Below are 60,948 nucleotides of genomic sequence, written 5' to 3' on the forward strand. Positions count from 1 at the left end.
CTTTATTCTTTTTAAATTAATTTTCAAAGTCTTGTGGATATTCTGGCCCACGTAGAAAGAAATGAGAATTCAAGAAGCATTACTAAACGTCAAAGATTAATGCAAACTACGTAGTTCGTAGTTCTAAGCAGCTATTTCCACGATGTCGAATTCGATATTTATCAATTCTTGATAAAACTAAATAATAATTGTGGCCTGACAAGAATAACAATTATTGCTAGAAAATTCAATATGACATTACAAATTATTATCAAAAGAAGTTGATACTTTTTTGCCTTGCTTGGCTAGCGCTTATTGTTTTGCATTTGTAGCTGAGTTATTTCTCTCGAATTCCCGAGTCGGTTAATTAAAATTTTTTCTGTTTCGATTTTTCTAATTTCTGAGCTACGATTTAATTGAGTCATGTTATGCGGAATCATCAACAAAATTCTCACGGATATATGGTGGTAGTTTTCTTTTCAGTTGATTGACCATTATTTCTTCTTACTTATCGAATTCTGTAATCTTACTACCATTTTATTCCACTCATGATAAAAATTAAAAATGGTTTAACTAAAAACGCGAAATCTCGCCAAGGATACTTAGCTCGCACAATACTAAAACTATAACCCTAAACAAATTTGGCGAAACCTTTCAGCTGAGAATAAAAGCAACAAAATAAATTCTTTCTTGGTTAAACATTTTTCATTTCGTTCTACGATAATATATTCACGCAAAATTTTTGCATACTGTCTATTCCAACTAAATGCTGCTGTAAAATATGGTTTGTTAAATTAATTTAAGATTAAAAAAAACCCATATTCTTACAAATTCACACAAAACAATAAAATTTTTACCTGGTATAACGTTATCCAAGTTTGTTAATCCAGAGTTTTCTGGTGTTAACCCGCTTTCACCATTTCTCAATGAAATCACTTTTTAGAGGGAAATAATGAAAACTAACATTATTTTGAGGAGCTCGAACACTTTCTGTTGCTGAAAGCAATCCAAGACACATCGACTGCGTTAATAAATACTCAGAACAAACTGCCCATGTTTAAGTCAACAGACTTACGTGGAACGCAATGTGGCAATGTTTTAGTTTTTCCGGCAGTTTTGTAAATCCCCGCAAGGTAGCGTATTCGAGCGCTGGAGTTGCGAATAAAAAATCATTCTTCCGTGTTCCATCAATTCTATTTATTTTATTTCTCGCGGGCGTTGATCGTCTGCTACGATCAACGCCCGCTGTTGCTAGGATATCCACCAGTCACATGGTTTGGTTTATGAGCAGCAAAAGGGTTGCCATAGCTCGATCTACTCTTATTATTAGTCTATGGTAGAACGCAGTTTTAATTCGCTTCTTGATTATCATAACGTGGAACACGGTAGAAAGATGCGGCAAAGTGCATCATTTGTGACGTCATATAAGAACACGCCTTGTTTAAAAAATTGGACGTATTAAAAAATTAATTAAAAAAATACTTTTGGGAAAATGAAAGTATTTTCTGGATCCATGTTATTTATTTATTTTTTTTTGCAAATTCTATCAATTTTAGTGACAAAAAGTACTACTTTTGACTGAAGGAAAGAACCCCATTATAAATGGTTTGGAAACCACTGCATTAATAATAACTAACATTACTAAAAAACAAATTACGACTACAACAATAATAACAGTTATAATATTACTATTTAAAATCATAAAATAACAAATAATATGATGAAAAGTTAATATTAAAGTCATGCTTAACTATTACCGCAGTTGTCTCACGCCTGACGCCTCGTAAAGAAATCAAAATATTTAATTTTTCTAACGAAATGATTCTGTTTGGGGGGGGGGGGGGGGTAAGTATCGCAGGGGGCTCCTCGCACTTGCGATATTGTAAATTTGTCCTTGAAATGATTAAACAAGCATGTCCGTTGAGTGCAACAATTTAATTATGCTTGGAACACAGATGAACTTGGTAAATATTGAGCACTCAGAAAAAGTTACATTTTTTTTTTTTTTCACGTATTTACCATTACGCTTAAAATGCATGACGCATTAACTATATGGAAGTAAATGAAAGGGCGTTTGTTATGTTGCGTGCAGTCGCTCCGAAGCCACCCCCTCCCCTCTTCTCTGTCCTCTCAAGCCCAGGAAAGAGCAATCTTTTGAGGTCGTTTTCAGAGGTTGAGTCCCCCCCCCCCTTTTTTTTGTTCATTCAATCATCGCGTCATTTTCTACTGTTGATATCGTGCTATTAAAGATAGTTTTACTTCATCACTGAGGAATATTTCTGATTGAATGGGGTTGTTTCCTTCACTCAAAAGTAGTACTTTTTGTCACTGAAATTGATAGAATAAGCAAAAAGAAAAGAAAAATAACATGGACCCAGAAAATACTTTAATTTTCCCAACAGTTATTTTTTAATTAATTTTTTTAAATGTCCGATTTTTCAAACAAGGCGTGACTTGATGACGTCACAAATGATGCTCTTTGGCGCATCTTTCTATCGCGTTTCCACGTTATGATAATCAAGAAGCGAATTAAAATTGCGCTCTACGCTTGCTATCATATCGTTGCCAATACACGTGAATAAAGATGCGAATTTAATATTTTGTTCTGTGAATGGCAACACTGAATGGCATTTCATCATTTGTGATGTCATCGGCAGAAGTATAAACAATGAAAGCATACCGATTTAAGTAATTTTTTAAAAATATTAAACTTATACAAATTATTTAAAAAAATGTCAGATCTATGTTTTTAAGCATGCTCTTTCAGAAAAAGAAATACTTTTAAAATTTTTGAAAATGACCCCATTACAAGTTAGTGTAAAAAGAATTCGGTATATAGAGCGTTTTACATGCCCGCCAGTAGGAATTTCTTACAGCAGTCTGCGACGCAAATTGAAAGTTCGTAATAAACTAGTTTGCAAGATAAACCTACCTGTATTAACTGTAAAATCTAAATGAGCACCGAGAAGTGTCCAAAAATAAGATCCTAAACTGAAAGAATACAAGTACATGCTACCTGTGGATTATATCCCAGAACATGCGGTACAAATCTTAGCTCAATGAAACTCAAGATCTTTTTTTCTATGAAAATTTTAGGTTTTTTCCGCCTCAACTAAGAAATAATCTGCAGACTTTCCCTAGAACAAACTACTAGTGGATGATATAACAGAAAACGACGTATATTTTCACTCGCTGAAATGTAAGATTCATTTTACTTGAAAAATTCTAAGTTTTTTTCCCCCCTACTAAGTAATAGTCTGTAGACTATTTCAAGAATCTGTAACGTATGCCGCTGCGTCACGCTATTCTTCTACTATCAGAGTCATATGTCCAGGAGATGCAAATTTCATGTGAAAAGTGAAAAATGGTACATGTGAGGCGTTTATTATAAAAATCAGGTTAATCCATGAGTCTTTTTTGTTTTTTCTATTTTAATTTGATTTTTCTTTGCTTATAGCCATAAGCTCCAAAGTGATTTGGGACGAATCTCTATAACTTAGGTATCACATATCGCACTCCAAGCTCCCTGTACACCTCCCACTATTTGGTTTAACCGAATAGATGGGGCTCTGAAAACGGCTCTTTTTTTTTTTTTAAATCGAGACCAGAAGCCGAGCAATCCCTGGTTCAGCACCCCTACAGGTATCGATTCACTAGGATGACTTTGTCATAAAACATATCTAACGTGCCCCAGTCACCGTTAACGAACATGTATGATCTTTGATCCGGCTGGCATCGAACCCCCTTCGGTTACGAGACCGATACCTTACTGATCAGGCCATTAATACCCTTTTCAATCGCTGCCCTTTCAATTGGTCCTTTGAATCTGCCCTTAGAATCAACCCTTTTCAATTAGAAAACCGCTGCTGAAAACCCTTTTATTTCATAACCAACTCAATCTTTGATTTTTACCACATTGCCACTGTAAAAACGTAAGGGCAACATTAACAGCATTGTTAAAATAAATTGCTTAATCAACTCACATTTTTTATTATATGGCATTTGAGGAAGAAGCCGAAGGGGCCAGGGTCCCTTCCAAAGTAATTTCAAACCACTCGCTGTGAATAAAGACTAAAAATTTTTAAACATACATTTTCATAATATTTAGCTTGGGCCCCTCCCGAAATTAATTTTTATGTACACTTCTAGCATTTAGCATAGATGTGAGACCACTTAAATTGAATTGGAATTTAAATGTTAAAAAAAAGAAAAAGAAAAAAAAAACACGTACTTCCAAAAAAGCTTAATTCACACTATTTTTATCAATAAAGAATGAGACAATATTGCTTATTTAAAAAAGCAATTAAAAATGAAGTCGTACGCCCTGGCCCGGATTAGCGTACTTGCAGACCCCGCAGTGCGGAAGGCCCCATGTTCTTAAGAGGCCTTACAGCCGAAGAAAAAAAAAAAAAAAAAAAACTTGGAAGAACTACCCACTAAAACTTATTAACGTTACAAATTTTCCCTGCCACTAGGGAAGGGCCCTACAGATTTTGTTGCAGGTGAGCCCAAAATTTATTGATTCTCCTGTAAAAAATTATTCAATTAGAAATTCATTGTTGATCACGGTCATTGTTGAAAAATGCTTTCATTAAAATGTAGTTCCAGTTTTTAATGCAATATAAATATGGCTTGTTTAAATTAATTTATTGTTTTAAATTAAAAGAACAAACGTACTCCAGTAATTGTACTGGTTGCGGATTTGGGGCTGCTTTAGATAGTAATCATATAGCTCTGACTGTTTGGGTTTGTGCGATAATGAAGCTATGGGGTCGTTTCCGAAATTTTACAAGTATTTTTTCTGAAAGAGCGTGCTTAAAAACATAGGATCTGACCATTTTAAAATAATTTGACAAAGTTTAATATTTAAAAAAAATAATCGGTGCGCAGATTCAGTTTCATTTTTCACGCTTCTGCACATGACATCACAAGTAATGAAATGCCATTCACTGATGCCATTAGCGCAGAGCGCAATATTAAATTCGCTTTTTTACTCATGTGTTGTGGCAACGATATGGTTGATAGCAAGCGTAGAGCGCAATATTTAATTCGCTTCTGAATTATCATAACCTGGAAACGCGGTAGACAGCAAGCGTAAACATATTGTGCGCAAGTGGATTGGCTACCAAAGTACATTACTTGTGACGTCATAAAGACCACGCCTTGTTTGAAAAATCGGACATAGAAAAAAAAATCAAAAATTAAATGTTGGGAATATGAAAGTATTTTCTGGGTCCATGTTATTGTTTGTGCTCATTCTATCAACTTCAGTGACTAAAAATAGTACTTTTGACTGAAGGAAACAACCCCATCCCATTGTATATTTTATTCTTTCTTTATAAATCAGTGAAACAGGAAAGAAACTACTATGTGCTGCAAATCGCACAGTTGTATCACCCTTTTCTGCTTTAGCAACTTATTACTCATTGGCATCGCATGTTCGATCGTCAAAGCGGCCCGCGAGCGACAGGTGTTAGTAGTCCCAGGAAGGTGTCTCCCGCCTCCAACTTCAGATGAACTGACTCAGTGCTTGATTGCGTTTACGGAGGGATGGCCAGTCACCTGTTTCGGATCGATTAAAAAGTGACTCACTTGCAACTAAATCAGCATTCGAACGTTATCTGCCCTTGAGCACTTAAGAGATACTATAAACAAAATATGGATGTTTTTATTGTTTAACATTAATCTTCTAAGCGGCATCGTTATATTTATATGTCTATTGAAGATGGATTTCCTGACAGATGGATTTTTTTTCGCGTATAATTTGAAACGGAAAAATGTGCCATTTCGCGACCATTCGTTCTTTTTTCAAAACAAGACCACTAATTTTCTGGTAATATATGAGGCAGTGAGAAGCAAAGGGATGTAAGTGGCCATTTTCAAATTTTGAGTAAAACGCGTTTAAAGATAACATCCTAGGCTTTGGCTTTCATTGAATTTTTTTTTTCTAAATCATGCTGTATAGCAGCAACTACAGTAAAACCTGTCTACAACGATACTGTTGAGACCTAAAAATGATATTGTTATAGACAGGTTATCGTTATAGTTTATTGTTATAGACAGGCTTCACCGTACCAGGGCTACTCGTACTATCTCTGTCCCCAAGACAAAGGAGAGGTTCACAACCCATGTGTACTGGTTATCTCCATTTTTTTAATTTTGCCGCTTACATCCCTTTGCTTCTCACTGCCTCATATGTAATCTATGAACTAAACTAGTATGTTGTGGCCATCACGAAACTTTCTTCTATATGTATATATATATATATATATATTTTTTTTTTTTCTGATCCCTCCCCATGCTTGATGAGGAAGCAATATTCCCAACAAAAACAAAATTACACATGCAAAAACTTGACGACCATCCCAATGTCTGAATTATTGCAAAAGCAAAGCAAAGAGCGAAAATTGAAAGTTATTTTAAAAGCCTTGCTTGAATTAATTACAAATATTTTATTTGTTAACAAACATAAGATGGCAACAGTTAAAAATTTTAAATCATCGAGATAATATTTCCATAGACTAATAATAAGAGTAGACCGAGCTTTCTCATTCTTGCTGATGAAGAAAATTGGTTCAGAGATGTATCATGTGACTAGTGGAAGGGCTTGGCGAAGACTTTGGCAGCATGGTTGCTAGATGGCAGCATTATCTATAGTTTGGCACTCGACATGTATTTTAAGACAATGTGTTTGCATTAAAAAAAACTTCCAGGTGCAGAGATTGAACTGTTTTTCTTTTAGTTATGCATTATTTTGACATTAGTAATAGTTTTTGATCAGTTTTCGGTAACTTTTATTTCATTTGGAGCTGTCAGCGTTGGAGTGAAGGAAATGGCGTAAACGTTTTGCGTTAACGCAAAAATGTACTAATCGGTATCTTAAATTGAAACTGTAGGTAAAAATCTTACCGTTTGCTGATTCTTCTTGGTCGCTTGCATCTTTTATTGCTTAGAGAGTTATTGAAATTGACTAAAAAAAATGCACAGTACTATCTAAACGAAAAACTCACTATATTAACAAAATATTTACAACTTAGAATAACAAATTTACAAATCGGACTCCGTAAAAGATCATTCTCCCGTGTTCCATCAATTTTATTTATTTTATTTCGCGCTGGCGTTGATCGTCTGCTACGATCAACGCCCGCTGTTGCTAGGATATCCACCAGTCACATGGTTTGGTTTATGAGCAGCAAAAGGGTTGCCATAGCTCGGTCTACTCTTATTATTAGTCTATGAATATTTCCGATCATTTCCATACAATTAAAATCACGAGAAATACGCAGACGACAATCTATTCGCAACTCCAACGAACTATAGGGGGCACTGAAGTCACTGTCTAATGGCGGACTTGAAAACTAAAACAAACCCATATGGTAACGAAAATGCTAAAAATGTTGTGATTTTTGTTCGTACGTATGATTTTTTCGCTTTATTCTTTTTAAATTAATTTTCAAAGTCTTGTGGATATTCTGGCCCACGTAGAAAGAAATGAGAATTCAAGAAGCATTACTAAACATCAAAGATTAATGCAAACTACGTAGTTCGTAGGTCTTAGTAGCTATTTCCACGATGTTGAATTCGATATTTATCAATTCTTGATAAAACTAAATAATAATTGTGGCCTGACAAGAATAACAATTAATGCTAGAAAATTCAATATGACATTACAAATTGTTATCGAAAGAAGATGATACTTTTTTGCCTTGCTTGGCTAGCGCTTACTGTTTTCTATTTGTAGCTGAGTTATTTCTCTCGAATTCCCGAATCGGTTCATTTAAAAATTTTCTGTTTCGATTTTTCTAATTTCTGAGTTACGATTTAATTGTGTCATGTTATGCAAATCATCAACAAAATTCTCACGGATATATGGTGATAGTTTTCTTTTCAGTTGATTGACCATTTCCTTTCACTTATCGAATTCTGTAATCTTACTACCATTTTATTCCACTCATGATAAAAATTAAAAATGGTTTAACTAAAAACGCGAAATCTCGCCAAGGCTACTTATGCTCGCACTATACTAAAACTATAACCCTAAACAAATTTGGCGAAACCTTTCAGCTGAGAATAAAAGGAATAAAGTAAATTCTTTCTCGGTTATTTATTTTGTTCTACGATAATATATTAAAGAAAATAGTTTGCATACTGTCCATTCCAACTAAATGCTGCTGTAAAATATGGTAAGTTTAATTAATTTAAGATTAAAAAAAAACCCATATTCTTACAAATTCATACAAAACAATAAAAAATTTTACCTTGTATAACGTTATCCAAGTTTGTTAATCCAGTATTTTCGCTTTCACCAATTATTAAGGAAATAATGAAAACTAACATTATTTTGAGAAGCTCGAGAATACTACTAAAGGACGAATTAATTTCTGTAGCTGAAAGCAAACTAAGACACATCGATTGCGTTAATAAATACTCAGAACAAACTGCCTGTGTTTACGTCAACAGACACACGTGGAACGCAACGTGGCATTGTTTTAGTTTCATTTGCAGTTTTGTAAATCAACGCAAGGTAGCGTATTCGAGCGCTGGAGTTCCGAATTACGATTTATCTTTCTTATTGTCGCATTAATAAAGCTATTTTTATTCGAAAAAAAAAAAAAAATCAACACCTTTTGGAGCGATTAGCGTCAAAATTGAACCGAAGCCTGTTTACATATGGATTCACATATATTCCAAATTTCAACCAGAACGTAGCATTACTTCTTGAGATAGGGCACTCACAATGGAAAAAAAGAACGGGTGATTGCGCCACCCCCTTTTTAGCTGTTGACACCAAAATAAAATCAGCTCTTATACCCACTAAGGGCTACTTGCCGATAAATTTTTCTTTCATTCTGTTCATTATTTCTTGAGATACAGCAGTCACAATTGACGACAAAAAACGTTCTATAGCTCAACCCCCGTTTTAGTTATTGACACCAAAATTGAATCAGCACCTGTTCCTGTTAATGTCAGCATATGGACCAAATTTTGTTTGATTCCGCCAGTTACTTCCTGAGGAATAGCAAGCACGCGCAACTCAAAAAACGTCCCATTGCTCCACCCCCCCTTGGAGGAATTTGCGCCAAAAACCAATGGGCACAAGTTCACATAGCGGCACATATGTGTACCAAATTTCGTTCGATTTCATGCGGTAGTTTTTGCTGTAGAGCGGCCACAAAAAACTGGTCACACACAGACGTGACACACATACACACACATACACACACACATACACACAGACAGACAGACATTTTCCAAAAATAGTCGAAATGGACCCAGTACACCTCAAAACGTTCGAATCCGTCAAAATTCGAAATTCGAAAATTTGCACGAATCCAATACTTTCTTCTATATATTAGATATAGAAGAAAGTAAAAAGAAAGAAAATCGCATATTTTAAATAATTTGTATCAATTAATGAAAAAATTAAATAAAAGGATAAAATATATACAGAAATTTTTTACAGCAAAATGCTTGTGATTTCCCATTATCTCACTTAAATGTTCTTTATCAATGTTTTAGATACTGTGCATTTGTGCATTACACTTGATTTTAGACACTTGTAATACAACAGTATTAGAGGTTTTTTTTTTTTTTTCAATTTTTCAGATGGACATAGATTTTAGAAAATCCAACTGTATAAGAAAAATTATGTGTCCCAAAAAAAATTCCCCCTTCTTTAAGTTTTTTCTCTTTTACTAATATATAGTTTGTTAATTGGAAATTTCCCTCAAAAGTTGAAACGAAAAATATTTCATAAGGAGTAGTGCTGTGGGCGGGGGGGGGGGGGGAGGGCTGATAAACCGCGTAAACGGTAGGTGCGGGAGACTTTGGAATGCAGGAGGGGATGGACGCTGTCCCCCGAAATATCTCGCTTGCTTTTGTAAAAATAATGCACTTTTAATGTAAATTGGTTTTAAACCAACTTTTTCTTTTGGTTTGTCCCCCCAAACCCCTAACTAGGATTAGGACTATCCAGGCCCGAATCTATAAATTCCCCCCCCCCCCCCCCTGCAACAAAATCTTTAGAGATTTTGTTGCAGGGAACAAAAGTTTTGTTGCAGGGACACTGCTGGTCTCCAGAGACCAGCAGTGTATACTTGCAATTGCAACGTTAATAAGTTTTAGTGCTAGTTTTTTTTTTCATAGGCTGTTGGGCCCCTAAAGAACGTGGGCTCTCACGCACTGCAGATACTTAGATATAGGCCTGGGACTATGTACTTCTCTCAAAATTTGAAACTTGGAAGATGTAAGCAGGGCCGGCTCTAGTAGTTCTGCCGCCCTAGGCGATAGTGACAGATGCTGCCCCCTCCCCATTGAATAATATTGCTATTAATAATAATATAAATATAAAACAATAACATATTAATTAAATAGAAATAAGTAAAGTGCTTAAAATTAAGTGAGTTTCTACTTAAATTCCAAACTGGTTTTTTTTGGGTGGGGTTCCAAACTTGGGTTTGGGTTCCAAGCACTGGTATACACTTTAAATTATCCTTTTTTTTACATTAAAGTAGTGCATCTTATGGCACTGAAATAGATAATAGTATTTTTGAAAGACTTTTAAATTACGCAATTTGCTGCCTCTAATACTGAATTGAATTCCTAGTTAAATTCCGAACTATGCTTTATGTAGGTACATACTCTATATTATTATTATTATTATTATTATTTTAGCTTTGAAACAGTGAATCTTATTTTGCTGAAACAAATATTCATACTTAAAAAATGTTTCAACTTCGACATTTGCCACCCCTAAAATCTGCCGCCGTAGGCGTCCGCCTACCTCAGGAACCGGGTCTGATAGTTAGACTGTACGAGCGCGCCGTTGTGAGCCAATGGGAATTTGGGGATGTATCCCCCTCCGAAATTTCCTCCCCTTTTTTTGACCTCAAAAAAGACCTAAAGCTAACCAAATCTCCCCCGAAATTTCCTCCTCTGATTTTTTTTTCCTTCGTTTACGTCTTTGCGTTTCTATCGAAATTGTGAAATTTTAATTTTACAAAATGTGAATGTATTCTGCACAATTACTAATGATAGACCAAAAGTTCATCTTTGTTAGGGACGCCTGAACTTTTGGGAGGGGTAAATCCTCAATTAGCCGAAGGATAAAATAACAGTACATGCACACATTTGTAAATCTAATGAAAAGAGACATTCGGAGATTTCAAAACTGGAATATTGCTATTATGGCTCCAAATTTGCTGCACGTGGACATTTTTGAGATGTCACCGTGACTACTGACCAGGTCCGTTATTTCAGAAATTTCCAGGGGGGGGGGAAGCAAAGAGTTTGTCTTCAATAGATTTTACAGGGAAAAAACAGCAAAATACATACAAAATGCATAATGACATTTATTATTTTCTGAAATCGGGGAGGGGGAGGGGTCAATTGACACCTCTCCCCTCGATAACTCAAATGACGAGCCCGGCCGTGACCTCTCATTCTCCCTGCGCTCTGTTCATTAAACTTCCAAGATTTTGCCCTACCGGCCCTACGTATTTCAAAACTCCAGTTTTTCTTTTTTTTTTGCAAGAGTTTAATTTGATTTCGAAGTTAGATTATACTCCGCAAACAAATTCAAAACTATGTTTGGAAGTTCCCTTTTGTGCTCGATGAGGTCAAGCTCAGTGTTAATTACAGAAGAGAAGGGACTCCCGAAAAGAGTCACCCCCCACGCCCTCCTAGCTCCAATGCCTATTGTTCTCACGTTCCAATCAGCCGGTGGCAGTTCTCACGCTGCTCAGTCCTTGCCTCAGGCCTTTCCGAACCATTGACAGTTAGCCTACGGTCGCAGCCCCCACGAGCAACATTGATGGACAGTGTTTGGATGCACTTTTCAGAGTCATAACAATTATTAAAAGTGATACTTCAAATAGTTTTTGAAATGTGAGGATCTGGATCGAATGTTTGTGATGTCTGAATCCGCCGTAATGTAAAAAAATGTAAATGTCTAAAACTGATGATTTTCGTTAAGTATTTTCCGGATAACAAACATCAAAATTACTTCCTAAATGGAAGTTTTTTCTCGATTCTCTCAAAATTAAAATAATCGTGGAGAATTACTGTTTTTTGAAGTGTTGTTTTTTCTGGAGGAAGATGCAAGTAGTTTGTTACTTACAATTGTCTATCGATGAATAATCGGAATCGTTTCGTTAAAAAGTTTTGTTGTTACCAAAGTTTTTGCTTGTGGCGGGTGATCTGATAGTCATGAAGTGTCAGAAAAGTGTGCGGCGTTCCTTTTAAAATATGAATGATATTTACATGCAAGAGGTTAGTGCTATTAATTTGTTTTTCATAAGAATCTTTGTCTGTGGGGTGTCAAATGTGTCAATGTATCCAGGTGCTCCTTTTTGATGCTGAAACGGAGTAAGGTGTGTTCTGTGTTAACTTGAGCTTAATGTTTCCTAGCTGCTTACTATCCATAATTTATTAATTCTCTGGTAAAATATTACACTTTCATTCACTCTTTGAACTTATAATCTTTTGCCATCTGTTGTTTCAATCATAATTGCCGAAATTTTATTTGCGTAACTATGGGTCATTGTATTGTTACTTTTGGAAAAATTTCCGGTTCTGTAAACTAAAGTTTTCTTGTATATAAAAATAAGCACCTAAAATCCTAAAATTCAAATAGTTGACTTTTCAAAATCAGAAGCTATATTCATTGATATTATAATCATGGTATATGTATCCCATGTTTGTGTTTAAAAGAAATGTCAATTATATTTTAAGACAAAGTGTAAATGTTTTCAGTTGCAAAACATTTATCTGTAAGCATGCAGTTCAAAATGTCCCATAGATGTTATTAAAAAATGCGTCGAAAGGGGAGGAATTACTTTGTTGACAAGCACACTTTGCCATACATTTGTTGGACCACAGATAATAGAGAAACAAGAATGCTTTTAATTTTTATATTCTGTGGTTAAAATTTTTTTGCCCGATGGCAATGAATTTTATAGCCCGAAAGGGCCTTCACAAGCTTTAAGTTTCATGTTAATTTTTTAATGTTAAAGCCATAGTGTCATGTCTTGATAGGTAAACATTAACTGAAATTTGAAGCATGATGTTGATTAGACTCTTATTTACTACTTGTCTTTCAACAGCTGGAATGGGAATTTTTTTTTCTAATTTTGATTAAATGCAGTCAAAACTGCAAAATTGACAAGGGACAGAAAAGCACATTTTTGCACTTATGTTATACTAACAGTACCCACACAGCAATGCCTAGACCTCAAGATTCAGAAAATTTTCAAGTGGCCAATGGCCACTAGACTCAAAAAACTTGGTGGCCACCAGTTTTACCGGGTTTCGAAAACAGCGCTCTAGTATGAGAATGGGGGGGGGGGGGATTTCAATTTGTATTTTTTGAAACAAATATTATGAAAGTGATGCTTATAAGATATAGTTTATAGAAATATGTTTTTTTTCTTTCTATTTTTAATGATGTATAGGATTTTTAATGAAATACAGGATTTATGAGACAACATGGAACAATGATTATGACAAAGGAATGGTAAAATGGGGGGAGGGGCTTTGTGCGGTTAAAAACAAGTTGCCTTTTCAAGTTTTAAATTAATTTGTTTTCCTATTTTGACAATTTTCAGAATAACGGTTGTTTGAGTTAATTGGGAATCAAATAGGATCGGAACGACCTTCGAGGGTTTATGTAAAAAAACATACATTATGGTGTATTTTTTTTTAAAGAGCCAAAAGTTGCATAATATTGTCACACTTTCAGAACAAGATTTAAAGCAAAACATAAAACTGTTTTAGAAAAAAAATTTGAAAAAAGTACAGGGTTCATACATTTTGGTTAAAAAAAATTCCCTGACTTTTTTCGGGTTTTCCAGATTATTTTTTAGATAATTCCAGGTTACTCGCTTCATTCAAAATTAAGTTTATGTAACAATATTTTCAAAATAGTCAAAATTGTTCAAAGTAGCAATGTGTAAGAACTAAAACTTTTCCACTTGTAAAATAATAATAAAAAAAAAAAACCCTGGATTTTTAAAAATAAATTTCTATCACAAGTTTTTTTTTAACATTTTGTTTAAAATTATTTTTATTTGTTTACTATTTGTTAAAAACAAAGTACTTTCAACTTATTTTAACGCTTCTTTGATGCCACATGTCATGCATATTAGCGTTTTGCTGTAATCGGCAGCAATCTTTCTCCACTTTTGGTTTAAGATTCTTTTTTTTAATTTTCTTATTAGTATGTAACACAAAACACATTGAGCAAAGTACAAAGCTATTTTTCAGTATAAATATGATTAACTTGTTGCACCGATGGGCGTACCATATAATGCATTTTAACAAAAGTCAACATCCGTCGATCATTAGACCAATGCCAATAATCAGTTTGTTTCCCTTTTGCATATAAAGGATGCTTGCATTAAAATTAAAAATTTTCCTTTTTGTACATTTACTTTCAATAGACATTGCTTTCAATAGACTTTCAATAGGCATTGAGATAAACAACTAATTATATTCTTGTAAATTTTTGTCTTCTTCCATCTCACAAACGACCAAATATGGCGACTAAGTAAAAAATTTAAGATAATGAGTAGATTTTTAAATTTGTAGCATAAAAGTAGTCATAAATAATAATTTATCCTTAAAAACTACAATTAAGACAAAATAGTCATTTTTTAGCTCATAAGTCTAAATCAATTAGAATAAAAAAAAATGTTCTGGAGATAAAATTTCGCATTTTTCCAGAAAATAATTACGAATTACACGGGAAAAAAAGGGCACATTTTGTGTTGTTATGAATACTTTGCATTGCAATAAATATCCGATGCTATTTTCGGAAACTTAGGCACTTAAAAAGTCTTGTACTGCCATCCTGGGAATGACCAAATATGGCGGCTACGACGAAAATTAAGGAATAATTTTTTGAATTTGTAGCATGAAAACAATTTAAAAATAATAAATCTTCATGAAACAACAATTCAGTTGAAAAGTTTTAGCACATTTGCGTACATATTTTAAAAAAAAAACAAGTTGTAGCACATTTTGCATTGTTTTCAATAGTTTGCAGTTAAAGAAAACATCCAATTCTGTTTGTTTTTGGAAACTTAGGCATTGAAGCATCGTGTCTACTTTCATCTTATGAATGACCAAAAATGGCGACTACGATTCATTCGAAGCTGAAAAGACTTCGATTAAAAAACGATTTTCCCAATTGAAACTACCATCCGCAGGCTTGTGCTTTAGAAGCAGGAAAATGTTCTTCTCCTGTTAAGTTTGTGCATAATTCCTGTTCACCCTAGGATTTTTTTTTCTTTGGAACTGTTAAGGGGCAAAAATGGCGTCCGCGGAAGTTTTTTTTTTTTTGGGTCGCATTTTTTATTTTATTGCCAGCGTCATTTTGCCTCAAAACTTTTACACTTTTTTTTTCAGGAAACATCGATAAAAACGAAGATTAGAACTCAAAGTACAAAATTCCCTGGGAAAAAATTGGAAAAAAAAAAAAAAAAAATTTGGGGGGGGGGCAAAATTTGAATTTTCCCTGACATTTTTAACTATGTCATTTTCCCTGACAATTCCAGGCTTCCCCGGAGCGTACGAACCCTGTATATTTAATAACCATATTTTCCTGCGTATTATCCGCGGGCGGCCTATAATCTGCAGGTTCTAAAATGGGCTTGAAGAAGGAAAAACCTTTGTAAAATACAATGCAAAAAAAAATAAAAAAACAAAGTTTGAATTTAATATACATTTGAGCAACTAAACTAAAAACGTGAAAGGTAATTACTTTGAAGGCATAATCAAAATTAATCTGAAATATAATCTAAAATATAATGATTTCTTCTTGAAATCATGATTATAGTACGCTAATTACTTGAAAAACAAAGAGTCAAGACAAAGGAGCAAACGCTCTGATCTTGTGCAAATGGCTTCCTAATTCACTGTATTCTTGCTTACTTTACATATCCTGAATCGCGTAAGAGGAACATTCAAGCAACGTAAAATAACCAACATACAGGCAGGCAGTGAGAAAGAACATGCAAGCTTTGTATAATAGACAACATTCAGTTGGAGTAAGGTCTCTATCGATGAATCCTTATTGTACTGATGCATCTGTGGAGTGGTGTGGAATTCTTTTCTTGGGATCTAAAATAAAAATAACTCCCCAAAACAGTTGGCGACTGTAGAAATTTTTTGGAGTCGCCAATTTTGAAAACTAAGTCGCCACGTGGCGAGTGGCGACCGTAAATCTTGACCTTTAGCAATGCCCGCTGCTAAAAATGTAATGGAAGTCCCTTTAATAAAAAAAATTGACGCGCCCTCCCCCTCTGATGTGAAATGATCATTTTTCTTTGTATAAAATGTGTACACACCTTTTCAAAAAAAAAAAAAAAAAAAACCTGTTAAAGTTTCTTTGGAATTTAAAACTTTTTGTCAAATTATTAAATTAGATTTACAGTTGCTTTAAAACTCTATTAAGTGAGTGAAGTGGTTTTTACTGCAATTTAAAATATTTTGCCAAATAAACAAAAAAGACATCAAATAATATCTTTCAAATGTAAAAATAGTTCTGCAACTCTATTGTTTCTCGCCAAACTCGCCCCTCAATCTTGCTATCATAATCCATCCGTCTCACAAAAAAAGAAACATCTAGTGGAACATTCAAAAATCATCGTCAGAAAAAAAGAAGATAATGTCATGCAATTCACTTGGATAAAAACAATTCGAAAGTTTCTTTTCTTTCAAAACAAAACACCAAAACAATGAATTACATTTACGGTTGCTTTAAAGCAATAATCCTAGACTGAACTGCTCAGCGCCAACGGCCACGCTATTGGAACCCAGCCCTTGTGCGAGTGAAGTGGATGTTTTTTCTTTGGCAATAATAAATGTTTCGCCAAACAAACAAAAAAGTATAAAATCACACTAACAGAAGCTTTCAAATCTTTATATATTAAGAGCTCCGTTTCCTGGCGTCAAAAAGAAAACTGTGGGACAATTCCTTCACTTTTTTTGGTAGATTTAATGAAGATAGTGCCTAAATTTCAGCTAAGCCGAAAAAAGTTGGAGCTAAAAAGGCAAATTACTCCCGGCGTAATTAAGTTAGAGCATTGAAACAAATTGTTTAGAACCCGAAAATTCTACCCTTTTCAACGATATATAATATAAATATGTGCAAGTAATTTTTCACTCCAATATTCGGGTATTTATTTGAAATTTGGGCCTAAATTGGAATAAAAAAGAACTATTTATCACATTTTTTATAGAATTATAGCCTGTGTCACTCAGTAGAAAGCCCCTTTCATATAGTGAAGGAATTTTTATAATAGTTGCAGTGGTTTCGGAGATTACCTCGAACATATAAAGACACAAAAATCCGCCATCTCTCTTTATAATATTAGTATAGATTATATTAGTTAAAAGGAAACATTGCTGCTGAGTTTTAGATTATTTTTCATTTGTTTATTGTCGCCATGTGTGGTCAGAGTTTCATATAAACTACTTTTCTGGTAATATCACTCATTATTTTATTTTGATGAAGGACTTTTAAGCAAAATAAGCCTTGAAACAGGACTAAGAGTTTTTATTTCCAATAGCAGGTACAAAAGGCAATGCTGACATCCAAAATAAATTAAATGAACAAAGAAATAACAAACAAATGACAGACAAAAGTCTATCAACCCATTCTGTGTCTTGCCTCACACTAGCATTCCCACAGGATCTTGGAGCAGAGCGTGGGGCAACGCTTCAGATGACTACAGAGTTCCATTGAAATAAAGAATAATACGCTAACTACAGGGGTTGGCAAGCAGAGGACGGAGTTTAGAATAATTATTGAATAATGTTGTCGTTGACCCAGGGTTTCCTCTATGGTCCTATTTTTTGCTGAATGCGAAAATCCTTTCTAATATTATAAATATGAAAGTGATTTTGTTTGTTCACATTTGAAGCTTCTCACGCCTAAATTACTCAAGCGATCATCATGAAATTTTGTACACAAGTTGTCATGAATGCCGGGGTGAACATAGGGTACCTTTTGTTTAGAATAAGAGCATTCCATGATTTTTTATTTAAATTTTAAAGAAAAAAAAATAAATTTACAATTATCTCATCAAAAAAAAAAAAAAATTTGATTTTGTTTGATTTTTACAGCATGTTAAAACTTTTAAATAGCTGCACAATGTGAACTTCACATTAAGTTTTGAAAGATTTTTTATGAAATTTTCAGAATTTAATTCATTAATCTTAATACATGCTGCTGTCAACGTGAAAAGACCGCTACTAATGTTGGTTGATATGTAAAGATGACTGAAGTTTTGGGATTTTAAAGAAATCCAAACAAGTCTAAATTTAAATTTTGAGTTATAAGATTGCTCTTTTCTCAAAAATGATGGGAAATGTTTAGAAAGCTAGTACTATCTAAAATACAAAAATAAAGCAAAGCATTTTCTCTTTTTTGCTGGAAAAAAAAATTTCAAAAAAGAGAGCAAATCTGGCAATATTCAAATGAACCTTATTTTAAATTTTAGCTAAAATGCTTTACTTTATTAAGCTCAACAATACTTGTCTTTAAAAGGCACTATATCCCACCAATAAACACATTATTGGGGGAAGGGGTCTTGTTCCATTTTAAAGATCAAACTTGTGTTTCCTCAGTGGTAAGACAATATTTTTTATTTCAAATTCTATAAATGTACATATATTAGTTACTGTATATTTATTTCTTTAAAGATGTCATGTCTGAATTTTTAACTGGAGATAAAACACATGGAGTCATTTTTAAAGTTCCAAGAACATATTCATCAACCTTTGACATTTTTAACACTTTGCTAAGACTTTTTTTTTTGTCAATTTTAGCTTTTTTGCTAGAAAACTTTTGAGCTAGCTAGAGAACTTGAGCTTAAACCCTAGTCTGACCTCATATTGTCTCGTACAAATTTAAGGAACCTAATGATACTATGTTCTTGAGATTACCTCTCTTTTAGTGTGGTCTCATTCAGTTTCTTTCAGACCTTTTCTTCATGGTGGAGGCACTTCGAAATTTGTGTGTGTGTGGGGGGGGGGTAAGAGCATATTTAAGGGGTTCGGGCATTTTAATTCAAAGAGGTCAAGGATGTATTAAAGGAGTAGGATTCATGCCCCCCCCCCCCCCCCCCCCCGCTGCCCTTACTCTTTAAGAAATAAATACAAAATTATCCTCTCTGAATAATTTTATAATTTAAAACATAAGAAACAAACATAGGTGTTTCCATAACAGGCAGCCAAAGACAACTCATCACAGCTCACTATTCACCCCCCCCCCCCCTCCAATGATTTTTATTCAGGATCAGGGCCGGACTTAGGGAAGGGCAGGCGGGGCTATTGCCCTGGAGCCTCCACAACAAAGAGGCTCCCACAATTAAATTTTTACAAAATATCCTAACTTTCACAGGTCAGCAAATTTTACGTTTTTTCTCCCAGACATTTTTTTTCTGTATTTCTACAAAGAATGCTTGCACAAAAATAATATTATTATCGATATATCAGAAAGCCCTGATTGCAAGTATCCATTTACTATCAATTTTTTATTTGATCGAGCATTTCAGTGGCAATATATTTTTTTATTATTCATTTAATTTGTAATTTGTACCTATGAGTTAAAGAGAAATAAAGTAAGTAAAAAAAAAATGGTTAACTTTGCAGGTCATCCTTACAACTTCTCGCTTCTTGAGTTAAAAAACTTAAAAATTATTTTACGAAATGACTTGAATGGAATTTTTTTAAATCGAAAATATCGGATATATACATATATATCAAAATATTCGGATATATATCAAAGTATTGGATATTTTCGAAAATATGATGATCTTTTCGAACCCTGATTAAGGGCCTCCACTCCTTCGTTGCCCCGGGGCCACCACACTTATAAATCCGGCCCTGTTCAGGATACTTTTGATTTCCAACCAGATTGTTCCATGAGTGCACATAGAGTATACACATGTCCTAAGACCCTGAATCGGACCTCACCAATGGTTTGTCTGTGTTTACAACTAGATAGAATACCATGTTTCCAACCACCCTATCTCTACCACAGCAGCAATAAACAGACAACAGTCAATGAAGGAAGCACCCCTTGTTTGTTAAGCGTCTAACATTATTTCCGAATTTCTTTCATTCAAGGAAAAAAATGTCTCATGGTAGTGCAAAACAAATTTCTGTACAAGTGGGGGGGGGGGGGGCATTTTCCGGGAGGGCAGTCCCCCTCTCCCTGAGAGATAACTGAAAGAAATATTTGCCTCATTTCGTGCTCCTATTCTTCATTTTCTGATGTGTTCTAACAATATTTGATACAATTTGAGGATTAAGTTTTATTTCCTAAGTCTTTTCATTTATTTACTTGTAATCTTGAAATCGAAACCATCCTCAAAAACAGAATACTTGAGGATGTTCTGCAATGTAAAATCATTTGACCAAAATTGTTCTGCAAGTACTTCAAGCATTGTATACACAACCTGCCAACGTGACCTTTAACGCAAATCGGGAGCCCTAAATCAAAATCCTTTCATGCAGGAGGTTTTTTTTTTTTTCAGTTTTTAAATTTTTACTGTTTCTGTGTAACTTAAACCGATTGAGATTCTCCAAAAATATTTTATATGCTTTCTACAATGCATAGAAAGAGTAAAAATACAAAATTTTATAAAAATCCAAACCTGTTGTCAAGCCACAATTTTTTGATTAATTTAAATGGCATGAAGGAGAAATTAAAATTATGTTAATAAATAAACTACTAAAATAATTAATAAAATGAGTCGAGTTAGGATAGCCAATAATAAAACACTCCAAAATTTTCTAAATAATTGAAATATTTCAGGATGCAAAAGGATTGAAATCTCAAGAAGACACGCAATTTTCGGTGATGGAAGTGTTTCAATGTTGGCATATTTCCAAAGCATATGTTTGCGAAGGAAATCACAGTGGATCAAAGTCAATTGGGAAAAATAAGGAAAAGGAGGACCAAAAATGCAAGAAAAATCAGAATCTTAAGATTTAGAATATGAAATTTTTGTAGAAAATCTACAGAAACTGCCGATTTTCTACGAATATCTTCCAACTCAAGATAGAACTTCGCAGATTTCTTAAAGTTCAAAGTAAATCTCAAGTTCCTGCAGATGACATTGAATTCAACATTTTTTGCGAGCTTTCCACCGAATTATTTTTTCAAATTTAAAGAAATCTGCAGTGCAGTTTCTGCAGATTTTTATCTGCAGAAATTTCACAGAAATCTGAAGAATTTCTGCAGAAAGTTTATTTGAGTTTACCTCTCACATTTGAACAGAATTGTTCTGTAGCTGAGGCATCTGTTCTGCGACGTACGTTGCAAATTTAATAGTATTCCTCTTTGGTGCAAACCATAACTTCCAATAATCTTTATACTTCTAATGTAATGTTACAAATAGCAAAATTATCATCAGGAAATTAGATTGTTGTGAAGTTTTGAATCTCGCGGAAAATCATATTGCTTTGTCTAAAAGGCATGTTTTAATCAATTTTATTTTTCTTGAAAACTAGGGATAGGAATCCTCTGCTTTTCTGCGAATTTCCACCTTTTTAAAAAATCTAGTTAGCCATCTGTACATTTTTAATTAGTTAGAAGGTTAAAAATTAATGAGTTGTGATTAGTGTCCTCTTAAACAGTACTTTTCCAAATAGAAAAAAAATTGGGAGAAACAAATTCTATTTGTTTTCCTATAAACATTATTTTGTTTATGTAACTTTTTGAATTGATTTTATTAATTTTATAACTTATTAATTATATTTTGTCTAGGGAAAGTATTTCACTCATCATAAGCAAAGTTTTGTTCACAATGATCTCATCTTAATCAGGTCTGACATGTTTCTGTTTGCATTTATAGAATTTTTTTAACTAATTCTTCCGTTCTAAGATTTGTTGTATTCTGTGTAAATTAAATTCATTTTTATATACTTATACATTGGTTTTCAATTATTCCTAAAACAAGTTTTTAATGGATTTGTTACTGAATGGGCTCTAACAGGCACTACAGACTGCTTTTCTTTTCAGAGTCCTACTGTCTTCAATTCTAAAAGCTCTTTGTTTTTTATAGGTTCAGTATGGGTATCCTACTGATTCCCACTGTGAGTCTGGATATGTGATGTCCCTGACCAACTCTTACAATTCTAACACTGCTGCTCAAAATAATACTCCATATGGACATTCTATTCAGGTGAGTGAGTTTCTCATTATATAACTATAATAAACTCAGTTTTGACTTGTTTTAATGTTTCCTCAACATTTTTTTCTAAAGCGATCTTTCTATTAATGGCAGCTGACATTTAATCCTTGATTGAAGTTGCTTGTCTACAGTAATACACATTTTGAATCCATTTTATCAAGACGTTTTACATAACTTTTTACCAGGAGTACAGGGCTGGACTGGACTGTTAAAACTGCCCGGGGGATTACCAGGGTTGTTTGGTTTAAACCACGTTGGTTTAAACTATGGTTTAAACCGATTGGTTTTTTTAAAAAAACCATACGGTTTTTTTAAAAAAATGTTTTTTTTTTTTTTTAAAGCCAAGGAAAAAAAATCTATTTTACAGGTTTACATCAGGGTTGGCAAGGTTTTGGACACAACGGTAAAAACCACGGTAAAAACCCTGGTTTTTACCGTCCTGTCCAAAACCCTTGTGTCCAAAACTGTCCGAAAGTGTCCAAAACTATATTTTTAGAAAAATTGTATTCTGTGAGAAAACATCAAAAACAGAATAAAATTTATCAAAGTAATGTTTTATATTGAACATTTATTCAATGGAGAACATTGAATTTTTTTATGCAGCTGATTTTAATCTAGTCACATAAGAAGTTGAATTCTTGATTAAAATTTCAATTTGTATGCATTAGTTTATTATTATTATTATTATTATTATTATTATGATAATAGTAAACAAATGTCCCTATAGTAAAGTCAGACCAAGCAACGTAAGTAGAAGCACTAATACGTTGCTTGGTCTGACTTTACTATTCAGCACAAAGGTATTTATTTATCTTAAATGTCCCTATGTTTATGCATGTGTGCAAATGAAAGCAGGGTTAGCAAGGTTTTACCATTCTGTTCAAAACCCTTGAGTCCGAAAGCATCCAAAACTATTTTTTGAGAAACTATATTTTGTAGAAAACAATAAAAAGCAGAAAAAAATGTGTAAAAATCATTATTTTTGACTATTTAATATTTATTCAATGTGAACATTCAAGTATAAATATATATGTAAGTTATTTATGCAGCGAATTTTAATCTAGTTACGTAGAAATTAAATTCTTCATTAAAAATTTCATTTTGTATGCAGAAGTGTTCAAAATATAGTGCAATAATTGACTTAAATGCAATAAATTACAATTGTTTGTAGTTACAGAATGTAACTATATTAAAAATATGAACAAAGAAAAGAATAGCACAAGTTATAGAAGTGTTTAGTCGTTGATTTCTTGTTCTGTAATCTATGATTTGAAAAACAATTTTCGTTAAAACATCATGTAAAATTTATTTTCAAAAAACCATTTAAAAAATAAACCTTTTTTTTTTGGCACCAAAATATTGCATATTTAAGAACATTCCTTTGAGTTATAAATGGAACTGAAATTAGTTGTCTTGGTAGTGTTTTGAATTTCCTCTCATAACTCTACCAACTGTTACATATAAGGAAGTTTTTAGTAATATTATTGCCAATTTTTTAAATAAAATATTTTTTTAATGACAAATAATGGAGAGAATATTATAAAATACTCATTAATTAAGCCTCAATAATGTCAGTATTTATGCATTACAAACATTGCAGTAAATACGAATTGATTAGATTACACCCCTTTAGCTTTAGCATAGTTTTGGACAGTTTAAGACAGTTTTGGACACTTTTGGACAGTTTTAGACAGTTTTAGACGGTAAAAACCACCTGTCCTGTCCTAAACCAGTTTTGGACAGTCCAAAACCCAACCCTGGTTTACATTGATTTCTCCACACATATTGAAAAATGTAAAATTCCATTTATGCTAAGTTCCTAGCTAAGTTGCAGAGATAAATACTAAAATTGCAAAGTTGCTTCTTCAAAATGTATTACAAGCTTTAATCGAAAAAAATATTAATATATTTTTTATCTCATATATGTGCCATAAAGCAGATTTCAGTCAACTTCCATCATTATGCTTAATTTGCGTGATTGGTTAAGATTTACTAAGGATTGAATCTTTTATTGTGCAATCCATTATATTGCTCACTCCTGTTGCAGGGGTGTGACATTTTTGCCCATTTATTTGCACTTTCCTGGAATTTTAACTTTGACTTGTAAGGTAATCAACAGTTTAACTTAATTGTTTGCACCTAAAAATTAAGATTTGTTCTGCAGGTGAACGCAAATAATATTTTTGTGAATCAAATTTAAAAAAAATGTTTATACTTCACGTATATAACGTTTTTGGCAAAATTTTTTTCTTGAAATAGAATTTGCTACACATTTATTTGTTCTAAAGAGTTTGCATTTAATATTTTTTAAACTTCAATGCTGGATGCAACATGTATGCCAGTAAATAAGCTGTAATTTAAGCCATATTAGACCAATTTTTCTATTTTTGATTTGGTTCTTTGTTTTAGCGATAGTCGATATCTTTTCCAAGTCTCTCCAAAATAAGAACGGAGTCGAATATAGAGCAGCCCTTCTTTTTTAAACTTTGTCAGTACAACAGCAATCGATTTTTTGACTGTTCAATCATGTACTGTTGTACATTTTGCTTTACTTCAATATTTGCGACATTGTGTATATAAAAATCAGCATTATGTAAGATCAGAAAGAAAAAATATGAAAATTGTTCTTTTGAAAAGATTATGCTTAAAATATAACTTTTACCTTTATTCGATAATTATTCATTATTATGTTGGTTTTATAAAGTTTTTTTCTTGGATCTTCATTATATTTTATCTTAACCCGCATCACAACCACTTCTTGAAGTATTTCGTATCATAAAGGGTCTATATATAAATCATACTAATATGTTAATCAAGTCAAACATTTCAATCAATATTTCCCCGCAGAAAGCTATTTTAATTATTTAATTTATTTACAAGATTTTGTTCTTATCTCTTTAATTAATCAAGAAATTAGGTAAAATGTGACAATTGAATAACTGTTAATTACATGGAACCTTAATTACCTTCCGAAAATTAATTGTTTTTCTCGCAAATAGTATTTAAACCAAAAAAAAACCCGGTTTAAACCCAAAAAACCTGGTTTAAAAAAAAAAACGTTTTTTTTTTTTTTTGAAAAAAAACCGTTTTTTTACCGACCCTGGGGATTACACAAAGCTGCCCTTAGCTCAGGGGTAAACCCACCTCCCCCCCATGTACACAATCTTGCTACTTTAAGGGTTTTTTAAAAATGGAAGGAGAAAAGAGCAATAAAACAAATGCAGGGCTTTTGCAAGGTCAAAAACTTAGGGAGTGTATGAGTTTGGGGACCTCTTAATTTTTATTAACGCTTTTTAAAAGAGAGAGAGAAAGAGTGAGAAAAATTTTAGCTTCTGGTTTAGAAGGATATCATTACCTGTTAGCAATATAAATCTAATCGTATTCGTAAGTGTAATATCCTCTCAGATCTAGGGAGTTCGAGGATTCCCCCCCCCCCCCCGAAAGGTTCTGAAACCGTAGTTTTATAAACGCCGCTTTAGAGAATCTTTAGTAGTGTAGGGGGAGGGGGGAGTTCTCGAGATCCCTCGGCTGGTAATTTTTTGAAGTTGAAACTTGAAAACCGAACCACGCGTGCAGATTATCTTCGATTATGATAGGGTTCTCCATCGGGAAAATTTTGAAATTGTAGTTCTAAAAACGCAGTTTCAGGCGATCTTTAGTGGAGCAAAGGAGAGCAAAGATTTGGAGGCCCTCCTCCGGAAAAGTTTCGAAATTGAATTCTTAAAGGATCTCAAAATTGAATGGGGGAGTTTTCTGAGAGTCACTATGAGAAGAGGGATTTAAGGCTCTCCTCCAGAAATTGTTTAGAAGTAATGTCCGTTAACGAAAGTTCAGATGATTTTTAATGATAGACAGGGAACGTTTCTAAGGGTTACTGGGGTGTGCTTCCCTGGGAGTTTTTCGAGATTGAAGTCCTAAATGCGCAATTGTAGGTTTCAACTGTGGAATTTGAAAATTTTCCCTCAGAATGTTTCCAAAATCAAAGTTTCAAAAAACACACTGCTACGTTACTTTTGGAAACATAAAATGAAAGAATAAAGTTCGAGGATCATCAAACCTTATTCGGATGGAATTCTCTTTCTTGGAACGGATAGCCATCGGCTATCCTCTCGCATTTATTCTAATTATGGTTAATGTGAAAAACTCACTCTTAGTTTTCTACTCCAAAACCACTGTACTGCTTTGGTTGGTTTGCACAGCCTAGTATTTTTATCTATTTGGAATACAAAATTGTCTGCGGCCCCAGTAAAAAGAACTTTTAACATTTTGGGCTAGGACTGATGTGGTGTACTTTGCAGTGACATCTTAGTTCTTTTTTTCCACTTTTTCTTAATTCTAAATATCATACCTCCTGAATCTCTTGATTAAGTTTTTTTTACATTCAAACACTTTAAACAACTGGAGCACATATTCTTTGCAGTATTTCAAAATTTTCCTTCTGTATTTTAATGTTTTCTTTTCTATTTAAAAGATATTTTGGTAGCTCCTGTATTTTTCGCCATTTAGCTGTGATTTTGTTGATGATATTTCTGTACCTCAGAGCCAGAACGACGTAAGTCATATTAAGATAATTTTACAGTAAGAGGAAAAACTTTGTTCTGGCCCATGCAAAGGATGGCTCTTTTAACCCTGGTAAAAGACTGAAAATGATTTTTTAAAAAGAATTACATTCACATGGCTCGATGATGAAAACGGTTCTACATATAATGCACTAATAAACAGAAAATAGGAATTTTTGGACTTACGTCACTCTGGCTCTGAGGTACAGATTTAATGTAAGCAATTAAAGATATAAATATGTCGGTGGCCCCTATGAAGCTATTGATTTTATTTATCTATTAACTTTTTTTTGAACTGAAGCTTGCCACAAGTTTACACTATATACTAACTCTTTTTCCATTGAAACAGTTTGAAACCTACATTCAGTGATCTTTGATTAGATAATCTTAATAATACAGAATTTAGGATGACTATTTTAAGATTACACTATATTTTAAAATTTTGCAGAATAAATACTTTTTGGTACATTTATTGAATTTGTTAATTTATTATTTCTATTTTCATTTTTTTGGTCTGTGAAGGCTTTCTTTTCTTGTGTATCGCTAAAATATAATTCAAATGGAATTCTTAAAAAGGGCAGGGCGTAGCACCCTCTGTACCCCTTTGAAGACGGCAGTGAAGTTCCCTCAGGGCTGACAAGAGGACACGTAACCTAGTCGGAAACTAGGGGCCCACCTAGGAATCGCAGTCGTATAAGTTTTAATGAGTAAGGGGCCGGAAAACCCACAGATTGTGGGCTCTCGACGGACCTGAGTACACTTGAAAAATGCCTCGTAAGCACTCCTGTTGTTATTATTACCACTACTATTATTCAAACATTTTGGTCTGTTCATTAATTTGACCCATTGCTTGTTTTGGACATCTTATTGCGCCCCAGTGAGCATGTTTCAAAAGCATTTTACACTTACTTTCTGATGCTAAATGTTCGTTGTCAAACGGTCAGAGGCGCAGGGTGATAGCTAAGCATTGATTGAAGGTAGGGCACTTGATTGACATGGCAAGTTACTCCAAATATATATATATATATATATATATATATATATATATGGGGAAGAATTTCACATATCTTACTCACATGACCCAGGACTGTCAGAGGGTTAAACAAATTAATACACACCATAAAAATTGTATTTTGAATTCAGGAGGATGACATATAAAACTGCCTAAGAGAAAAGTAAGTATGCTATGTACATACATTATTTTTGCTCAGTTAGATTAAATATCAGATTAAAAACTACTTTGAACATGATAACACAGGCTCATCTTCACTAACCAGATGACACGCCCTCTGGTTGGAGGAAACTACTTATCTTTTGTAGCCTCACTTTAATGGTCATTTCTTGAACAATTATTTGAATATTATTGTGGTAACTCACCTTCTATTTATACAGTTTGTACTTATTTATGCAGTATGCACATCTAAATGGCCGTCCAGATTAAGCAAAGTCTGGTTTACTAATGTCCGGATTAAAGAGAGTTTACAGTAAATCATGGGATTTTGCGAAAAGAATTTCAAATTATTTGATAGTAAATTAGCCAAACTTTAAAAGTCTGAGCCAAACATTAATTAATTAAAAAAAACAGCAACTTTTTCTATAAAACTTCAGTCGGAGAATAAAGTACAATTTTATAAAAGTTAATGTAGGTAATTTATTATTTACTTTAAAGATACAACATTCACTTGAGTAAGATGCTTTAGATATGAATTTATTTATGTGCATTTCATTTTTAAGAATTTGTATTTTAAATAAATATTTAAAAAAAAAAGTTGAAGATTTACATGACTATTTATGCAAGGTCGTGTTAGTTTTTATTATCAACTATTCAATTTTATTAGGTAAACTAAATTTTAACACTCTGTTACAATAAACTGCTACATTATTAAATGCTGCATTGCTCGAGTATAAAAGTTGTATCTACATAATTACTAAGAAAAAAAGTAACTCTCGCAGGATACCACTTTAAAGACATAGTATTTGTCACTTATGTTCAAATATCCTTAGCAAACTACATAAAATATGCTGATATAGTGGCTGCGGATTATAAAAATCACATTTGTTCTAAACAGTTTTGTTTCCATAAAGCGGCTGATTCAATAAAATGGCTAATTTAATAAAGCTGGATTTTATTCTGTTTTTGACAATTTCATTCATTAATGAGACTGATTCAATTAACCACTGATTCAGTTTATCAGCATTCACTGTACTACTTTTTTCTTCAAGTTTTTTAAAATATTTCGCTTTTATAAACCGCTGAAAAATTTGAGAATTAGGTAAAGAAAATTGCAAATGACCACCGGTGACAATAACTCAATTGCCATTAAATGTGCAGATACCACATCTGTTCTTATCACGACTGTATTACGGTGTTTCCTGTATTGTATTTCATTCCTCCTGAAATAGTCAAGGAGTATTTTCTTGCTTTGATAAAAACCCTGGCAGTTATTTTTGTGTCTAACTGAATGTCTTAGCAGCTGTTATTATTTCTGAATTGTGTAGCTCATTTATTGGGTTACATGTTGTAAATGGTGGCTGTGTTTCTTTTTAGCACAACAATTTCTGCGTAGATCGATCTGAAAGTGAAGACGGCCGTCCGGTCGACCTTTCCAGTCCCAAACCCCAGGGAAGGTGTGGAACCATGGGGGTCTACGGATACTGTAACGGAAACGATGACCCCAGGAATGGCTTCAGACCCAGTAAGTGATCTTTTCTTTAATATTTTGAGATAAATTAATTAAAGAATTTGGAGTATACTTTGGAATTGGCATACAGAATTTAGTTAAATTTTGTTGTGGGATATGGTATTGATCATTGTTTCACATCTTCAGCTTTCTTCTTTATTTTGAAAGATCTTTTAGAAACATATTTAAAAATCTAAAAAAATTCTTTCTACTTTCACCTTATTTTTTTTAATTTCTTCAAAAGTTTCAGGATAAATTCTGCTTTAAGACAGCAGTGTCCAAACCTTATACATTTGGGAGTTTTCTTCATCTTACAAATGCTTCTTATCTGAATCTGATCAGATTCATAAGTTCATTCGTCTTCATGACCTCCAAAACAGCTCCCATTCAAAATGAGGTCACATCATATTTTCTCTACTTAAGCCAACACATGTATTGTGACCTCCGCTATTGTCATACTTAGTACAAGCTGGGAAAGTTTTAAAGCTACATGAGAGTCCTCAACAAATACAGGTTTACAGCTCCAGAGCAGTTGGTTCCTTTTGCCACATTTGAAACCAATTACAGTTCAGAGACCTCTGTGAGTTTTTTGGGGGGTTGGGGGAGAAACTTCAATAAATTGCAGTGTCAAAATTTTTTTTTTCTTCATTTTTTTAATGCTAAAATTCCGACAAGTTTGTAGTTTTTGTTTTTACATGTCACTCTTATGTTAATGTTTGAAATAGTGGCTTTGAATTTGTCTTATTTAAAGCAACTCATCCCAAATAATTTACAAATGGCGAGGTCATATTTTAAAAGGTCTGCATGCAGTCAGTATGTTTGAAGTGGTTCGTTGTTATGTTTAATATTCAATAATCATTGTATCAAATAAAAAGATCTCTCTTTGATCCATAATATGAGGAAAAGAAAAAATTTTTTAAAGTCTATTTCGGACTTTTTCCAAACTTTTTTCTTGAATCAAATTATTAACCATTCATTCAACGGTTGGTCTACTTTATTTCCTTCTTGAGTAATTTCACTCCAGCGAGCGAGAAAAGTGTGTTTTGCAATTCCATCCGAGAGCTTGGGGAAAAAGTGCCTTATTGATTTTCGCGGTCGGAGAAGACATGTGCAGACATTCCCACGTGTTTCCTCCCTCCCCACTTCACTTGTTGGGGAGAGAGAGAGAGAGAGAGAGCTCGCATGCGAGGAGATTCGTGCGCATGTGAACGATCATACGGAGCCCAGCGGAGATGGATCCATGGGAAGTGGCGCAGGTGGGCCGTCATTAACCGAGAGACTCTCTCTTGGAAGGGAGATTACCTGGAGGACCGACTCCCTCCCCACCTTGAGCCGTGGTCTCTCAGGATTGGCAGAGAGCCAGTCGATAACCGAAGTGGCTCTGAGAGAGCCTGGCCACGGCAGGCAGACTCCTTCTGCCGCCGAAGATGGCACAGCACCTGGACTTTGCCTTCGACGACTGCGGCATACCCTTCCTAGAACCTGGCTACCACATACCTTATGGATATGGAGGTCTGGCGTGCTTTGTTTTCCTTCTTTGCTATTTATGTTCAGTACCATGATATTGTACTCTATGTAGGATTGATTCAAAAACAAATCAGTTGAACAGTGAGAGTCTGTTACTCTTTGGTTACTCATTGAATGTTTGTGTTAATGTTTGATATGTTCCAGTGCAATGAAAGTGTATATAGAGTTGCACCTCGTTGAAACAAACTCAAAGGGACCATTAAATTAGTTCTTCTGAATTAGTGTTTCTCAAATTGTGTTCTACAAAACCTCAGGATTCCGTGAAGATCCTTCAAGGTTTCCATGAAATTTACATTCTTTTGTGAAATGTTACTTAAAAAATCAATGAAAATGAGGTTTGATTGAATCTTTAAATCAGTATTTTTCAAATGAACAATAGAGATATATTCAAAAGTAATTGTGGATCAAATACCCTTTTATTTTCAGTATACGACATTCTAATTATGTCAGTACAAGAAGCAAAAATTTTTTTTGAAATGATATTGAATGACACTTTTACCATTTGCATCTAGATAATGTAGTATGGGTAAACTTGGTTCTCAACTTTGTCAGCAAAAATAAATACTGTGACAAACTTAGTTCTAAACCTGTATTGAGAATTAAATTTTCATGCATCTAGTCTAATATCAGCTTTTGAACTGACTTTTGAAGATTTAGAAGCATTATTTGAAATAATTATCATGTTACATTTCAACCAGAGGTTCCCAAACTTTAGACCTCCGCGCTAACCTCTTCCGAAAAAATTGCGAACTTCGCTGACCCGAACCATCCCCTCCTGCACACACGCAAAAAAGAAAGAAAAATTACACAAGTAAATCTTTTTTCCCTAATATATTTTTATGCTTTTTTTTCCTTTAAATTTATTTATTCATTTTCTGCATATTTTTCAGAGCTCTTCATTGGTACAATTTTATTTTGAGCTAAGGAAGTAAAATTCTATTTGAAATTCAATTAGGAATAAAAATGTTTTTTTGGAAGCATAATATTCCAATTGTAAAATGTGCCTCAATGTTTGCATTTTACTTAATATAATTTTCTAATGTAATGAACTTCGACTTCGCCATGTACACAAAATTAGTTAATGTGTAGTGTATTTACTTCCGAGAGTTCGGGGGGAGGGGGGGGGCTGCTTCCTGTATGCACTTAAGTATTCCTCATAAATGTGCTTTCTTTTTGTATTAAAATTTCAATACTCATCCTTTAATTTCAATAATACTTAACATTCTAGCTGGATAGCACCACGGACCCCCTATCATGGACTCGTGGACCCCCAGGAGTCCATGGACCACAGTTTGGGAAGCTCTGATTTAAACTATAGTATTGTAGAAAAACCAAGAGTTCCAAAAAAAAAAGGTAGATGCCAAAAAGGTTCCACTTATGAAAGAAATAACATTGATCTAAACCGTAATTTGTCTTAACCCAAAAACAATAAATAGCATTGTATCTTTAATTAAAATAGAATGGGGATTACAAATATAGTTCATCTTAAACTTGTTCAAACTAAAACGGTTCAACTGTAGTATGGATAGACTTGACGGAGTCCAAGAAGATTGTATTGCGTCAATTAGTGTTGCATGAGGTGTGTTTTAATGGTTCGATTGGCATTCCAAAAATTCCCCATATTTTAATATAAGCTTAAATGCCTGAGAATACTCATTTCTCTGTTTAGTTCACCATAGTGTATAAAATTTCAGAGAAATGATTTCATATATTTATATGCCTGTATTTTAGTCATTTTTCATCACCTTCAAAATAATATGGGAGTTATTTCTGCATATAACTATTTGAGTCTTGTTATTTCCCTCTTTTTGTCTGTTTACAATTTTTTTTGTGCATAGTGCTTCTGCTCATACCCTATATACTCACCACATAATTTGCACTCTGTATTAAATTTGTTTGCCAGCTAAGATATAAAACAAATCAGTTTGACTGTGTTGGGTCCAATGACTCAATTGAAGCACCTAAAAGCAAAACGGATGTAAGTGCTAAAAAAAAAAGACAACCAGTACAAGGTTGGAGAAACTCTCCTGTTTCGGGCAAGAGATGGTACTAGTAGACCTGTTAGGGGCTGCTATACAGCATCATTGCATTTGATGCAGATGAACTGCATTTATTGGAAAGACATAATGCCCGTTGGGTCTATGTATTGTTAAACTTAATAGTAATATAAACATCTTAGCTAAGATTTTAAAAAGATTAAGTTGGCTATCGTTGTGCTTACATTCTCTGTTGGATCATGTAGTTTCTATTTTTTAATTACACAAGGACGGATCCAGAATTTTTTAAAGAAGGGGGCGATTGTTTTTTACCTCACCTCCTACTACGTATCTGATTTACACTCGCTTGAGAGGGGGAGGGGGGTGCTTCCGCATCATTTTAATTTAAAACATCTAAAATATTAGAATTAGCTAAAAAGTGCCCCTAACCTATTGCTTTTTGGAACTTTAGTTTTGAAAAATTACCAGAGGAAAGTCACTGAACCCATTCCTTCACCTAAGACTACATGAGATATCTTCAATTGCGTCTTTAACACTTAAATTTTGAAAAAGCCTCCTATCGTTTATTGAACGTGAACTTTATGATTTACATCTTTCGGTATCTAATTCCATTCCCGACTTTAACATTATTGACAAATTCTTGATCTAGAACCCTTCGTTCCTCTGATAAACATCAAATTGTTTTTAAAAAGAAATTAGCTATGCTTTGTAAAACTTCTCATGTGGTTCCTCTTGATAATTTACTTGTTGTTAATAAAAAGGTTGTTGTTAATCTTTCTAGCGTTTTATTAAGCAATTCTCAAATTGAGGCTCTAAAATGTAATGATAATTTTGCTGTGAGTGTTAAACCTTCTTTTTCAAAGCTTATTGCTCCTGTTGAGAAAGCTTTTAAATTTAGTACCTTAACTTCCTCTCAAAAAGATTCGATTCAGCATCTTATAGCTTCTAATATTGACTTTAACTCGAAAATTTCTAAACCTGTTTTTGCTAATACTGTTAGCCGTTCTGTTAAAGACTTAGTTTCGAATTCTGATCTGGTTGTTACCAAAGCTGATAAGGGTAGCCAAATTGTTGTTCTTGACAAATCATCTTATCTTGACAAAACTAATGATTTGATTTCTTCTGGGCCATATGCTGAAATTTCTAAAGATCCTAGTGATAAAGAGTTAAAAACTATTTCATCTGCTGTCAAGTCTGTTAAGTCTATCCTGTCTGTTAAGTTCCTTAAGTTCTATCCTGGAACGTCATGGAAAAGAAATAAACCAATTTCAGACCTGCAAAAGTCATGGAAAATGAATATTTTTGTTAAGTCATAGAAATTTTTTTAAAGTCATGGAAGAACGTCCTGGACAAAGAGAAAGTAAAAGTAGCTTAAAGAGCATTAGAAATATTGAAAGGTTTAACAGCATTGCATATAAAAGCTGTTAAAACTTGAAAATTGAATGATCTAAAAACAAATCTGAATTTTGAAATCCCATTGTATCAGGGTTTCCGCTATGGTCTCATTTTTCGCAAAATGCGAAAACACTATCTCAATTGCGCAAACAAAATAAAGCATTTTCGCTTTTTTGCTCAATCAAAAAATAAATTATTTAAAAAAAAGAGAGAGAGAAACAATGTATAATCCAAGAGAGGAAGCAGCATGACAATAGTGAACTTAATCTTTTTTAAATCTTAAACTAAGATTTTAAAATTACTATGAAGTCACCAATACTTAGTCTTCCGGCATTATGCCCTTCTCAATAGCATAGATAGTAATTAACTTTCAATAACTGCATTATTAGGAGCAAGAGAGTGCAACGTTCTAAAAACCAAATATGTTTTTTTTTTTCATTTTATGTTAAAAAAAATAGTTGCTGTACTTATTTTTTTAAGGATTCCATAGAGATGAAATAAGAATTTTATTTTGAACTGGAGATGAAACACACTGACACATTTGGAAAGATATGCAAATATGTAACATTTTAGCATTTTGCTAAAACTTTTCCCACAATTATAGCTTTTATGCTAAAGAACTTTTGAACCCAGCTTAAACCCTGCATTGTATCCACGACTGTAGCACCCGCCCTTCTTCTTTTGCAATGTGGTTTTACTGTTTAGACATCACTAGTTTTGAACTTATTGTTATTTTCAACACTTCTTGTATTTTATATTCTGTAGTAGCGAACTTACACATTCCACTCACCACGTTTTTTGAGTGGGCCTTTTGCCAGGCCCACTCAAAAACCGGGATTCAGTTGCATCCGAGAACATTTCAATCACTCGTAAAAACTTTATAATTAAATGTATCAGAGTTTATCTTAGTTTGTTGTAGGTTTTAGAAAATATGATGATGCGATAGAATATAGAAAGAGGGGAATTCTTACTCTAAAACTGTAGTGTCCAACATACGGCCTGCGAAACTGATCCATGCGGCCAAATGTTACGTTCAATGTCAGGAATCGAACACTATGTTGTGGAATTTCTAAACCTGTTTATGTATATGCATTTGAAAATGGGTAAATTTATAAACAAGTACATTTGAATCAGAAGATTTATTTACTTCTGAATGATTTTTTGTAAATATCTGTTTTAGAAACATGAATTTACTGAAGAATAGCTTTACTTTTAAGAACCAACATACTGACAGGTTACATGCATGATTAGATGCACTGTTGACACTAAAAGGTAACTTTTAAAGCAAATTTATTGATACTTAGGAATAACTCATTCAACCTTTGTCCCATTATTTATCATTCTGCCCTTTTATGAAAAAAATAAATTAGACATTTTAGCATCATTATATTGCATTCACTGCATTTTTACTTTACTTAAACAATTAATATTATAAAGAAGAAAAATAAGAAGAGTTTGCAGTGTGCACACTGATGTTTTTCCCAATCACAAATAAGTGCTTTGGTGAAGTAGTGGCATTCACATAGAAGTTTAGCTTATTCACATATCCAAATATTGGCAAGTTTGATATTAAGTAGTACTATTCTCTTTGTGTAACAAGGTCATGAAAATTTTTATTAAGTCAAGAAAAAGTCTTGGAAAGGTCATGTAATTTTTTCATCTGAATAGAGTATGGGCGTGGTTTTTGTTATTTTTCTAAAAGTTTTGCATTGAGTATCTGCTCTTTGCCCCTCCCCCCCTTGTTTTCTTTAAAAATTTGAAATGATCAGTTGGAACTGAAGTCATTTTTCCTTTGAAGATCGGAGTTTGACTTTTATCCAATCTTTTGCTTTGCTTCACTAACACAGCCTGTTTTTATTTTATTTAATTATTTTTTTTTTGTTTTTTAATTGAAATGGTCTATATATGTGTATAAACCAGGGCTGAGGAGTCAGAGGGAAAATTATTGACTCTGAGAGTTTTAGCGCCTTTAACTTTGACTCCTTTACTCTAAAATCATTCCGACTCCTACTCCGCTAGTACTGGCAATGTTGCGGACTTTGGGGGGAGATGGGGGGGGGGGATGACAGAGTCTGACTTTTAAAGTTTTAAACTTTCGACTTTCAACTTCGACTCTTTTACCTCAAAATCAGTCCAACTCTTCGATTCTAGCTATACAGCTCTAGTTTAAACTACTATATTAAAATTGGCAATAATATTAAAACCAGGCCTATGGGAGGCATTTTTGCTCCCAAAGCCCCCTTCACTGTGCTGCAGCTTTGTTTATTTTTTCTTTACAAAATATTTGAAATTTAATTTGTGAAATTAATTAATTTGTTTCTTTGTTCATCCCATTCAAGTATTTCTGAATAATGTTTATCTAAATCCGTACATCAGGAACTATTTTAACTCAATAATTTAAAAAGCAACTCAGATTCTTAATTTTGAAAATTTTGTTCTGGTGTGAGAAAAAATATTCTGTTAGAATTTGATGACGTAATTCTATGTTAGTTAAAAGGGATTACCTGGGTTTGGGAAGCTTTGATTTAAACTATAGTACTGTAGAAAAACCAAGAGTTCCAAAAAAAAAAAGGTAGATGCCAAAAAGGTTCCACTTATGAAAGAAATAACATTGATCTAAACCGTAATTTGTCTTAACCCAAAAACAATAAATAGCATTGTATCTTTAATTAAAATAGAATGGGGATTACAAATATAGTTCATCTTAAACTTGTTCAAACTAAAACGGTTCAACTGTAGTATGGATAGACTTGACAGAGTCCAAGAAGATTGTATTGCGTCAATTAGTGTTGCATGAGGTGTGTTTTAATGGAGCTTCTTTAGACTTACATTTTATTAATCTGTTTTAAGACTTCATTAAGATTGCTTATATGCAACATAAAACACCAACTAATATAGGAAATTATGATTGGTTACTGTAGCGTAAACCCTTCCTCACTTTCTCTCTCTGTTTTTTTTTCCTTTAACTAATTTGTTTATTTAACAGCAAAACTGAAATTTACTTCAGGAATGTTACTACGGCATAAAATTTAAAGCTAAATGTAAAAACAATCTGTGTTATATTTATGAATTAAATGGATGTATCTAAAAATGTAAGACATTTTCTCTTTAAAAATCAAAACAAATCACATAAAAGTTTATGGATAACTTTCAATACGAATTAAAAATTCTATAGCATAATTGCTGATTGTCAACTGAAATTTTAAGTTGATATTCATTTTAAAATTAACAAAAGTCCTCAAGAGAACGTTATGAATAGTGTATTTTGCTTTTTATTTCTAATCAAGTGAAATATCCAGTATATTTTAAATCAGTGGTTTCCAACCTGAAGCGATTACCCCCAAAAGGTTGATTTGGTTCCTCCAGGGGGCAATGAACATTCAAAACAAAAATTTAAATGATAATAATAATAATAAACATAAGTAATAAACATAAATCATTATATTTTTTCAATTTTTAAATTACACTGATTTGTGTTTATTAATAATAGTAACATAAATCATAAGAATTTAAAAATTGAAACAAAACAGCAAATATTGAAAGTGAAAACGTATGCAAAATCGATGGTCCAGAGTTTAGACAAAAAATCATGAGTTTAAAAAAGAAATGAATTAAGTTCAGGAGGGTCATGCACATCCTCATATCTTGGACAAGCATACGAATTGTACTCAGGGTAGGTTCTGGATACCGGAACAAACCATTCTCTCTCTCTCTCTTTTTTTTTCTTCAAGTTTAAACTGCCAAATTTTTTATTCTTCCAAATCCTAAATTTTATACCAAAAAAAAAAAAAAATAATAAAATAAAAAATGTTCTGCTGTCTTTGAAAAATACATTAATAATCTTAGTTTATTATCTCCCTTCAAAAATTAATTACTCTTGAAAAAAAAAAAAAAAAAAACATAAAAAATGTGTGTAACAATAAGTGGATAAAATTGGTACAGTATTTAGTCTTTAAATTAAAATTAAGTACAGTAAAACCTGTAAAGTTGACCACCCTTGTAAGTTGATCACCTGTCTATGTTGAATATACAGCAGCATAAAGCTTATGCTGCTCTTTATTCTCCAAACTTGTTTTTCATTTGTTGTTCTATTTGAGATAGTTTTTCGTACTTTGTTCAATAAAAATAGGTGTCAGTAGAAAGGTACAAAGTGTTTTCTTTCAGTTGCAATAGGTTGTGGCAATACTGGAATTGTGCTAAGGCCCGGATCTGTACATTTTGGGCCCTCTGCAACAAAATGGGTAGGGCATCTCCTTAGTGGCCAGCAGTGTCTATTTGTAAAGTTAATAAGTCTTAATGCTAGTTTTTTTTTTCTTTTTTTTTCCTTCAATTTCTAGGGCCATTAGTCCCCTTGACATTTTAATTTTGCCTTCATGAACTGAGAGAGTCGAGCTTGTTGCTTGGTGCTATAAGTGTTACATAAAAAGGCTTCAAAAAGAAAGTTAGTTGAACTTGAAATTAATAAAAAGTATGAAATATTAAAATGAATTGAAAAAGGAGAAAGCCAGTGAAAATTCGCTGGCACATATGGAATTTCTAAAACTACGGTGTCTAATATAGTTTAAAACAAGGAAAAAACAAAACTATTTGAATAGTATTTTTAACTATGGTTTCACTTTCAGTAATGTTAAACAATGAAAGTTAGTTGAATAGAAAGAGTAATAAGGGTGAATTACTCGAAAAATGAATACACGGTGCGAGAAATGACAAAAAATATTTCAAAAAATCATTACTGCCTTTTATAAGTTGACCACCAAAGTACTGCACCGCGAGTGGTCAACTTACACAGGTTTCACTGTATGCAAAAAATACCTAATACTGATTTTACGTTGTTCTAAAATTTGCTTTTTTCAAGGAAAAAGGTAAGGGGAGCGACGGATAAAAAAATGTTGGAAATCACTGTTTTAAATATTTATACTGTTTGTACTTTTGTAAATTTTATTTTTGCTAAACGAAAATAGATGAATTGGACGATGTTATACAAAAATGAGTTATCCAACAAAAATTTTCAAAAAATTAGTGAGTTATTCACATAGGTTGGCAGATAAACTGATACAATACGGGGATACAAAGACGATGTAAGCCAAATTCTGAATTAATATGCCTTCTATGAAGTTCAGCTTAAAACTCAATTTACTCAAAAGTACTGCTTGGTGGGTTGACCCATTTTTGTGTAACACCGTCAATTTGTTGGAATGATAACCGATAGTTCAAGTTCTTATTATTTAAAGTGCTGATGACAAAAAAAAAAATAAATAAATAAATAAATAAAAAACACATGATTATTAAAAATATTAAACTTACCTAAAAAAGATTCTTGTCACCGTTGGATTTAAAACACATGCAATTCCATTGAGCAGTCAACACGGTGTACAACAAATGACTCGTTTTTTTCCTCGGAGACGAAATTGAGGAGATCTCAAAATTATTTAATTGGTTGAGAAAGTCATGGATCTATCTATTGCAAAGTGCTGGGAAACAGAACAAAAAAACGAAGGATGAAAAGGAAAAAAAAAGAGCTTTTTAGCAGACGTTTTGCTCCTATACATTCTATTCTTAGGATGGCGCCTTCCTCTTATTTCATTAGAAAAAGGTTCAATGTAATCTTTTCCCAGAGACAGTCTCAGATAGTCTCAGATGGCCCAAAAAAAAAAAAAAAAAAAAAAAAAAAAAAAAAAAAAAAAAAAAAAAAAAAGATCCCCACCCCCAATAAAACTCCTTACCAGAATTCCAGGAAACATCAATCCCGGACACATGCGAGAGATACCCATGAACCCTGAAGGCTTTGCTTCGGACAAAGACCACCCAACAAAGACATTGTTTCGTTTTCCCTACGTAACAAGATACGGTAATAGTTAGGCAAGAACAGAGTAACGTCCTGAGTGTGACCGTTGGAAAAGGAGCTGCCGTCCTCCTCTCCCCCCCCCCCCCAAAAAAGAGCAGTTCTCGCTTCAGCCCTCGACACAAGAACGGTCGGCCTAGCTAAGAATTTTTTTTTTTTTTTGAAATAAAATTGTGGAAAATGGTACGTACACACATTGAATGTACAGAAAACGTCCCGAGTTAAGGACGGCCCATGTGGAATTTTCCACATCTCACACGTGGCCAGTCCGCCCCTGGGCACAGGCAGCAGCGGGAGCAAGTGCTTTTGACTTCTTAGCTACTGGGGACTCCTACATAGCTTTAGGCACTTTTTTGTGTTTACTTTCTTCTATTTCACATTGAATTGTAGTTCTCTGCTTTAAATTTGAGAAATTCTTGCAAAAAGGGAAGAAAACAAATCTTTTCAATTCAGAAACAGTGTGCAGACATCCTCAGAAATCTGCAGCGGGTGTGGCAGTGTCGCATTGTTTCTGCTACCAGACTTATTTCAATTAAATCCATTCTGATTTGCAAATATATTGATACATTCTCATTATTATTTCATAAATTTGTGAAGTGAGCTATAGAACGCCAAAATCCTTTATAACACAAAGCCTCCGGTCAAAAATTGTATGTCATACTGCTGTAGAAAAGTAACGAGCAGTATCTACAGAAATGAGTTTTTGAGATATTTGAAATGTGTTTTTGATACCATACTAACAAAAGGGAATTGTTGGAATTTGACTTTATTTACGTGCGTTGTTTTCATCAGAAACCAAATAAGCAAGCTTGCACAATAAAGCCTAAGTACAATAAATAAAAAAAATGAAAAAAAGAAAAGTTTGCAAATGTTGCCCTTTAACGTTCCACAGCAGTACGACGGTTCTCTACTGTATTTGAAAACTAAATGAAAGGATTAAAGGATGAAAAACAAAGGCTCTTTTCCCCAATCGTTGAAATCAATCATCCAAAAGCAAAAGAGCAAGATATGTGTGCTCTTGAATGGATGCCTATGAAAATCAACTCCATTTGATTCGAAGCCAAAAGAGAAGTTCGTGAAGATAGCTCGCAAGCAACTTTGTCTATCGAAATAAATTCTTCTCTTTCGGCAATGTATGCAGTAATGAGAGGAAGAACAGCCATGGCAGCTGCATCTTCCTGATGGAGTGCAGGTGCCCCACTTTCGAGAGCATCTTCTGCAGGTCTCTCCAGGGAGTGGGCGCAGCATCCTCGGAGGCCTGGGAGCAATGCCACATGCTGGAGGATGCATCGATCTCTCCCCCCCCCCCCCCCCCCCGTAAATACCCTCTCTCAAGCGTTTGACTCGCAATGGGATCATTTTGTTCCTCTACGAATGGGTTCTTCAACTAATTGGTGTGATATTCTTTGGAGCAGGCTTCTTTTTTTTGTGACTTAAGTTTGAATTGTATTTTGTGTAAGTTTAGTAAAGAACAAGATTGCGAAATTTTTCTAGTTTCCAGTAGAAGCAAATTTATTAGATGCCGCTCTTTTTTTCCAAGTCGCGGTTTTTTTCATAAACCAAAAAGTAACTAAACAATTTCGATTTTAAATTGTAAAAGTTTTCAGTTTAAATATAATTTTGATAATAATGCCATTGATGTTTATCAATAACACAAGCAGGGTTGGGAAAAATCAATGGCAACCGATTGGCTGTGGTAGTACAAATTTTAGTCACACTTTTTTCATTGAATCACCTTGCCGCAGGTGGTAACCACTAATCTTGATCTTTAAAGTTTGGGTATGAATTTTGCTTATGTAATCAAAGAGCATGGTTAAAGAGAACATGCTTTGTGGTTAATAAGTGAATATAAAAAAAATCTGCTGTGAATATTTTGTTCTTTGCTTTATATGATCAGGTTTTTAGATAATACTAGAGGACCCGACAGACATTGTTCTGTTCAAACTTTGTAAATTGAAAAGTTGAAAAATTTCAATAAACTATCAAGTATTTGAACCGTTTTGTTGAAAAAAATAAGTAAATAGAAAATGTTTTAAGCTGCTTGGTGTCTGAATGCATATATTTATTACAAACTGATTTATCTAGTGCCCACTGATCAGTTGTTTTATCAACTATTTTTTCTTGTTTACTTGAAAAATCTTCATAGATTGTATGGTTTGTTCCTTCAGACATACTCAATGGATAAAAATAATCCTCAGATATTAAGTATAAAAAACTACCTACCCATCTAGAAAAAAACGGGAAATCCCGCTCCAACGTCCCCCATATGAGAAAGAATAAAACAACCGAATGGATATCGTTGTAAAAAATGATAAATGTAAAAACAGTTCCCTGGATAAGCGAAAATCACCCCTCCCCTCTTCCAATGTAAAATAAACACATTCTTCAACTAATATTACTAAACACTCTTTAAAAACCAAAAAACAATTCTTTGCAATTTAAAATTTTCACCAAATGAACATGCCACTGTATTATTATGGCCAATGTCGGCAAGCTACCACGTTCCTGTAATCCAGCCGATCAGTCAGCGAAGCGAACTCCGACCGATTAGCGGTCCCGTCTTTTGAACGAAAACTTCATATATTTACCAAATTTGTTCTTTCCACCAAAGATAAAGGTCTTCCACTGCACTGATCTTGTGTGTACAGAACTATCCCATTGTAATTTATCTGGACGAAAATAAAATTTGTTTCGTCTTCAAATTCCACCATCTTTTCCTTTAATAATGTACTGATTAGTTTGATATTCCTTAAAGTATTCTTGCCATTGGTGCCAAAACTCAGATGAATATGAACCGAAAAACAAATGTTGTTATGTACGGTACTTTCCGATCGTTTTGTTAGGGAATACTAAAGCACCGATCCAGTCACATGGTTTAACAACGGCGAAAAATGCGTTTTGCGTGAACCTAGTGAAAGAAACCTGATTTCTTCCAGTACTTTATTTTAAAATATATCACTAGACCTAAAATCGTTGCTTTCAAGAAATTAAGGATTCACTCTTTCTCATTATCACAGTAGGAAATTTCATTACGAAAACCAGAGCTGGCTTTCTTATTGTCCTTTGGCAATAGGTCAAATATTTATTTCAGTTCTCGCTCAACAATAGGTTAAATTAAATATTAATCATTTGGGAGATATAACCATCCAATGTTTAAATTAATAATTTAACAAAATAGTTTCCGATTCGATCCATCGCGCTTCAAAACCATGCTTGCCACAACCTAATTACACGCAAAAAATTTGATCAAAATCGGTCCAGCCGTTTAAAAGCCTTATGGTGACAAACGTCCGCACAGATTTTTATATATTAAGGGTGTAATGATGGGTATGTCGGAGTCGTAAATTTTAAATATTTTATTTGGTGTTAAGTACTTCCATTTCTTTAGTATGGGCAGACAATGTCTCATTACACTTGAATTAATTTTGTTTGATGCATCAGTGAACAATTAAATATTACCTTTTTCATTCTTTCGCTGTTACTGGTTCATATTGGTCTCATATGCAGTTCAAATAACCCTGTCCGATAGATCTGAATGAAAATAGTTGTGTAAATTTTCTCAGAAACATATGTTGGCATAGGAAAAGTTAAGACAATATGTTCATCCAATCAAAAATCTTTATTTCTTTAAAAGTGTTGCTTGACAGGTTCACCCATAGTTTTTTCAGCAATGCTAATTGCTGTTTGAAACATGATATGTTCACCTGGCTTTTTACTATAATTCCAACAACAAAACGCACAAAAACATTCTTTTGCTTCCAAAAATAAAAATAAATGGAAAGGAGTAATCATTATTCTAGTATGAAGACTCATATGGATGGATATTAGAAAATGAATATTTTAGTAGCTATTCATTCGTTATGCACACATTTTAAAAAGACATTTTACTCTTGAAGCTTAATTATGAAACAGACCATTATATTTATTGTTAGAATTTTGAACTTTACTGTATTTGCTCTTTATTACAATATTTTAGAGAGTTCTATATTTATGTGTGTTTCATGTTTATCGGTTTCAAGTAGCAATAATGCTTTTCTTAATTCAGTGAATGGTGAACAGCCTTCTCAGCATCACCTGCCTGCACATGGGGCCATGAGCTTGCCCATTGGGCTTTCACAGAATCCTCCGAGCCCGGTTCTACCGTCTTCTTCTCCCCCGATTGATTCTGATAGGCACAGAAATAAGTAAGTTATATATTTTTTTTAATTTAAATTTATGCAAAGGTTCATTAATGTGGTTTAAATGGTTATTATTTATGAATATTAGAATGTTTTAAAAAAAGCTGCTCTGTGTAAAGGTAGACCGTAATGGGATAAATAAGCCAATATGTCCAATTATTTTGTAAGTTCTGAAAAGTAGGTAGATTGCAGCAGTTTCGCTAACTTAGGGAGCAGATAGAGGCATATCCTTGGTACTTTTTATCATTGGAGGGCGGGGGGGGGGGGGGGGGTGGCAAAAAAAAAAAACATTAATTGGTGACCACTTGGCAGTACAGTACCAAGTTTTTTCTCAACAACTATTTGGTGCTGACAAGAAAAATGAGATGCCAAATCCAATGTCAGTTTAGCAATAATTAGTGAGATTATTCTAGCACCAAGTTTGTTTCTGACTCTATGATATAATGCCAAGTTAGCTATAAAAAACTTGCTAATATATGGGTAAGTGTTTGTGACTTTATAAAGTTACTTTGGTTAACCTTGAAATGTACAACCCAGTAACCCCCTAAAGTGTACCCATATCCCTAATGTTTTTACAACTTCTGCCAGCTCCTTTTTCTAATGATATCGGTGCTTGCGAAAGTTTTTTAATTAAAATATTGAACAAACATTTTATTAGATGAATGAAACTATCGTGTTTCCCATAAATCTATAAATTATATATGCTTACATATGATCAAAAATAATTGTGCTAAAATAGTACCGTGCGATCAAATTAATGCCAACTCTTCTCATATATAGCAAGAAATAACAAAATTTTTGAGGCGCTCTCCCGTGGGTTATTCTTTTACTAAGTTTCTCAAGCTAGTTAAATGTCTATAAATTTATGGGGCAGGAATTTAATGATGCTAGTGAAGTCTTGATCTTTATTTCTACTCAACAAAATAACATTATAAAAGCATAAACTTGCTAAATATTGCTGACATGTGTTTCATGGTTACAACAAACTGGGTCCTTGCAAACAGATGTCAAATGTCTTTACATATGTTTTATGTTCACATCATTTTGCACTGAAAAGAGTTTTTTATAATCCTCAATTATGTACTTGTTTTTTTTTTTTTTTTTTTTTTTTTTTTCAAATTTCGCCCTTTTTTTAGTGTTTATATTTTTACATTTTAGCACAAAGGCAATTATTTCTTACTTCTACATCAGTTAAATAAAGTCTGGAGCACCGAAAATCAGCTATTGGAAATAAGCTATTTGCAATTACCATTAACTGGAAATTCCTTCCCGTGGTACCATTGTAGCCTTGGGAAAACGGGCTCCCAATAATTTCTGCTCTGTTGCTTACATGAACCAGTTCTCCCTAAATCTGTATGGGAAAGAATTTTAAGCTTCCAGGTGTTGCCTTCCACATCGTGAAAGGGAGTGGGAAAGGAGGTACACAAGGGGAAGGTTGATTGTGTGTGTTATGATTGGGTTTGTATTGATTGTCTCTCTCTCTCTCTTGTGTTGAAAGAAATAATACAAAAATATATTTTTCCTTTTAGGAGGAAAGACCAGAGACTTACAAGGTAAGCCGCTATTCATTTTCTGAATTATTTTTGTGCATGTTCGTTTTGTCTTAAATTATTATTATTATTATTTTTTAAGTGCTGATTTGAATTTGATTTAAAATGAAATGATGATTGATATCTAAGCAGAATTCCTGGCCAAACCGCATGTACATTAAATTAACTGCTACCACAGCAATGTAGCAACCAAAAATAGAGCATTCCATAGAACACTTCCACATTAAGGACAAAATGTGTACTTTTATTTACTAACAGTAATTAAGAGTATTCGAAGCAGTAATCCCATACCTGAGTTTTTACATACTCATCTGGATTTTTTGTGTTTTTTCAGCAATAATGTTTCATTTTCTGGGTATTTCAAATAGTTTTTATTTTAAAGCAAAATTTTTTAGATATTTTATTAAAGTATTATAATACTCTGTAGTTGTGTTAAGATGCTATAAAAATCTGTTAATCTAAATAGCTATGTAGCAAACAAAATACTTCATATGGAAACTACGGTCCTCACTTATATACAATAGAGAGATACTGGAGAAAATACGTATGAATCTTGATTGTTTTAAATGGTCATTTCACCTCTTTTTCTTTTCAGCAGGGTCTGTATCCTCCTTTAAAACTACTCCAATATTCCTTCAATAAGGAAATTTTTTTGAAGGGCCCTTCAAACTCCTGCATTTTTGTGTTAACTCCTCCGAAACTCCTTCGTTTTTAGCTTAAGACTACATTCTCTTCCTCGATATAATCATTCAAAACAGATAAATTTTCTCTTTTTTTCCAAGTAAGCAAATATTATTTGCATCTTTCATATTGTTACCAAAACAGGGATTTATCTCCAAAATTACTTAATTTAAGGAAGCAGACCTACATTGTCTCATCAGAATCACCTGCATTTTCAATTAATGAAAATGGCCTCTTTCATGCTACGGTCAAGATCTGGAGCAGACAATTCAGGTTCAGGGTCCAATTTCCCAGTAGGCAGAGTAGGGTGGCAAATTTTGTTTTATCCATTCAGTAGGGGGGGGGGGGGATTCCAAAAATTTCTCGCTCTCTCTCCTTTTTTTTTTTTGAAATTTAAAATGTTATAAATTGTTAAATTTGATATTATTTGTTGAACTTAATTTAAAGCTTTTTTGTATTTCGTCCATGCCACTTGTCAAGTGGAATATCAGTGTTTTGCTGTCAATCTCTTAGCATCTGCTTTCGATTTGTGATATTTCTTTTTATTTCTCCTTAGTGTACAATACAAAGCTTATTGAGCTAAAATACAAAGTTATTTTTAGTATGAATGTAATGTGTTTATTGAATTGATCGATATATTATATTTTGAATAATAATAAAAGGCAAAATCCATGTATCACGTGCCGAAGCAGGTTATCTTCGACTTTTGGCTTACCAAAGCATGCTTTCATTTAGGTTGATAAAGAAAGAAAATGAAATTTGGCCCAAACATGAGGGAAATTCAGAAAAATGTGGCTAATATTACACGATACAATGTTTTAGGTATTTTTGGAGTTGGAATCTAAAATCTAGATGGCATAGTAATACAGAATTTGGCTTAAATCTTCTGTGCAACCTGTAGTATGTCGGTTTATCTACCGATCTATGTGAATATCTCATTTTTTGAATTTTTGTGCGTTAACTCATTTTTGCATAACATCCTCTAATTAAGGTAGAGACGTTTTCTAAAGTGCTTCAAAAAATAATGATGTTTAAATCGTTTGAGCGGAAAACTGGAATAAAACTTTACTGGTCCCACGGGCCGCCAAAAATTGGTCGTTTATTTGAAGCCCTGTTGTAGAGTGCTTGAAACTACTCCTCACATCCCCTTTTTCTCTCACCTAGGGAAGGTATGAAGAAGTACCTGCGAGAACGAGGAGACATGGTTCTGGTGATCCTGCACGCAAAGGTAGCGCAGAAATCCTATGGCAACGAGAAGCGATTCTTCTGCCCGCCGCCCTGCATCTACCTGTTGGGGGATGGGTGGCGGCGGAAGAGGGAGCAGCTGACCAGGGAGCAGGGGGAGGGGGGAGAGCAGCTGTGCGCCTTCATCGGCATCGGCAACTCGGACCAGGAGATGCAACAGCTGGACTTCGGGGGCAAGTCCTACTGCGCCGCCAAGACGCTCTACATATCGGACTCGGACAAGAGGAAGCACTTCATGCTCTCCGTCAAGATGTTCTATGGCAGTGGGGAGGACATCGGCGTCTTCCACAGCAAGCGGATCAAGGTACGACCCAGCATTCCTTATTAGGAATGTAGGCCTAGCTTTGAATTATCCTATGCTGCTTCTATGCTCTTTTTAGTCAAATGGTTTTATGTTTATGTAAAAGAAAGATTTGATATGGGTTACGTTCAACTATTAAAATTGCACTATGTGCAGTGCAGTTCTGGCTAGTTGGGATATGACCTTGATGAAGTTTACTTTTTTTGGGGGGGAGGGGGGGTTCAGTATAAAACGGACATGTTATTGGCTTGGATTTGAGTTGCACCAGCAGTTCCCTCCAGTCCCTGATTTATTCAGCATGGAAGCAATGCAGGAGAAGCTATTTCAGATAGAGTGATGTGCTTATGATGTAGGATAGGTCCTGTAGCTGCTGTATATGGCACCATTTGTGGTGTGTAAATAGTGTTCGGATGTGTTAGAGTGAGCAATGCATGTTCATGATGTGCCTGTGGAAGGTTTTGATCTGCAGTAGCAGCTTTGTCTGTGCCGACTTCTTTAGGCCTGTTGCCGGGTACATGGTCTCGCATCACTAAGTGTGATGTACATATCCATACACCACATGCTAATACGGTCGACTCTAGATAACTTGAAGCCCCATAACTTGAATATTCCTTTATCTCAACATTTTAATTGAATCTCAAATTCTGGAGAAGGCTGTGGGGATTTCCCATACTACGAAGCTTTTAGCTGGTCCGTTGGTACTTCTAGTTGTTGAACCTCGTTTTGTCAATTTTGAATAGAAAATACATTTGCTCCGTTGTTCGCTCAAAAGTTTTTCTTTTCCCGTTCCAGGTGATCTCCAAGCCCTCGAAGAAGAAACAGTCCATTAAGAACGCGGACCTGTGCATCGCCTCTGGGTCCCGGGTGGCGCTGTTCAACCGCCTGCGCTCCCAGACGGTGAGCACCCGCTACCTGCACGTGGAGGGGGGCTCCTTCCACGCCTCCTCCTCCCAGTGGGGGGCCTTCACCATCCACCTGCTGGACGACGCCGAGAGCGAGTCCGAGGAGTTCGGGGTGCGGGAGGGGTATGTGCATTACGGGTCCACTGTGAAGCTGGTGTGCTCGGTGACGGGCATGGCCCTGCCGAGGCTGGTGATCCGCAAGGTGGACAAGCAAACGTCGCTGCTAGACGCGGACGACCCCGTCTCCCAGCTGCACAAGTGCGCCTTTTACATGAAGGACACCGAGAGGATGTACCTCTGCCTCTCGCAGGAGAGGATCATACAGTTCCAGGTGAATATTCTCGCATGAAACGTTTATGCCTCTTTTGCAAGAGGCAACTCACTTGAATCAACGCCTAATATCGCTTTCTCGCTTTTAGCATAGAGCGAAAGGATCCAAGTAAGAGCAACTTCGGTACTCTCGTGACTACCATCTGCCGATGGTCGACAGAATTAGAAATTAATAGCTGAGAACACAATTGGTTAACTTCTAAATTTAATTTTTGAAATTGACCAATTAACAATTTGATTTGAATTGTTTGGATCCATCGTAATGGCAACACCATCCATGTATTGCCGCCAGGTAACGTTGTTAGAGTACCGGCAAAGGATCACTTTTAGAAGCAAATGTGATAGACATTTTGTATTACGGACGCGTTGGTTGAATCAACTTTGGAACGGACGGTTATAGTCCGACCGCGAACAGTCGACTCTTATCAATCCTTTGAGAAAACGAGTCCATTCCCTAAAATAGGTAGAGAAAGAAGAAAGGATGCATGCTATATTTTTGAGTTTAGCTTTATTTTGGGGATATTGAAAATATATATATAATCCTATAGATGGGGAAAACCTAACCTGGCAGCATTGTGAAGGCTACACAGATCTTAATCACAGCATTGCGATGCTGGCAGGTTAGGCTTTCCTCAACTATAGTATATTTTCGTTGCATGACTATTTAGACTTGAAATGTTTAAGTTGTTGCAATAATTGTATTGAGTTGGAGAAAAAGTAAAATTGACGTGTTTTGCATTCTTTATTGCAACCCTTTTCTCTCCAATTTTGATTTTAAACTAGCTACAGGAAGGGTTGTTGTCCCTGAACAGCGGCTTCTGAAAGAAGTAAAACCAAGACCCACCTACTTGCTTGGAATATGACCTGTGCAATGAGATGTCTGCCTTGAATGTACAAAACTGAAATGTTGTACCTGTTTGGCTAATTTACAAGGTGACATTTCAAGCTGTAGAACCAATACCACATTATGAATTCTGATCGTTAATTTTACTATGTGTATCTCCCCTTCATGAAAACAAATGCTTCTGAAATAAGGTGGAGTCAAGGGCCAATTCCCGACAGCTGAACTTGATCCAGATGTGTAACCAGGTAGAAAAGTGAAGGAATCAATCGTTTTGCACCCTTCACACGACAATTTACTCATCATGCACACCAGGCACGTTTGCCACTATCATTCTCATCCAGCAGTTAACTAGTTCAGTCAACTCAGTTCAGTTTTAACATCGTTGTAAAGCAGCTGCTCGAATAAATTTGACTTATTTGAAGAAAAGTTGGTTCAACTAAGTTGCCTTCGTGTGAACACAGTAAAAAATGCCAGTCAACTAGTTGAAAGGCAACTTTTTGAAAAGTTCAACTCACTACCCTGTATGTTAGAGGCCTTAAATTTTAATATGTTATTTTGTTTAATTCATATTTTTGTTAATTGGGACAATTTGATTCCCTATTAGTCCGGATTGATGAGGTTTTACTGTAATTTCATCTGCTATCTGAAGACAGATTTCTATTACAGGAAAGTGAATAAAAGTACTTCAGGGAACATAAGATTCACCATGAAATCAGATTATTCCATTTAAAACATCACTTAGTGTTGCTCTGTATTGGAACAGAGAAAAAGAATCGAAAAATTTATCACTGAAAATCATTTTATATCCTAAAGTTAGTGAACAAACTACATTTTTTTGTTTGTATATTTACAGATGGTTACTGACATTAGCTTCTTTTTCTATGCTTTTCTGTAGCTATAAGACAAGACTCATGTTAACTAAACATAATGAGCTGATTTTTTTCTAAATCTCACAACTAACAATTAAGTTTCTGGTTATTATTTTCATTCACTCTTAAATCTACACCTTTTTGCAATACTGGTGCAGTTTTGATGAAACAATTGAAACAAGCAGAAGAATAAAAGAAGAAAGTAGTTGTTCAGAATGAAAGTAAAGCTCCAAAAAGTTAAAAGAACATAAAAATAGCTAACAATTAAATTATACTTTATTTTGTCTCTTTTTTTTGATTTCATCAAAGTGAGTTGAATTTGTTGCATTAATTCATAATAGTTAGAGTAACAAAGTCATAAAGCCTACCACCACATATGAAACCATTTTAGTTTCAGTTCAGTGGGATCGAAGTCATTGCTTAGTACTGATATTTCTGTTTTGTTTTGCAGGCAACTCCATGTCCCAAGGAACCGAACAAAGAAATGATTAATGATGGAGCTTCTTGGACTATCATTAGCACAGACAAAGCAGAGTACACATTCTGCGAAGGGATGGGCCCTGTTCGATCCACTGTGACGCCAGTCCCATTGGTGCACAGTCTACACGTGAGTTTTGACGCTTCAGTTGCATTTCTTTTATCCATCACTAAATAGAAGCTTTATACCATATTATCTGTAGATTATCTTATAAAAATTTAAAATTAATAAGGTGGTGATAATACACTGCCACAGATTATCTATGCTTTTTCTTTTTCAATGCCAACATGTTGAACCTCAATTTACAGCAATATTCACCAATTGGGACTGATTTATTGCTTCAGGTTGTTTATTTTACATGGCTCGCATTTTCCTTTTGCACACTTCAGGCTGCATAAAATATAAAACCCTCCAGTCAAGGAAGAAGCAGTCTCCATTTGCACTAGGCTGCTCTTTTGTCTTGATTCTTTGTCTTTAAGAAAAAAGCATACTATAGTCACTATTTTAAGAAGATATCATTTCTTCTTAAAATCGTGAATGTCATTTTTTGAATTAATTTTGATTATACTTTAAGCATCATTACTTCTTATTTTTAATTAAGTTGCTAAAATTGTTTATTAAATCAAAACTTCTTTTTAGATATTGTATTATCAGCAGATTATACAAATTTTTTTTCTTCAGGCCGATTTTGGGGGCTGCAGATTATACACCATCTCGTATAATGTACAGGAAAGCACGGTAGTTTTGAATTATAGAAATAACTTCATTAGTGTAAATCATGAATTCTCAATCATTGGTCTGTAAAAAACTTAAACCTGTCTTCAGATTTTCACCAATCTGCATTAAATAAAGTTTTTCGACTCAAAATAATAATGATGATAAAATTTGTTCAGTATTGTTTTACATTAACCATAATTTTTGATTATATTTTATTTATAGGTAATAAGTACAAAAGTTCATGTCATAGTTGTTTAAATATTGTGGGTAATAAATAATAGCAAAAATTTTAATAATAACTTAATTAGTAGTTTTAATGCTTAGTAAAGTTTTTACTTTTAAAGATAAAAACTGATCTGCTGAAATTTTGTAATAGTGGTCTATTTGCTCATTTTGCCCTGATTGAACTTGGAAAATTCATATTTTCTGTCCAACTAAAGTTCGGAAAACGTTTTTAAGAAAACTGTAATAAAATGAATAAAGGTAAAAGATGCTCCAAATAAAAAAAAATTCCCTCCCCATAAAACTATTTTTTCAGCCAACAGATAATGCATTAACTTTCACGATATTGAGCTCTGAAAGTAAATAGATCACTGCAATCAAAGTCCCGTGGTCTTTTTTTCCTCAATTTTATTTTCTTTGCTGTAAGTTTTTATCTAAAGTTAAATCCCTGAAAAGGAAAAGATATTGGTAGCTTATTTGATTTTTTTTTTTAAGACAATCAAACTATGTTATTGGTGAGACAAGTTCTGTATGTTTATAAAAGTGGCAAATTAGTTCTAACTAAACTGAAAAGATGGTGCAGCTCTTTGAAACTTTTAGGACTGAAATAACATTATTTAAATTATAATTTAAACTGTTGGTGATGCCCTTAAATTACATTTTTTTTTTCTTGACAGTTAAATGGTGGTGGAGATGTTGCCATGTTGGAGTTAACAGGAGAAAATTTTACTCCAAGCCTTAAAGTTTGGTTTGGTGAAGTTGAAGCAGAGACGATGTACAGGTGAGAAAAATAGAACACCTTTACTGTCACCTTGTTGTTCTTTTTCCTCCCTAACAAGGTGATTCTGTTCGTTTGATTCTACATCTGAAATCTTTTTTTTTTTGTACTTCAAACTAGTATTTGGGCCTTTTAATTAGAGTTTTCAAAATTTAGATCAATATCTGGTCGTTTTATTGCGCTTGTTGCAAGACAATAAAAAGAGCATACTGTGACCAAAAACTTAATATGACCACGGTCATTGAGGTAATGATTCATCCAATGGACTTGTAATTTATGTATGTGTGTGTGTGAACTTGAACAAAACTTTATTTTTATATACAGGGATGAGTTTTAATATACTTTTGTTTGAATTCCAGACTTTTAATTATTTAAAAATTTGTTTCTGAATTTCATCCATCTTAACTTCTGCCTTTTTTTTTTTTTGAAAAAAGTCTTCAGTGAGCTATAGCTTACTTTACAGAGTGATGGTGGAAAATCAGGAATTTGTTGCAACAAAACTATTTTCACAAACATGTAGCTTTAGAATGATCTGCATAGTTCTGTTATATATATATATATATATATATATATATATATATATATATATATATATATATATATATTAGGGTGGTCCTTATTTATATGGGAAATTTTTTTTTTCGGAATTCAACAAGTGACGCCCCCTAGTTTAGGGACACTATAATAAAAAGTAATCGGTGCAAAATTTTGAACTCGATCGGTCAATAATAACACGTGCCCCTAGGACGTTGAACTTTAACACTTTTGATAATTTTCCCACAAATCTTCGAGTTTTTACTTCAGACCCCGTACATCGTTTCTCCTATGTTTGCAAAAGATTTTTACAGCGAGGTAGCACTAAAATTAATCTTTTTAATTACTTCATATCGTCTAAAGATTTTACATTGAATAAGAATGAAATATTGCTTTAGAAACTTTACCTTAATCGTACGCTTTTCTCAATGTATCTCAATCGTGTGCATTTTTTTTCCTAGAGTCTTAGAGTTTCTGTGAAATCCTAAATTGCTTTTGTGACTCATATTTGGTAAATTGACTGTGAAATTCTTCGATTAATTGTGCTCCTCTTTAATTTGTATCATTCACAACTTTCAGCATTTTAACGATATCTCTTCCCTTTAAATAGATTCCTTCATTTTGCCTTGAATCAGGATCAAATAGGAAAACATCTTTTGGTGTTTGTAACTTATCAAACAGTTTTATTGACTTGTATTTGATTGATAAAGAGGAAGATCTTTACTAAGAAAGTCTTCCAAATCATCTACTGTTATTTGAAATTTTTTATACAGTCATCGGATACGTCTTCCTATTCAGCAAGCATTTTTTTTGAAGAAGTCTTTTCCTACCTTCAAAGTTAATTCTTTCATCCGATACGGACAAAGCTACTAGTTCATCCCCTAAGTACCATAAGTGATTTATGAATTTTTCAATCACTGCTTCTGCTGCCTGTTTGTCAACATTTTGTACGCTGCAGGTTTTTTAGACACTAGACTTTATAATTTAAAAGGTCTAGAATGGGTTGCTGCAAAAAACTATATCTTCATACAACATTTAACTGTAAAACAGCATTTACGAGCAATCTCTGCATGTAGTGTCAATTTAAATTGCTTCCTAAATATATAAATTTTCAAACAAGAAATTCTTTTTGCCACCCCTCTGGGTCAGGGATAAGCTCCAGGTTGCCGAAACCATATCCCTGTAGGAGGGAGGACTTCACCAAGAAATATAATTACACGTTATGAGAATTCTCTGTAATATTTCTTAATTCCACTTTCTATGAACAATAATAGGTCATCAAATTCTTCTTTTAGAATTTAAGTGGTATGTGTAATTTTTGAATTTTGAAGCGCTTAAATAATGGAATATCGAATCTAGAACTAAGAAAGGCAAGAACTTCTTTAAAGACACTCTGCAGTACCATTTCAAGTGCATGATGATAGCAATACAAATGCAATATATCATCGTTCGGCTTTTGCTCTAAAAAATTACATGCACAATTTATACGGCCGGTGTTGTAAGCCGCTGTATAAAACACTACAGCTCTAACAGTTAGCAATAAAGAGCAATCATCTAAGATATAATATACAACTGAAGAAATATTTCAGACATTCTGAGTAGCTGTTCAACATTGGAAGGAACATTTTAAGCCTATCGGCGTTTTTTTCCACTTACATCTGAATGTAGCTTTGTATCCCAGGGAATAACTAAAAAATCTAAATTTAAATTCATGAAATCTGATTTTACCTCTCGAAGATTTCCTCTTGCTCTTTTAAGGGATGTACGATTGATCATAAGGTTATTTCGACTTAAATTTACTGCATCTACATAGGCTGTTAATACATGAACAGCATTTTTGTCTCTAATAAATATGACATTTGTCTAACATTGATGAAATGCGAGCAGATCTCAATAGTTGTCAAGCTTTTTAGCGTTGTGGTAGACCAGATATAGCAAAAAGGTTCAACAGGTTAGGATAGATACCCATTTCGGTTTCTAAATCTTGTGAATTGCAAGAGGAATTTGATGATAATAAAGGATTATGTACTAAAATAGAAGGCAGTTTAAAGTATAGATTTTTACATTATTCCGATCTGGAATTTTTTTTTTAAAATTTATATTTTATATATGGAAAATAGAGTTTATTTTTATGGTAGGGTAATCGAGGATTTTTCAAAATTTAAATTATAAGAAAGCATTAACATTTAAGTATATAACTAAAGAACAGCGAATTAAAATATAATTGTCATAACTTATATTTATAGCATGGAAACCTAGTGACCCTATTTGCCACACCTATTACATACACAGAAAATTTTCTAAATCAACACCCCAAAGCCTGGAGGAGGCAATTTATTGTTGTCAAAAATCATTCATTAATGACCTAGGCCATTCATTAATGGCCTTTTGAATCCCTTGTGTCCATCTTGGTGGAAAGAAATGTTCCCCTGCCGCTTGGTTTGAAACGAGCGCGAATAGCGGTATGCCTGTCCCAAGGCCATTAGTGTACATGTACCCTATGTAATATGTAAAACTTTACAGAATGAAAGTGAGAGAATGGTTGGTCTGGAAGTAGCAACATCTATTGAGGTTCAAAATTACTTTAAAAAGGAAACCTAGGAATATTTTTACTTAAAAATGAGAAAATCTGCAATTTTTTCTTTAAAACTCAAAAAAGGGGTCCCTAGGGGCACGTGTTAATATTCATGGATTGACTTAAAATTTTGCATGGATCATTTATTTGTATAATGAAACAAATTGAGGGGGCATCGTATAAAATATCTACAACTTCAAAAATAAGAACCACCCTAATATATATATATATATATATATATATATATATATGTATGTATGTATGTATCTGAATAGCTTATAGTTTTAATGCAAAATCAGATTACAAGCATTTTTTTGGCATTAGTTTGCATTTTATGTGTACTTTCAGATTTTTTATACAAATTGCTTTTTTATGCCTTATTTAAGTACAACTTTTTTAATTAATTGATCTTACTAATTAATATTTTAATACAATTCTTCTTTGGGGGAGGGGGGAAGTTCCGAGATAATGAAAGTCTAACATCTTTTGGTGTCTTTTATATTGCAATGCTGGTTGTCATTATCAAATCGTTGTTTGAGACTGCACTATTGACATAGCAGTTATATGATTGGAATTTGAATCTTCCTTTAGTGTACAGTCATTCAGAGCAACGTTTATCCTCTTCTCTATTTTTAACTTCCCCACTTCTATTTTGAGAGTTTTATTGTCTCTGTTGCTATGAAACTGAAGAAAGACTCCTGAAGTATAGTTATCTAAGAACTAATAATTACGAAACCACTTAAATCAAATTATTTACTGATTCAGAATCACCTTACCATTTATGATAACTTTGAATCACGTGAGAAATTTAAAATAAAATAAATTATTTTTTTTAAAAAAATGTTGTGCTGATTTTCATATGGTTACATTGAAATTAATGTTCTATTAATTTTGTGTAGTTTTAAAATTCTAGAACAGTTACCAAAATATTTGACTGGATTGTTATTAGGTGTCAGGAAAGTATGCTGTGTGTCGTTCCTGATATTTCTGCATTCAGAGAAGGCTGGCAGTGGGTGAGGCAACCAACTCAGGTGAGTTTGCAATGTATACCTTTTTTTGTATGCAAATGAGATGGATGCAGGGTCATTTTTGTTTTAATTGATCGCAAAACTGCCTGTAAAATCTTCTGTTTGCTGTCATAGTGACTCAGTAGTCTTGTTTATATGCTAGCCATCATGTGAACTAAGGATTTAGTGAATTATGGCAGTAAGACCCTATCCAGGTAAGATCAAAGCTCATCTGCATTAATTAAAACGTCACATCTTAAACCTTCTACAATCAAATTCGCATAACATAAGGATCTACTGTATTTCTAAAACTATGAATGATTATCTGCTAGTATTCTTTCTACGTAGTATACAGTGAAAACTAATTTTCACTTTATTGATGCAGAATCATGGTAGGTAATACAAATGTATGCTTTTAGCAATTAAAGTTTTGTTTTTTTTCTGTGCAGAAATTTTGTGAATGTGTGTAATGTCATTTGATTGTCCCCCCTCCTCCTGTAGAGGTTTTATAAATTGCTGTGACAATATTTATATGTATTAGGTAATGTGTCCTGCACAATTTAAAGTAAATTAGTATGGGTGAACTAAGAATTTCTTTTAAATTTAGAGTTCTCAAAGTTTAATTACAAGCTGTTACATTCATGTGCACTGTACAGGGCATTTATAAAGTTTTACTTTGATGAATTAAATTTATTTGAACAACCTATTTGAGATTTATGCATAATTCTTTTATTATTTTGATTCTTATCACCTCAAGTTTTTCTCCTCATTGGTACAATATTAGCTAAATGCATGCAGGTGGTGCTACCATCGCAAGCTGAAAAAGTCGTCTCTGAAAGAAAAAACAGTTCATGAAGAATGAACTGTTTCAGGTGAATGAACAGTTCATGGTTTTGAAGGTCAAACTTGCAGAACCTTTGGTTTTACCACATATTACCTATACTAATAAGACTATAATGACCAAATCCACATCACCCACCCCCAGTAGGTAAATTCTGGCTGCCCTAAGTTAAAAATCGTCTAAATATTCTTAGAACTACGGAAGGATGCACTCGTGGGGGAAAAGTGAATCAACCTTGTGAAAAACATTTTGAGATAAGGATTGAAATAAAATAAGAATTGGGTGAAAACCTGATGTAAGGTTTTTCGTGAATTTTCTTCGTATGGCAAGATTCTGAATAGTTCACATCACTGAAGCACATCCATCATCAAAATAGTCACCTCAAGCAACTACGCACTTCTGCCAACATTGTATAACTTTTGGAAGCACTCCTGTAAGCCATTTTTCACAACCTCCTGTGAGGCTTCCCACATGCAGTTTTACTTCATCTGACAAAAGAAAGTCTCTGCAAATGTTTTTTAACTGCTGGCGATAAGTAAAAGGCACGCGGGGCTAAATCCGACAAAACGTGGTTTGACATCCAATTGAAGCATCCATCCTCAACATGGAAGTCTCCTTCTTCCCCACAAGCAGTTAAAGCTGCATCACAGAAGACTTTACAGGAGGTTGCAAAAAATGGCTTTCAGGAGTGCTTTGGAAGTTAAATGTTGGTAGAAGTGTTTAGTTGCTCAAGGTGACTATTTTGAGGGAGGACCTGCTTTGGTGATGTGAACTATCCGGGGTAAGGTTTTATACAACTTGTCCCCGCACTTTTGGATCATACTACATAAACACTCTGTCCTTCATGTAAGTCCATATAAAGAAGAACTCCCTGCATTTCAGGTCCCTGTGTCGTTGGTGCGAAACGACGGCATCATCTACTCAACGGGCCTAACCTTCACCTACACTCCCGAGCCTGGTCCTCGCACCCACTGCCCCCAGGTGGAACAGGTACTGAGGCCACATGCCAGGGAGCAGCAAATACCCCTCTACTCTGGTCCAGAACATCCCCTGGGGTAGAGTGAGGCCCGTTCGTTTCATCCGAGACATTTGCCTTCTAGTCGACGGTCTACACTCTCATGATCGTCTTTGAGTTTCGTTCCCCTATCGGGCTGCGAGACTCGCCTGTGTGATCCGCAACTTTCGAGTCGTCTCTCCTGTCACAAAGTGCTCCAGACTCTCTTCCACCCTCTACTGTTCCGAGTTCTGGAGCCGTTCCCCGTTTTTACATATTCTGCAAAGAACGACTGTATGAGACCTTCATCCGACTCGCCGCATAAGTGACATGCTTTTTCGGTACAATGCAGTCATGTGCTCAATCCTTCTGTTTTTCGCCAGCATGCAATCGATTCACCCAAAACAGCAATGGAAAATTTGCGACCCCTCCAAATGGGCCTTGGGTATATCGCAGTAATATCTTTTATAAAATCTGAGCAAGTATTTAAATATCCAGTTTTTTTTTTTTTTTTTTTTTTTTTGAGACCTCAATTTTGTCCTATCCATGTCTCATATTTTATAGAATATCTACTAAATTCCAAGTTGTTTATATTCTGGGAGATTTGATGCTATTTATATCCTTTTCAGGTTATGACTAGTTTTTTTTTTGGTGCGCATTTTTTTAAAAGTGTTTGAATTATTTTTTGTCCAGAAATATCTAATCTAATTTTAGTAAAAGTTAACGTCTAGTTCAACATCAAGTTGTATTACAGTCATTAAAATGGCATATGATACAAAAGCAAGTTTCAATTTACTGAACTGATGTTAGATCATAGGTGCATGATATGGTTCCCAATCCCTGTGTTATGTTGGGTATCTACTGTGTAAATTGACTGCTACATAAATATTACCACCTGTATGAAATATCTACATTATAGTATCTGGTGTAGGATATAATTCTGGGTTTCTGCATGTTGGCGAATGTGGCATTATGGAGCATGTGTCTGAAAAATTTTAAATCTTCATTTCCTCATAGGTTCTAGAGTTTGTGCTTTACAGTCACCACTTTAAATATATCCATGTTCCATTTTGTCATCTTATCATAAAACTCATGCCTCCAAGACCTTCTTGAAAATGTACATACTTCTACAAACTTCAGTCATCATCCAATCATAAGTCTTCAGAGTGCAAGATGCATTTGAAAAGTTCTATTTATGTTTGAATGTGATCAATACTGTAAGCTGTGCTGGGCTGGTCTCTTCAGACATTTCAGTTTTCGCCAAATCTTGTTCCAGCCCGACTTCAGTGATTGTTTTAGTAGGTTTCATCCTCGTTTCAGATATGAGGGTCTGGATTTTTGGGATTACCTGTCTTGCCGAAACAAATCAAAATTGTCATTTTTTATCATTTATGTCAATTTTTTCATTGTGTACATAAACATTTTATGAACTATGCTATATTGAAGATTATTCTTTATTCTTTAAAATGACTGTCTACAATCTTACCACCAGGGCCTGATTACTGAATAGGCCAGCTAGGCCGTGGCCTAGGGCCTCCACTTTTCAGGGGCCCCCAAATGGCTATTTTTATTTAACCAAAAGCTAAAACTGTTTTCACCACTTTCTGAAATTGTAAGGGTTGACTACACAGGGGCCCCCTGATATCTTAATCGGGCCCTATTTGTCTTTTTAGGCTTTTAAGAAAATTTGAGGAATTAATCAATAATATAATGTAAA

General features: G+C 33.9%; 1 protein-coding gene across 1 annotated transcript; it reads left to right on the top strand.

Annotated features, from left to right (window-relative positions):
- The first annotated feature begins 44,274 nt into the window (after positions 1-44,274).
- On the top strand, positions 44,275-59,296 carry LOC129220611 (recombining binding protein suppressor of hairless-like). The gene is made up of 8 exons (XM_054855041.1): positions 44,275-44,369; positions 45,893-45,916; positions 47,759-48,143; positions 48,933-49,373; positions 51,537-51,692; positions 53,180-53,283; positions 57,339-57,420; positions 59,120-59,296. Exons 1-8 carry the CDS (start codon positions 44,278-44,280, stop codon positions 59,294-59,296), a joined length of 1,461 nt encoding a protein of 486 aa, XP_054711016.1. The 5' UTR covers positions 44,275-44,277.
- Positions 59,297-60,948: the final 1,652 nt, after the last annotated feature.

This window comes from Uloborus diversus, chromosome 4 (genome assembly GCF_026930045.1).
Source record: "Uloborus diversus isolate 005 chromosome 4, Udiv.v.3.1, whole genome shotgun sequence".
NCBI lineage: Eukaryota > Metazoa > Arthropoda > Arachnida > Araneae > Uloboridae > Uloborus > Uloborus diversus.

Coding starts and splice junctions, on each gene's coding strand:
- LOC129220611 (XM_054855041.1), top strand. CDS start 44,278: ATGAGCTTGCCCATTGGGCTTTCACAGAATCCTCCGAGCCCGGTTCTA. Junction 44,370..45,892: donor TCTGATAGGCACAGAAATAA/GTAAGTTATATA, acceptor TTTTCCTTTTAG/GAGGAAAGACCAGAGACTTA. Junction 53,284..57,338: donor GAAGCAGAGACGATGTACAG/GTGAGAAAAATA, acceptor GATTGTTATTAG/GTGTCAGGAAAGTATGCTGT.